The 71,360-nt window shown below is 42.2% G+C and overlaps 5 protein-coding genes across 8 annotated transcripts; 4 read left to right on the top strand and 1 right to left on the bottom strand.

The window, feature by feature from the left end:
* The first annotated feature begins 27,161 nt into the window (after positions 1 to 27,161).
* Positions 27,162 to 32,407, top strand: LOC144704253 (uncharacterized). Its single transcript, XM_078576604.1, has 5 exons — positions 27,162 to 27,328; positions 28,727 to 28,782; positions 29,726 to 29,852; positions 30,928 to 31,045; positions 32,110 to 32,407. The coding sequence occupies exons 2-5, from the start codon at positions 28,773 to 28,775 to the stop codon at positions 32,161 to 32,163; spliced, it is 309 nt and encodes a 102-aa protein (XP_078432730.1). The 5' UTR covers positions 27,162 to 27,328; positions 28,727 to 28,772; the 3' UTR covers positions 32,164 to 32,407.
* Positions 32,408 to 32,456: 49 nt separating this feature from the next.
* Positions 32,457 to 34,175, top strand: LOC144704252 (heat stress transcription factor A-5-like). 3 transcript variants are annotated; one of them, XM_078576603.1, is made up of 2 exons: positions 32,457 to 32,670; positions 33,292 to 34,175. In XM_078576603.1, the coding sequence occupies exons 1-2, from the start codon at positions 32,464 to 32,466 to the stop codon at positions 33,886 to 33,888; spliced, it is 804 nt and encodes a 267-aa protein (XP_078432729.1). In that variant the 5' UTR covers positions 32,457 to 32,463; the 3' UTR covers positions 33,889 to 34,175. The 3 variants fall into 3 exon arrangements, 2 of the variants coding, with proteins under 2 accessions (XP_078432729.1, XP_078432728.1); XM_078576602.1 differs by having other exon boundaries at positions 33,250 to 34,175; XR_013581777.1 differs by having other exon boundaries at positions 32,531 to 32,670; positions 32,966 to 33,344.
* Positions 34,176 to 34,336: 161 nt separating this feature from the next.
* On the bottom strand, positions 34,337 to 36,957 carry LOC144704249 (adenosylhomocysteinase). The gene is made up of 3 exons (XM_078576600.1): positions 36,151 to 36,957; positions 34,765 to 35,301; positions 34,337 to 34,669 (listed from the first exon to the last, which is right to left on the bottom strand). The coding sequence occupies exons 1-3, from the start codon at positions 36,859 to 36,861 to the stop codon at positions 34,460 to 34,462; spliced, it is 1,458 nt and encodes a 485-aa protein (XP_078432726.1). The 5' UTR covers positions 36,862 to 36,957; the 3' UTR covers positions 34,337 to 34,459.
* Positions 36,958 to 38,483: 1,526 nt separating this feature from the next.
* SHM4 (serine hydroxymethyltransferase 4) lies at positions 38,484 to 42,585 on the top strand. The gene is made up of 4 exons (XM_078576601.1): positions 38,484 to 39,238; positions 40,374 to 40,764; positions 41,717 to 41,818; positions 42,181 to 42,585. Exons 1-4 carry the CDS (start codon positions 38,561 to 38,563, stop codon positions 42,423 to 42,425), a joined length of 1,416 nt encoding a protein of 471 aa, XP_078432727.1. The 5' UTR covers positions 38,484 to 38,560; the 3' UTR covers positions 42,426 to 42,585.
* A 4,041-nt stretch (positions 42,586 to 46,626) lies between these two features.
* Positions 46,627 to 68,957, top strand: LOC144704081 (Oxidoreductase, zinc-binding dehydrogenase family protein). Of its 2 annotated transcripts, none has more exons than XM_078576319.1 (4): positions 46,627 to 46,786; positions 48,817 to 48,958; positions 66,985 to 67,076; positions 68,095 to 68,957. In XM_078576319.1, exons 1-4 carry the CDS (start codon positions 46,712 to 46,714, stop codon positions 68,821 to 68,823), a joined length of 1,038 nt encoding a protein of 345 aa, XP_078432445.1. In that variant the 5' UTR covers positions 46,627 to 46,711; the 3' UTR covers positions 68,824 to 68,957. The 2 variants fall into 2 exon arrangements, with proteins under 2 accessions (XP_078432445.1, XP_078432444.1); XM_078576318.1 differs by having other exon boundaries at positions 68,092 to 68,957.
* Positions 68,958 to 71,360: the final 2,403 nt, after the last annotated feature.

Raw genomic sequence — 71,360 nt, 5'->3', positions numbered from 1 at the left:
ATGACTCTATACAAAATACTATGCATGAAGATGAAGCTCAAATTTAAAAGTAATTTTCCCCAAGCCATTATATCTTTTATTTGAGAATTTTTAGACAAATTATAGAAATTATTATGTACATAATTGATTTTTAAGTCAGAAATAAATGCTTATTTGAAGTTTTATGGGCTTATGGAATCAGTGTATTATGTAATGGAATGGGCTTAGTGCTATCCCTTCTGAGCATTTTGCCTCAATCAACTCAATCCAAACTTGATTCTCCAACAAAATACCAAATAGAAGAGATATCTTAAAACTGAAAGCATATATAAAAGTGATTTCTTGATTCCATGGATGAGTATCTTCAAGCCACTCAAACGTTTGGAGTATTGACTTATCCACATGACTAATAACACCCTTAATTATTAGGCTATTATCACTAAATTATTCATATTAAAATAATTATATATGTGTGTTATTAACTCTAGAATGATTCAATAGGTTTTTAGATTTTTTTTATTTTTTGGATTTTTTTGGTGTTTATATGGAATTTTCCAACATTGTATTGTTCATGAATATAAGTATCTAGGTGGGAATATTTTATGGTATCCTCAAATTAAAATCATCAAGATATTATATTTCCAAGGTGGATTATATTTTATATTTCCCTGAATTTAATTTTATTTTATACAAATTAACTAGTCATTTCTGGTCATATTTTTTTGATATACCATGTGTCATCATTTGATTTGATCAAATGGACACCAATCATCACTTTCTGTAATGATTAGTGCACCTAATCATTGTGACAACATGTCAGTATGACATCACAAATAGTGATGTCATAATGGCAAATTATTATATCTAACGATCTCATTTTTAATTCAGCACGGTGACATAGACTAATATGAAAAAGATGAAATTAAAATGCAACAAATGCAATCTTGGAGAACGAAAATAAAAGCCACATGGTGTTGATTAAATCGATATATATTCTTTACATGAGTCTTGAAAAAACAAAAATTAAGGCACTGATAGGAACCTTGATCCAGGCTCGTATCGAAGGGACGGTAGAGGGCGAGGTAGGGTAGAAGTTCCTGGGGTAGAGAGGAGAACGGGAATGGTCTGGGGAATGCCGAGCTGAGGGGATAGGGATCGGCCATGGACGAGCCGCCTGAAGATGCGGTGAAGTGGAAATGATCACGAGGACGGGATCGTATAGGGAGACGGAGCATGGATGTAAGAAGAGACGAGAGGGAAGAGAGGACCAATATTCACTTAAGCCAATAACATTCTGTCTGCCCTCCTCCAAGGAGGGTTGTGCTATTTAAAGGGAACATTAGGGGAAAGGAAACAAAGCGAATGACAATAATGCCCTTCACACAGTCAGGGGATCTTACCAGGCACTTATATGTGGCATACATATGTAACATTGTGATTAAAAGAACAAAAGTACTGACGTGATGACATGTGATATACGACAATATCAGACATGCAGGTTTATTTAATTTATTGACTTATTATTTCTAGGGAAGGTGGGAACTAAAGACCCACTGGTCTGGAGAAAATAATAAAAGTTGAGCCACTTATTATGGAGAGTCTTTGAAAAAATTAAGGACTTGAAACATTAGTCATCACATGGCGATGATGGCAAGGACATAATAATACTTTAATGAAATCAATGGGTATGATTTATCAAACTTCAAGGCTTGATATTTTAAAATCCATAGTGGATTGAGCTGAAGTTTTGAGGGAAACTTCATTTTTCTTCCCTCTTTTGATACATGCCATGCGGTTTATAAATTGAGGTACCAATCACTGAAAAAACCATGTTTTAAATTGCTTCCTACATTGGTAGGTTCATTGAAAGAGAGTGAGTTTAGGGATCCGTCAAGTGTTCATCTTAGTGTCATGGAGGATAGAAAAGGGGCAACAGATAAGTGATGGAGCTTACTTACAGCCCAAATGGTTCTGGCAGAACGTAAGGACCTAGAGTAAGTCTGCTCGCCTTACATTATTCCATGTTCTTAATCGTTAATAGATTAAATCCATCTCATTAGATCTTATCAATTTCAACATATCTTACATCTTTGTTATCAGTCTTTATTCATCATGTTCATATCCTACTTGCATAAACACTTATACCTCATACGGCAATCTTTCAATCCACCCCCATATCTCATCATTATCACTTTGTCATGTGTCTCTCTCCATCTCATTATTTCTCTCATCTCACAATTTCTTATCTGTTATTTTTTACATTAATCATTGTTATCCTTTTAAATATTAACTACCACCTTATCACCTCACTAATTCCTTTGTCTCAGTACCTTGTAATCTATACAAATCTCATCTTATTGCTTGAATCATCATTTAAATCGTATTAAATTCCTAATAGACATTCCATGTGGAGACGATCCTTACTCATAAGTTGCAAATTTTATTTCAGCAAGAGAATATAATTTCCTTGCCATTCAATCTTATCTGAAGCAACATTTGAGAAAAGCAAGAGAAAAGGGGGAAAGACTCTCAAGAATGACTCGCATGGGTATCAAAAAATGGGTTACCTTCTCTATTTATACCTGATGGAAACGTATGTGGCCAATTTCACATTCCATATCTCATTCAATATTTATTGATATAAAAATATTCATAAAATGCTCATGTGATATTTTTGGGTTCAAGGGCATGATCAAGTCAAAATTGTGATGATTCACCGAGCAAAAATCATATAAAAAAACATAATGGATCTTCAAAACAATGATCAAATCACGTGCATTGATCAGATCCACAATTTCTTAGTTCCTCAATTGAGACGTGTTGAGTTGCTCCTGTGTCCAACCTCTGGAGTTTTAGGGCTTTCCTCCACTATACTTAACGATATTTTTTCATAAAAAATTCTAATTTACCAAAATACTATTTGCATGTGACCCTCTATGCACATTAATCTAGTTAATAATTCTAGTGGCCATATAAAATGTATTGATAATATAAATTGATTATATATATCAACATATATATTTATTAACCAATTTAACGCAATCAATAGGTCGAGTTTCCGTGCTGTAGGTGCCAAGATACTCCTTATGTTCTAGAAGATACAAAACAGTAGAATGATTCTCTCATGGAACCTTTTTGTCATCAGTTACCATGTACACATAGTCCCCCATCCAATTGATGCTCCTAATACAACTTAGGGTATGATTCATTGTCAAACCCTAATAGGTCATATTGGTTAGTATTGATGCTTTGGGGGATCATTCGAGAAATCTTCTCTCATATTCTATTGTCTTAGCCAAGGACTTCATTGCATCATCTTCCTTTAGATATCTACTCTTATAACAAGGGAAGATGAACCCATCCAGACCTATCAGTTATCATTGTGAACTTCTTGGTGTACTTGAGCTAAGATGGTATAGAACTCTATGAATAAGAATTGTGCATGAATTTATTCATGTGAATTCTTAAATGGTCATGGTTGTCTACGCAATCCTTTTACCAAAGGCATCGAAAAGACTTTCTGGATGGAAGGGTAGTATTTTGAGTATGGCCCATAAGTTTCTAACCATGAGATTCACAAGTAGTCCTAGATCAGATGCAACAACAAAGTTCACAAAGGTTATTATGTAGTAAAGATGGATCAGCTGCCGCCAACATTCTGGCCGTGTGGTGTTGTCTTTACGACTCCATGTTGATGTCATTGGGTTGTGGCTACCATTGTTGACAACTATTAGGACACAAATAAGGGGCCACACATGGAAATTTGGTGTTCAATAGAATGCCCTCCATATTTTTGTGCAATTCGTGGGTTACGACAACCCATTCAACAAAATGCTTGAAAAAGTATCATAATTTCTTATCATCCTTACTCCTTATTTTTCCTCATTTGAAGCTTGCTACATTAAAGAACAAGAGCACAATTAGATTGAAGGTGCTTGACCTCAAAATCATCAAATATTGCAACCCGAAATTAATGATAAAAATATACTATATGATGACATGCATAAAAATTACATCTTGTATGCACCAAATAAGGTGGTTTACTAGGTACTCAGATGAAATATGCATGGATTCAAGATTCTGTCTTATGTAAATCTTATATTTAAGATTTTATCTTAACTTTCCCTTTTTCAAGGGCCTATACAATTCCAAAATTGGTTTTTTTTTATGGAATGGATTTAAGATTCTATCACTTCTTGCCAACTCTTAGAGTTAAAAACCCAAACACAACCTATTTAGTTCAAAGGATCACCATCCTTAAGGTTTAATGACACAATGTTACTTCAATCAATGTGACGAATATATGTATTAGGTTTTCTAGTTATTCTACCATTCATATGAACTTATTTAATGTTTTGAAACAACAACAGTCTGAATTCTAACCTAATGAGGTTGTGTTGATATCCTGATCTGGAATTTCTTCCAAGAACACTTTGGTCCTTCTATATTATTGGAGAAGATACTTTCCTTCTAATTATATAAGATGTTTGGTAAGAAGCACATCTTAATCATTATGATATTAATTTTTTATCACAATTTCTCTTTGAATATATTCTGAAATTGAACTTCCCAGTCCTAGAACAGCTTATCTAAGTCATACCTTTTTGCATGAATTGACAGTCATTGATGATACACAACATTGATAGGTTAATATGATGATATTTATATATTTATTCCCATTAAATTTGGTAGACATGCATGTTATCAAGCCTAAAATTATCAAATCTATTTTTATGTTGGTATTTTAAATTTTGTGAAAATTTTAGTATTTTTTGGGATTTTATGACAACCAGTTCTGATATAAAATAACTTTTACCATATTATTTTTCATGATTTTTTGTCATTATATTCATGAAGATATACTTTTTCTATGTTCATATATACATATATTCTAGGTTATATTTAATTTTATATGAATTTACAGGCATTTTTGGGTTTTTATTGCGCCATATGTTGCCATTCGATTCATTGAATGGTGACAAATCAATGATTATGGTTAATGATTGACGACCGCCAATCATTGAACCTCATTAATGATTGACATCAACCAATCATTAACTGTAAACTATTATGGGATCACGATTCCATATCTCGTTCGATGGCTGGCAAGTCAATCACACATTCCATATCTCGTTTGATGCTCATTGCTAGAACATATTCATTATAGTGCATGTGATACTTATAATGAAGTCCATGAATAATTGATCAGACTTATAATGAAGTCCATGAATAATTGATGAGATATTGATACAGAGATCACTATTCTTGAAGCATATGTTATAAATATTCCCATTCGAATGATATCAAAATATCCGAGTATAATAGTACTATCTAGCCTCACTCATTTGACGAGTATGGCCAATCTTATAGCCATTGGTGTGGAGACACGAAGGATAGCTAGAGGGTACTCTTTAGTGGAAAGCGTTCACTGAATTGATCCGTAAAAATTATCATATGGTATTATACTAAACTGCCAATCAAGTCGATTCACGTTGCAAATGTGTAAGTAGCCCACAGACTTGAGACACCAAAGACGTATTGTGGATGGATAACTGTATTTTTTGACTATGACATATGAGTCTCTAATCATGGGATTCTAAATAGTCTCAGTTAAGGTGCTTCAAGCTGTTCATAAAGGTGATTGAGTAGTCCAGATGGGATTGTCCACCTCTGTATAAGTGGAGACAGCTCAAGGAAGATGATATGAAGTACTAGACCAAAGTAGTGAAATATCAAAGAAGAGATCTCTAGTGATTTCCAAATACAACAATACTAACTCACATGACTGATTAGGGTTTGACAGTTGATCATACCTAAGCCATCCAAGGAGCGTCAAGTAGATAAGGGACTATACATACACGCTAACCGATGATGATCATATTCCATAAGTGAGTTGATATACACTCCTTTGTATCTTCTAGAGCACAAGGTGTAGCTTAGCACCTCGCGGTTGGAGACTTAACTTATCGATCGGGTTAAGTAAATCTAACATTAATTAATCTATATGATGATATAGTTAATTAATTGGAAGGCCAGTAAAGGTTATTGGGCTTATAGAATCACTAACTAAACTGATACATGGGCCTAGATTGTCACATGCCAAGGTTACTTTCGATGTTAGAAGATAGAATTAAAATTTGGGGGTTTTATGAAAAAACCCACTTAATATAAATAGGGGAAGGCCCAAAATAAAATTCACGTAGGCCACAAGGGCCTTCCCCTTCTTCTCCCTTCTCACACCCCATTGTACTCCCGATGCAATTTGAATGGCATAATGACGATGACGGAGGGTGAACACATCTTGTCAAGGCAAAGGAGGAGATTAGACATATCATGGATCTTGTGGATACATATAGAGGCTGCACACTTGGGCAGCTCAACTCGTTTCATTTGAGGATCTAAGAAATCACAGATGCGATCTATACATAAGTGATTCATTTCAATATTTTGTTGATGTCATTACGATTCTGCTAAAGTCTTTAGTTGCGAATCATTTCAAGTTCATCTTTTTTTAAAATCAATGAGGAGGAATTGTACAAGTTTTGGGCTTATTATCTGATGGTCCATAACTCCAATTGAGCTAAAATTTTGAGGGTAGCCTCGTATTTATGTTTTATATCCATCCATGTGGTTGGATATATAATTTTAGCCCATATCTTTATGCTAAATATCATTAAGCTTACTTCCTGCTAGAGAGGCAGATTGAAAGAAAGTGAACTTTTAAAGGTCCATTGATTTTTTAAAAAAAAAATTTTGGCAAAAAACACTGTGCCCATTATGTACAATCCTATGATCGTGCCCATAGACTGATCCAATTGTGCCCTGGTCGCCACCCAAGGAGGTTTTATATATTAGATGTAGTGTTTATCAGTGTTTATAGGCATGAGGCGAGCGTAAATGCCCCAATTACACACATAGTGCAGTAAAAGAAAAAAATACATGGGTGATACCTAGGAAGCGCCCATTGCCGACGTCGTGGTGGAACCTTGCAGTGTTGGTGGTGCATGGAGTGTGTGCAGTCCTCCTGCCGTCATCAGGTGTCAGCGTTGAGGTGCATGGCAGGTACATCAATCAAGGGAGAGGGCGAGTGCTCTGCCGCTAGTGCCCCATGCAATACGCCACTCGTGGGATCCATCCTTTGATAGGGTGCAATGTGTACGAAGAGCCGACAATCTAAGGCGCTCAACGCGGTGGCATCCACAAGCTACCCACAGAAGTTCCTGCCAAGTGATGTATAGAGAGGAAGGGGCTCGAGTGCATACTAATGGGGGACCATCCAACTTCTAAGACCCGATCGCACCAGTTCGTCGAGTGGGGGCTCGTGTGCGAGAGCCAGCCTTCAGAGTACCCAGTCTTGTCAATGGGCTAAGGTTTGACATTATCTTTCCTTATATTTTTCTTGTTTAGTAGGCCTTGCTTGTTGGATGCATATGCTTATTTTTTGTTTGTTCGCACGTGTTTGGCCTGTTGTACGGACCCAAACATTTGTGTGTGTGTGCATCCATGTGTGGGCATGTAAGTGGGTCTCTCTCTCCTATTAGAGGCCCCTAGGACACTTTAACTGGGCTTTCTCCCCTTGATGGTCGCATGTGCCTCTTGATGGTCGCATGTGCCGTCTGTGACTGCCAAATCTCTCCTACGCCGCCCAAGCCTCTTGGCGGATGCCCGATATCTCTCGTGACTGCCCACGCCTCCTGGCGACCGCCTGATCTCTCCTGCGGTCACCCGCACCTCCCAGCGGTCGCCTGCGTTGTCCACACCCACATGCGCCGTCTGTGGCAGCCTGCATCGTCCGCAACTGCCCACGTCTCCTGACGCTGCCTGCGCCTCCCTGTAGCCGCCCTCGCTATCGTATAGTAGCCCCATCCCTGCCATTGTCAGGCCACTACGCCTTGCCGCTGCCGAGCCGCTGCACCCTACCACTGTTGCACCGCTACGCCTTGTCGATGTCGCGCCACTGCACCCTGCCGTTGTCGCGTTACGTTGCAGCTTCTCGTACCCTGGCCTTGCTGCCGTCGGTGCCATGCCCAGCCGTTGATGTGCCTCTGTGCCCTAAAACCTCTGTGTCGTAGTACCCTACTGTCACCTAGTCGTTGCCCCTTACTTCCTCCATGTCACCGCACCACCACACTCTTTGACCTCCACACCGTCGCGCCCTCTTGTCATGCCCTGCCGCCCACCACCCGCTGTCATGACCTGCCGCTACGCTTGCCGCCACGCCGTTCGTTGCTCCTATCGCAGCGCCCACTACCAATCTTGCCACAACGCCCATCGTTGCACCTGCCACCGCAATATCCGTCGCTGAGTCTCGTCGTCGCACCCTTCGCTGCTTCAGCCTTAGTGCCTGCCACCGTGCCCTACTGCCATGCCCACCCCACATCCTTGTGTGACATCATCACCATTATCGTGCTCATCGACACCACCACCACATGCATCGTCGTTGTTGCCATGCTTGTTGTCGTTGCTCGTCATCGTTCACTGCCATCTTAGGTTAGTCCCCCCGTTGTCGCTCATCATCACCCGGCCGCTCGCCAAGTCACCCACCGGCCCCGTTATCACTGGTATAGAGGTCACGCAGACCATAATGAATCGGGTATGCCTACACTTCTTCCCTTTTACACGTTCACTTATTTCTTTCAGTACCTCCCAAGCGTGTCTCCACTGCCAGGATTAGGCCAGTAATAGATAGGATCCACGTTCCGAGGATTAGGATTTCAATCGGTACGTCCTTGGTTGGGACCGTCAAGGGCGTGCGAACTAGCGCTAATAGCAGAACTCGCACCATTGGCCTTCAACTTGATGTGCGGATCATCGGGCCCCTAGTGGCATTCTCAGGTCTTACTTATAATGACTTAGTGTTCGTTGGTGTTTGTCATCGTCTGGTGACTTACTTCTCATCGATTTTATTGTCCAATTATCAGTTGCATTAATCCCGCATTATTCATCACCGCCATACAAAATGATATTCCCACCCTCCTTGTGATCTAACACGAGTCCTTTGATCCCGGCGTCTATCCTGTTACATCACATACCGCATGGTCGGCAAGGGCATCCGTTGTTTGGTTGCCCTCGCGCAGTTGGTGATGGATGCTAGTCAAGCGGGGGTGACATCACATGATGTCCTGCCAGACGCTTTGTACACGGCACTAGGAGCATGAGCCTAGCGGAGCATGTTGACTAAAACCTGTGAGTGTGATTCTACGACAATATTGTGGAGGTCTCTCTCCTTGCAAAGGAGCAAGCCATCACGTATCGCCATAGTCTAGACTGTTGTGTTAGTTTGAATTCCGTAAAAAGATGAGAAAGCAAAAAGAATATTCCTTGTGTGATCTCGGAGAATACCGCCCCCTCCGACTAGACCCGTTTCCATTGATAATCTCAAATTTTGGGGTTTTAATTCGTCGTTGGTAATTGAGGTTATTCAATAAAAATATATTTAACCTTACTTATTTAATAATATTTAGTTAGTGATGAGTACAAATCCTCTCCACATTGAACGATGATTTAGGATTTAATTTTCTCACTATAGTGATTATCGGTACTAGAAGAGATAAATACGAGAATAGAATACGCAAGATAGTGATATCAAGGAAACATAAGTAGAATTATGTGAAGTGTTACGAAAAGGGGTTGATGGGTATGATAAGGTAGAGGGTGTGACAGATATGATAGTGATCACATGCGTGAACATTATGATGGCAAAGATAGAAACGAGATAATGTGGACGTAAGTAAGTAAAATGATAAATGAGAAGAAAATGATCGCCCGAGGCCTCATCCAACCATATTTTACGAAAAGGGGTTGCCCGATCCTTTCACATTCTCTACTCGCAGATGATGCCATCCTTTTCCTCAGTAGATCTAAAAAATCCATTAAGCAACTTATGAGTGTACTCATTGCGTACGAGCGAGCTTCTGTTCAGCTCGTCAATGCCTCAAAAACTAGTTTATGGTTGGTCCATCCAACACTATAAAGTTCTCTCAGATTATCCAACACTATACACAATACTCACGAGGATCCCTTCCTTTCGACTATCTTAGATGCCCCATCTGTCGCGGCCAAATGCAAGATCATTATTTCGATGCCTTGTTGGCCAAGAATAGAAAGAAACTAGACGAATGGAAACTTCGTTTCCTCTCTCCTGGTGGACACATCCAACTTATTCAATATGTCCTCATGAGCATCCCACTGCATATTCTAGCGGTCCGTTGATTATCGCTCACGGTCCTTCGCTCATAGAGCGACAATGCGCGTGTTTCCTATGGCCGGGTCACCTTGAGGGAGAGAGTAGGCACCACTAGGTTTCTTGGAAGAAAGTTTGTCAGCCTATGGACGAGGGGGTCTAGGGATCACACGCCCTTAGAACGTCCAAGACATGCTTTATAAGAAGCTCGTGTGGCTTATCTAGGCCAAGTATGGCGAGTGGGCTCGTAAAGAGTCGGATATACGGGGCCACAAAAGGTGGCAGACTTAGCAAAGACATTGGCTAGTGATATCCAATATCACACGTTGGCATATTGGACAATGAACGATTAGTGTGTGGCCATGCCCACTCCATACCACATAGACTACGGTTGACTCTGGCACAGCTGCTCATGGGAAACACGTGCCACTTATGGGAACATCATGGCCTCCCACTCGGCACGCTACCACATGCTCTAAACACTCCTATAGGGACCTCTAGCGATCGCCCCATTTGGACCTTAACACTCAACTAGTCCTTCTCCTGTCAGTCCTCTTAGGACCATTTTCGCAACAAATCCCCTACACAGACCTAGGGTCGCTGCATCTGGCATCCAGTGATTTTCACTCATGTGTCCTTCCTTTGGAGACTCATGCATCGTGGCCTCTTGATTGATGATCGAGTGACCCATATCGGGCATTCACTCAGCTCGCCTTGCCATTGCTGCCCCACTTCTTCCTAAGTTAAAACTATAGAACACCTTTTCTTACACAGTGAGTTTGCTTTAGACTATTGGCACCAATTTACACATCATTGGCGCCCACTACTCAGACGAGTCTATGGCGATACATGATGGCTTACTCCTCTACAAGAGGTGAAACCTTCACAATATCATCATAGAATCATACTCACAGGTGTTAGTCGATATGCTTCGTGCAAGTATATGCTCCTAGTGGCGCATGTAAAGCGTGTAACAAAACATTATGTGGTGTCACCCTGCTTGACTAGTATCGACCACCAATTCCACGAGGGCAACTAGATAGCGGATGTCATTGCCAACCATGCGGTATACACTTGAGCCCCTTCCTCTCTTTACCTCTATTTGCAGGACCTTCCTCAGGAAACTCGGGGATGTCACCGCGTAGAGAGCCTCAGCCTGCGGCTCTACGTACGCGTCGCTCCTTGCCGAAGGATGGCCCGCAGGACTGGCATATTGCATGGAGCACTAAAGGTGGAAGCACTCGCCCTCTTGCCTGATTGTTTTACCCACCATGCACCTGCACGCTGACACTTGATGAAGGCGGAAGAGCTCTGCACACTCCATGCACTACCACTATGGCCAGAGTCCAGCACGCTGTGGGCACGAGCAAACTTCTCTTGGCCCTTCCAAGGTATCACTCATATATTTTTTTCTTTTACTGCACCCCGGGCGTGGGCGAGCAGGGTCTGTGTGTAAGTGGGACATTTACGCTCACTCCACACCTATAAACGCTGATGAACAATCCACTTAATAAATAAAAACCCCCTAGGCGACGTCTAGGGCACGGCTCAATCGGTATGCGGGAACAACCTTGGGTTTGGCCATATCCGACACCGTGTTTTTTGCCAATAAAAAAAGAGAGAAGACAATGATAAACTCTAATTAAGCTTACTACGATGTCGGGAAAAGAAACAACGTAAGGACAAGATGCTTACCTTAGATCCTTACGTTCCGCAAGGATCACGGATGCTTCTCCCCCTCTTCTCCAATGCTTCTCCCCACACACCCAAGACACCAAGAACATACTTGATGGATCTCAAAACTCACTATCTTTCAATCAGCCTAGAGTGTGTGTCATCGCTGAGAATTCCTCTTTTCTGTTTTCGTTAAACCATCACATCGGTAGAGTGTGTGTCACATCATGTTCCGTGCTCGCACTTTTCGGAGGCACCATGTGTACCTGTAGGGGGGGAAAATGACAAAAGAGAATCCTAGTATATTTATGTTATTTAAATGGTTTTACTTACTCATTCTCGCCATTGACATGGCGGCGTGTCGGCATGCGCCGTGTCATTTTTTTTTCTTTTTAATCCACTCAGTGACAGACACGCGTGGGCCACATGTACACGTGGTGCCGTGTCATGCGGCCACATCGCCCACTACGATTTCAAAGAAAAAGAAGAAAGAAGGAAAAAGTTAGATTTTGTCATTTTTTGCCTCGGCCCACGCGCGCATTTATTGCATAAAAAGGTCTCCTTCATTTTGATTGGTCCATGTCGCCCATGCGTCAGAGAAATCCGAAAATTAATGTTCATAAATGCAATCATGTCTTTGAGATTCGCGAAGCCATGGTTGTTGTGCTAAATGATTTGATGTTGCGAATCATCACTGATTGCTATGATCCGTTGTTGTTCGACGAATCGGACGGCGACACGTGGCAGCTTGCAATAAACTAAATGCTAAAAATCTTCTAAAAATAATTCTAAATAAAATAAAAGCCCATAAAATATAAATAAATATATATATTTCGACTTAGAAAAATCATCTTTCCAAATTTAATTTTGAAAAATTCCACAAAATCATATTCTGTCTCAAAAAATATTTTATTTTAGAATCTATTATCATAAAATCCCCAAAAATACATAAAAGTACAGAAAATTCAAAACATCATTCTAATATTAGATTTTATCATATTAAGCTTGGTAACATGCAAATATAAGTAATTTAATGGAAATAAACATGTAAATATGATCAGATTAAGGTAATAAAAATGCATCTTATCATCCATCAAGAGTGTTCTTGGTGTCTTGAGGGCTTGGGGAAGATCAATTGAGAAGTGGAGAGGCTTATCTGTATCAGGAAAATGCCTTGATCTTGATGGAACATAGGGATCTTAGGTTATTCTGTGGCCTTACATTGGTTCCTCTACTTCACATCCCTTTAGTTATATCTACATCCTTATTTACGCCATCTCCTTCTTATGTCCATCTTCCATCATCTCACCCAACCACAACCATCTCCAATCTTGATCTCGACCTAGTCACATATGTATCATATAAAAACTCTAAATCATCTATTCCATCATCATCTTCTCCATCCCACAACTATTTTTCCATGCTTCCATCACATCCATTAGTTTGATCATCATCATTTGTTCTTCTAATGTTCTATTTCACCATCATCAATCCACATCCACTTGCATCCATTCACCCATTTCAACAGATCATATTCTTATGCATCATTTACATTCATCATCACTTCACATCTTCATCTCACTCTCTATCTTCCAATTGACCAATCCACGTCCTCTTACCTATTCCTCATATTATCCTTATCAAATGATTATTATCAATCCCTCACTACCTCGTATTCATCAGATCAGAATCTTGTATTTTACATGTATCTCCTTTGATCACTCTTGAATCATCATTTAAAGAATATATAAACACTAATATATGTTTCATGTGTAGACTACCTTGCTCATTACTAACTACTCAAATTAGTCTATGAGTAAAGGTTTATAAATTTTATTGATTAAGCTCAAATCTAACAACAACAAAATGTTACCCTAATTTTGATTTTATCAGTCCCAGGCCTTTTGGTGATCAAGATGGGATCGTTTGCCCTATGTATTAGAGAATAAAACTCAAGGAAGATGATACGATTAAATCCTTAGCAAAGATAAGGGAATATCATAGAAGAGTTCTCTAATGATTTCTGAATACATTAGTACTAACTTGGATGACCGATTTGCTGTTACGATGTAAACATAACATGTGAGTTAACGAGCGGGAGGAGAGCAATAGCTACAAAGCCTAAGACACCAGTTTACAAGTGGCACAATGCGTGATGGAGCAAAGTAACAAAGTGAAAGAATGTTACAAAGTCAAAGGCACGACTTCAGGAGTGATGAAACGTTATCTGAAATACAAACAAAGTCAAAGAAATAATTAATGATTTATAAGAAGTGTAGAAGTAAAGATAATTAATATAATAACTTAAGGTTCAACATCATCATCACACCAGTCGACCATACCATAAGTTATCCTTGGAGCATTACGCAGATACGGGACTTTAGATACATGGTAATTGATGACCATAAGGTTGCATAAGAGGGTCATTACACTCTTTTGTATATTCTAGTGCACGAGGTGTATCTTGGCACCTGGTGGGCTGGAATATCAACCTATTGATTTGGTCCAATAGATTCACAATTAACAATATAAATGGTGTTATTTTTGGGCCACTAGAGTTATAAACAAGACTGATACATGGGCCTAGAGGGTCACATGCAAATACTCTTTTGGACATTGGAAGATATACTTAAAGTTTAGGCCAGTTGAATGCTTTTTTAGGTAAATATATTCCAATGTTCCATATTATGAAAGATTGGGTACTTTACCCTTAAACTTTAAGTATATCTTCCAATGCTATTTTGGGGAATAAGTTGATCAAACATTCGATCGATCACATCGAATCCTTGATCCCAACACTTTAGTTCTCTCTCTCTCTCTCTCTCTCTCTCTCTCTCTCTCTCTCTCTCTCTCTCTCTCTCTCTCTCTCTCTCTCTCTCTCTCTCTCTCTCTCTCTCTCTCTCTCTCTCTCTCTCTCTCTCTCTCGTGCTCTCTTCATTCTCTCCCCCTTTTTGTCTCACACTTTCATTCTATCTCTCCCCCTCTGGATATCTCTGTTCCACATTCTCTATCTTTTTTCCTTTTGTGTGCTCCCTCTCTCTTTCTCTAGTTGACTCTCTCTCTCATTTCATTTATTATAATTTTTTATTTTTTATTGTGTATTAATTCAAATAATTTGATCCTATCTGATCTGAACTAGGCTATTTGAATCAAATTGATTTGGGTTATTTTTTCTGAAGATTGTGCTGGATTGTTTTATATGATCCAATACAATGGGTTAGATTGAGTCAAAATTACTTTTCTGGCCCAAATGATCAAGGTTCAGATTCAATCGATCAAAGTTTTTATTTGATCAAAAAGTCAAAAGATCAAGATCAAACCCCCATTCCCACCTTTAAGGCTGCAATAAGAAACTACTACATGGTTTGGCCCTTTAAGGTTGTGAGATGATGTTCACGCCTAGCTTGCGCCTAGGTTCAACGATGGACATATACTTGGTCTCAAGCAATAATGTTAAGGTGTTCATTAATAAAAGCTTGAGACATCCAAGATCAACAAAAACCTCCAAAAGGAACTATGGAGATATCGTTTTCATCAATGGTGATGCTAGACACATTGACTAGTGTGCACACATAAGATATGACCTCATTCTAGTACTTCAGCTTAATGGAGATCACTGAGTGCACCAATGGAGATGGCCTGGTAGCAAGTAAGGGTTGATGCATGCTCATGTTTTTTATAGCACAAAAATTCTAGAAGGATATGTAATGTCTCGTCGTGATGACACCCGTAACTGAAAAAAGGGTTGAATATCTGATCCTCTACTTGACATCATCCAGACATCTCATTGTGGATTTGTGTTGAGCACCTGGTGTGAATACTTTTGAAATGATTCATGATGAGCACCCACTCACACAGTTTCCAACACTAATCTATGTAATGTAGATCAACCCCAAAACTGTAATTTTGTAATCTAAAGTCGATGCATATTGAGGGTAAGTAACACTCACTTAATGTTGAAAAAACTTTCTAGTATAATCTGATAAATATTAATGGTTGTCAATAAAAATAATACTTCTATATCATACTTAATTTAATTGAAATAAAAATTTAGTCATCACCATTCTCATGTGATATTTATATTGAAGTCCTTGAATCCATGCAATGACTTAGAGAATAGTGATGAGATCATAACACGATGATCATTAATCTCTAAATATGCATGGTAGCATATTCAAAGGATGCTAGAGACAGAAATCAAACTATCTTGAAAGAATGACACCAAATAGCCTAACTTATATGAAAAGCATGGGTGATCTTTTGGCCAATACTATAAAGACAATAAAGGAAGGCATTGGGTACTTGATGAAGGCAAATTTTTGTTTTTTTTGTAATTTTAATTTGCCTAAATCAAATAAATTTTTTAAAAGATAGAAACTCACTTAGATGTAAAGTTAGAGCAAGGTCATCTCCATAGGGACTGACCTTTAGATGTGAATTTAATAACTGAGTTATCGTGAAGAAGAGGTAATAATAGGAATAAAGATAGTGAAATGTAAAGAATATTAGGTAAATATAAGTAGACTAGGAAGTGAAGAGACATTTATTGACCTTGGTTTTTCCAATTTTTGAATATTTTACTTTTTCAATTCTCGGCAGCATTTATTACAAAAAAATGAGTCCTTTTTTTATTGGTCCACAATGCCCTGCACCAGAAAAAAGGTAAGAAAAATGATTCTTTAATCTTAAATGGCATTATGGCATTGTTAACCGCAATGCCATAAAAGCTTAGTTAAATGATCGGCTGATGCCAATCATCGACTGAGCTTAATGATTGGCTATAACCAATCATTATATTTAATCCTAATTCGTCGCCATTTGACAAATCAAACGGCAACACATGGCGTCGTGAAATAAAGGACTTAAAATATATTCAAAATTTCCTATTTAACAGAATAAAGGCCAAAAAATACAATATATATATTTTGATTTAGAAAATTCATATCCTTATGAATTTAATGTCAAAAAATTTCAGAAAAAAAAAATTCTGACTCAAAAAATTATATTCTTTTAGAATTTGTTGTCAGAAATTTTTTTAAAAAATACATAAAAATGCAAAATTTCCATAATTTCATTCTAAACATGAATTTAATCATTTTAAGCTTGATAACATGCATATGTAGTTGAATTAATGAAAATAAACATGTAATTATGGTTAGATTAAGGTACTAAAAATGCATGTTATCTGGTATCAGCACCAACCCTGATAACTTATTAGGGTTTGACTATTGATTATAGGCTAATTCATCTAAGGAGTGCCAAGTTGATGAGGGACTGTACGTACATATTAATTGATGACATAAAGTTTCCACGAGGGAGCCAACATAGTCCTTTGTATCTTTTAGAGCAGAAGGTGTAGCTTAGCTCCCCAAAGGATAGAAAATCAACTATCGATTGAGTTAAACCAATCTTTCTTTAGTTTATTTAAATGATCATACATATAATTAATTTTTAAGGCCAATAAAAGATATTGGGCCATTAGATCTGTTACATTGACTGATACATGGGCCTAGAGGGTCGCATATAAATGATCTTTTAGATGACTGAATTTATACATTAAGCTTATATGTTTTAATGAAAAAAACCAATTTAGTATTACATAGGGGAAGGCCCCGAAAGGAATTATCCTAAGCTAGAAATTTTTAGGTGCCTCACCCTTATTCTCCATTCTTTCCTTAGCTCCTTGATGTAATATAACATAACGGTGTCGTCGAATTGGCTTACCTCACATAAAATCGACGAATATAATGCCGTAAATAATTGATGTAATATTTAAAAAAATGAATAGTTCGATGGACAAGGGGGTGACACGAGAAGCCTAGGGTCGGGGCAGGCAAATTTATCAGACTATATCCGATAAATTAGTTCGAACACCGACGAAGATGGGGAGGCAGTCACTGCCCGTAAGTGATCCAACCTTCGTTGATGACGAATATAGTCTGATACCAAGAAAAAAATTATTCATCTCAAAGATTGATGGTGGCTAATCCTCTAAAATAACTCTCTGGCAAGGCGATGAGATGCGGCACTGGAAAAGATAATTCACGCTATAAAAGAAAGGGGAGAAAGAGTGATCGTTGAGGTCGTTGTCACTGAAGAAACCTTGCAACTGAACAACATAATGATCCAATACCCAGAATCCCATGACAAAGGAGAATGATCGTCGGAGTCCTATGAACACCGCAGCGGCAGATAATCAATCTCCGAGGGTCGTTCAGCAGAAAAAATAATAATAAACGCGTCTCTGAAAATGAAAACAGTGGAGCAAGGACGGTTGAGAAATCACACTACTCCTCCAAGCCCAAATCCAGAGTCCCATGGATCCACGACGGAGTTGACTCATCGAGGATTCAAGACAAGAGTGCGGAAGGGAACGTGACCAGAGACCTTCACTCAAAGCCCTGAGACTGATTTTTCTACGACGATTGCTTTACCGTGGTATGCCAGCGAAAGCAAATTCTCTGTCCCCATCTTCCACAATCCGATGATGAGGGGAATAACTTCAGTACAGGGGCTGAAGAGTTCAGTCAACGTTCTCGGTGATGCAATTCCTTCCCATCGAGAACGAAGATCATCGGTCGCAGGCCTTTGTGGGACCCACCCAAGAGAAGAGGGAAAAGGAAAAAAAACACAACTGGAATTTCCAAATGTCAATTCTGTCTTCTCCATTAAGGCATACCCCCCTTTATATAGGTGGATGCCTTAATGGGTCATTAGGGGAAAGGTCCAAGTGAGAGACCTTCCCCTAATGGGCCACTTTAAAACAATTACATCAGAAATAAACAAGGCCTAAACAGGTGGGCCCTTTAAAAGTCCTTGCACATAAAGAAATGTGTGAAATAAGCATCGATCGTCAAGCCGTGTACTTGAAGGTGGGGTTCTTCGCGTTAGCTCAGGCGTCACGTCATGGTTGATGGTGGGCTTGAATAGGAGCTTCTTGATGGTCCTCCATCACTCCTCACTACTCCCAATGTGATCAGGATGGTGCCGCGATGCCAGTAGAATTATACGAGGCTCGTCAAGATGGAGGAGGATATTTGATGTGTTAAGGATTGTATGTATTATTTCTAGAGGCTGCACGCATGAACAAAATATTTTCGATCGAGGAACTGAGAAATCATGGATCCAATCCATGCAATGGTGATTTGATCATCATTTTTTATGTACCCTAATGATTCTATTCACAGTCTTCCACCATGGATTTTTCAAATTTCATCTCAATCAAGACCCTGAATCCCAACATCTCTTCTGATCTGATTGTTCACATTTTTATTTCATCTTCCGATTGATTAAATAAAGATTCAATTACTGAGAATGATACTAAATACGATATACTATTAGATAAATTCACAAATTTTTTAAAGATAGTTTAATGCAAATTCTCAAAAATGATAGTTTTTCAGCTCAAGAATATTTTACTATGTACCTTTGTTTTATCTTTGATTTCTACACGCTAAAATCTCCTAAAATCTCACGATTATCTTGGATTTAAAATAGAGTATAGTCTCAATGTATCATTCTCTAATTATATTTGAATAATTCAGACTATATATAATATGATACAAATGGGTGCTGAACTTGTTATTCTAGTAGTTAAAATGAGTCTGATTAATGATTGAAATGAAGAGATAGAGAGAAAAAATGATTGAAATGAAGAGATAGAGAGAGAAAATGAAGAGAGGGTGTAGAAGAAGTTTGAGATGGAATTTGAAGGTACAAATGAAGAAGATTTTTTATTAAATTTTGAGGGAATGAATTGGGGATATGGATGAAGATCTAGAGAGAGAATGAAATTATTCTAGAGAGGAAGTTGGGAAAATGAGTGTTTAGAGTGAGAAAATGATGGATTTTAAGGGTAAATGTATGAATGATGATATGAAAATGGGAATCTAGATTCCTAAAACCTCAATGAAATTCTGGTGAGCCCTCAATGCTTCTTCTCATGTCTGGATCCTTATATTTTGCCAGGATGAGGCATTTTTCAATGCAAACAAGAGACGATATTTAATAAAAACTTCAACAAACTTAAATTAAGCAGGTTGAACAACCTGCATTCTGAAATATGCCTTGTCCTGCTGGCCAGCGACTTGCTAGAGCATGTCTATAATGAGGGGAACTGAGGGAGAAAATAGTATTTATAGATTGAAAGTATTTATAAAATACCCCTTTGGGTATTTTATATTTTCTTTTCTTTCATTTTTACCTCTTTTTCTCCATGGGTTGAGAGTTTCCCCTTGTAATCTGCAACTTCTTTCTTTGAATGCTTTTAGAAGCCCAATGTCCAGGTCAGGTAGTTGCCCATCTTCCTTTGATTTCTCATTTGAAGACCCAAAACACCATTTTGCTCCTTTCAAGCCCCCTTTGAGAATCATTAAACTCTAAAAAATTCTCCAATTCTTGAAGAATCGTATCTTCTCATTCCTGTGAATTTTTGTATGTGAAACTATAGAGTATTCATCATTACTAAAACTTTTGACTTCAGAGAAGTCAAGGAGTGTAGTCAAAAATAACAATAATATACAAAAATTAGAATTTACAGCTTATGCATAAATATTTAGTTAATTGAAATGATAACATGATAAATTCTGGATTAATAACACCATAATCATTTAAAATGTATCTAAATATCCATGCATTCATCATTTTATCACCTACCCCAGCCTCCTTCAAACCCCCAAGCATTCACAAGAAACTTCCACAGCCCAAGTAAAGGCTGCTCAACAATCTTGCCCAAGCGTTGTGGCTAACGCATGTTCAATCCAAGCATTGTTCTTAGCTGAAGATTTTACCATGCGACACTCAGAGATATGTGATATCACTTAGTATATTCAAGGCTCGCATGTTCAAGGTATTGATAAAACATAATACTAATAGCTTAATATGATGATATTTACAACTTTAGTCGCATTAAATTGGTTATATATATATATATATGTGTGTGTGTGTGTCATCAATCCTAAAATGATTAAATCCATTATTAGAATGATGTTTTGAATTTTGTGGATTTAAAAGTATTTTTAGGGATATAAGAAATAAAATAATTTTTTGACTCTTAATATGATTTTTCCTAAATTTTTTGACTTTATATTCGTAAAGATATATATATTTTACGTCAAAGTACATGTTTATTTATATTTTTTTGGTTTATATTTAATTTTATATGAATTTTATTTGAATTTTTGAAATATTTTTGGGCCTTTATTTCTGCCATGCCACGTGTTGCCGTATGGTTCATCGAGAAACCAGCAGTTACTGTTAATGGTTAGCGTCAACCAATTATTAAATCTAAACTGTTATGTCATCATGATTAGCGATGCCATAATGAAATTTATTGCTAACATAATCTCTTCCTTATTTTTAATCGCAGGGGTGACATTGTCCAATAAAACAAATTAGCAAATTTTTGCAATAAATGCTATGTGAAGATCGAGGCTTGAAAACCTAAAATAATATATTTTGTCCCTTTGACTAGTCCAACATTGTGGCACGACTAACTTGGTGTGAGACATGTGGCACCATGTGTATACGTGGTGCGCACATGTCTCATCCTCATTAACCATTAAAGAGGTGCGCACACGTGGTGCCACGTCACACTTCCTCTTCTTATTTAAAAATTGTAAATATAAAAAAGTATGCCATTAAAATTTAGATTTTTGTCTTTTTCAGCATGCGACACATGGCACAACAAGATCTGTTGATTGCAAACAATGAGGATGAAGCTGCGGCAATGATCACATTAATTGCCTCAATGAGACAAAACCCTCACAAGATGACACGATGGCTCTGATGAGAACGAGAAGAGAGAAATATTTGGATTAAATCAAGGGCTAGGAATAATCCAATTTCCAGGATTGATATCTAATGATCAAGAACTCCCATTGAGACTAAATTTTAAGGGTAGATTTGTCTTTATATACTATATCCATCCATGTGGTTGCATATATAAATTGAGCTCCTCATCTTTGTAAAAAACATCTTTAAGCTCACTTCCTCCTAATGAGGCAGAATGAATGAAAGTAAAGTTTTTAAGGTCCATCAAGAGTGTTTTTTGGTGTCTTAAGTACTTGGAGAGGATCGACAAAGAAGTGGGAAGGCTGATATAAATCAGGAAGGGACCTTGATCCTAGAGGAATATAGGGATCTAAGATCAGTCTTTTGCCTTACATTGGTCATTCTTCAACACATTCATTTGGGTAGATCATCCGTTATCATTATCCATCATCATCTATCATCCATCCCTATCTATCATCATCTACCATCCACCTCATGTGTCACCTACATTGTCATGATCCCCTAACGTGTCTCCCTCTCCTTTTGTCTAAGAAAAATTATACCACTATCTTTCCCCATTTCTGATGCAAGACAGCTCACAAATGTGGCCTGGAGAGAGAGAGAGAGAGAGGTTTAAAAGGGAGAGAAAGAGAGGGAGAGTCAGAGGGAGAGAAGTAGCGCAAATGTGAGAGGAAGAAAGAAGGTGTTAATGAGAGAGGGAGAAATAATGGGAAAGAGAGAGAGAGATCCGGTTATAACGAGCATGGATGTGGGAGAACGGAGAAAATAGTGAAAATAGAATGAGGATAAAACAGAGGAGAGAGCGTGAATGATAGAGCTGTCAATGAGAGAAGTATTAGGCGACAGAAGTAGATGGAGCAAGAGGCAAAGAGAGAGAGAGGGTCCGCGATAAAGAGAGAACGTCAGAGAGGGATCAAGACAGAGAGAGAGAGGGATCTGAAGAGAACTAGAAAGAGAGCTGATTGAGAGAAATAACTGGAGAGAGAGAGATACGATTAAGAGAGAGGGTCAGATAGAGAGAAAGAATGATGGAGAGAGGGAAAGAAAGCGGGACAGAGAAAGAAGAGGAAATCCAAGAGAGAGTACGATTGAGAGAGGAGTAGCACGGGCGAGAGGGAGGGGAAAGCGTTACTGAAAAAGAGATAGAGAGAAACAGAAATAAGGCGAGGGAGAACGCAGCAGAAATAGAGAGATACAGGGAGAGTGAGCACAATAGAGAGAGATAGACGATTTACTAAGAGAGAGAAAGCACGAGAGAACAGCAATAGAAAAGAGGGAGAACGCCAAACAGAGTGTGATGGAGAGAGGGGTAGTACGAGAGAAAGAGAGAGAGAGAGAGAGAGAGAGCGATTTGAAATAAAGAACGTGAAACAGAGATGATTGAGAGAGAAGGGGAAGAGAGAGGGTGAATGAGAGGGAGACGATTGAGAGAGATAACGGGTAAAGAGAGATCGATTGAGAAATAATTAAAAGGAGAGACGATTGAAAGAGAGAACGGGAAAAGAGAGGGTGAATGAGGGGGAGATTTAGAAAGAGAGATGATTGAGACAGAAAATGAGGAAAGAGAGAGCGATTGAGAAAGAACTAGAAAGAGAGACAATTTTGAGGGAGACGGGAAATAAGAGGTGAATGAGAGGAACATCTAGAAAGAGAGACAATTGAGACAGATAACGGGGAAAGAGAGAGGGATTGAGAAAGAACTAGAAAGAGAGAAGATTTTGAGAGAGACGGGAAATAAGAGGGTGAAAGAGAGGAAGATCTAGAAAGAGAGATGATTGAGAGAGATAACGGGGAAAGAGAGAGCGATTGAGAAAGAGAACGGTCCGTTGAAAGAGAAAGAATGCTGGAGACAGCAACAGGAGGGCCTCCCCTTAGTGGCGGCGGCGGCAGCAACTTCTGGGCAGCGGCGGCTGAGGAAAAACCGATGGGCAAAATCTTCTCGAAGGAAATCTTTCTTCAAATCAAATTCACCGTCGAAAACAATGAAAGTTTTGGGATCTTATAGATCCATAGAGTGGAAGAAAGTGGGAAGCATGGGGGGAAGAGGGTGGCAACAGTTGCTAATCCAACGGCCACAAACATGGGGTCATTTGTCATGCAATCTCCACCAATTTCACTCATCACTCAACTCATAATTCCATTACCTTCGACACCATGTCCCATACCATCATCTTTATCTTGTTTTGCCTATATTTTATTAAACCCTAAATCAGATACTCCTTATTATTAGTTCTCATTTCGTCTTCTCGTCACTTTTTCACGTCTTCCTTCACCGTACTCTCTATTTTTCACTCGCTTTGATCACAACCCATCACTCGTGCATTTCTCATCTCATTCTTCTTAAATATGAGTCCATCCCAATCTTTGATCAGTACCTTCATCCTACTGCTACTCTTACGCATATGTATCCCTTCTCGTCATCTCAAATTGACCCTATAGAGAGAATTATTCCGTAAAGATTGTGTAACGAATATGAATGGTTGGTTTAGGAGGTTGAAAATATGCTTGGGGAATCGATCTCTTGTAACATAAATTGTCTCATCATTCAATTTTCTTATTCATATTCATAGTTTGTTATTAATCTAAAAAATGAACAAAAGTCAAGCCTGTTGGGTTCTAGAGGCCTAGATCTGGATGAACAAATCAAAACAATGCGCAGCAGAAGACTTTTGTGAATCGAACGACATCGATCAAAAACATTAAACGAAGTACTTTTGCACGAATCTCATTCGTGATTTCTTCGATACCGGAGCGAGGCGAGTCGAGCTGCTCAAGTGTGCAGCCTCGAGACATATCCACGCGGTCCTCGGCAGGTCGGATCTCCTCCTCCTTGTTGACGAGCCCCGTTCTTTCTCCGTCGGCGTCGTTACGTCGTCCCGATCACATCAGGGATGGAGAGGGGGTGTGGGAAGAGTAGAGAAGAAGGGGAAAGGCCCCTCAACAATTATGGCTTGGGTGAATTTTGTTCAGGGCCTTCCCCTATTTATACTAAGTGGGTACTTTTCATAAAAACCCCCGAAACTTAAGTATATCTTCCGACGTCCAAAAGACCATTTGCGTGTGACCCTCTAGGGCCATGTATTAGTCTAATTAATGACTCCAACGGCCCAATAACCTTTATGGGCCTTCCAAATTAATTAACTATATCATCATATAGATTAATTAACATCGAATCAATTTAACCCAATCGATAGGTCGAGACTCCGACACGTGGGGTGCCAAGCTACACCTCGTGTCCTAGAAGATACAAAGGAGTGTATATTGACTCACTCATGGAACTCGTTCATCATCAGTTACCATGTATGTATAATCCCTCATCCACTTGATGCTCCTTGGACAACTTAGAGTATGGTCAACTGTCAAACCCTAATGGGTCATCCGAGTTAGTAATGATGCATTCGGAAATCATCGAAGAGCTCTTCTTTGATATTTTGCTGCCTTGGCCGAGGAATTCATTGCATCATCTTCCTTGAGCCTCTTATACCGAGGGTGGACGATCCCATCTTGATCACTCAATCCTCATCGTAAACTTCTTGATGTACCCGAACTAAGACCGTTTAGAATCCCATGATTAGAGACTTGTTGGCCATAGCCAAAGTACAACCATCCGTCCACAAGACGTCTTTGGTGTCTCAAGTCTAAGGACCACTTACACAACCGTGACGTGAATCAACCTGATTGACAGTTCGGTATAATACCATTCAGGGATTTGTACGGATCAATTCAGTGACCTCTTTCCACTAAAGAGCACCCACTATCTATCCTTAGTGTCACCACACTAATGGCTACGGGACCGGCCATACTCATCATATGAGTGAGGCTAGATAGTGCCATTCTATCCGGATACTTCGATATCCTTCTCGCGTATCCTTTGAATAGGAATGTTTAGAACACATGCTTAAAGACTAGTGATTTCCGTATTACGATCTCATCATAATTCACTAAGTCCGATCATGTATTCATGGACTTCATTATATGCATCACACGTGCACTATAATATGTTCTATTAATGAACATGGAACGAGATGTGGAATGTGTGATTAGCTTGCCGGCCACATATATTTCCATCAAACCACTATAGGTGAACTACTTAACAGGCTCAAAAGTAGTGAGGGAACCTTGAGAAGAAACACCAAGTCCTTTATGTTTTTAAGATCAACGAGAAGATGAATGGCAATTTAAAAAGAAAAACATTAATTTTTAAAGGGAATTCAAATAGGTGTGAAAAATTATGCTGAAGCAATCAATTTATTTTGAAAATAAAATTATCAAAATTTTAATTTATATTTTAATTACCTTGAGAAGAAACAGATGTTGTTCAAAATTATCAAAAAATACCCAAGTCTCTTTGAAGCATTTTAATTAATATTGACATTTTAAAATAAATTCAAAGTAATGATACTACATAAATAGGAAATCTAAAAGTCTTTAAGATAATAAATTCAACAGTTTAAAAAACAATACATACAATTCGTTCAGGTGGTTTTGAATGGTGCATTATTCAGATTTCCCCCCCAGAAATTTGTCCCTTGGGAAAAATTTCTGGGCCAAACTGCACGACATTGCCTACCAAAGTATGATATTGTAATGGTTGGGGCTCAAAAAAAGGTGGGTTTGCTTTCTCCCTTCTGCCCGCGTTGACCTGAGGATTCTTATGCATATTTAACTGATAAAGAATATCACTCACCTGGAATCTGGACAACTTTAGCCTCACTCACTTTTCACCTCCCCCACCCAGAGGACAAACCACATATGCTAAACAGACGGAGGAAAATTGTAAACCTAGAGTAAATCACAGGCACTGCCATCCATTGAGATGGCGGGACTGCAGGCAAGTAACCAAGGCTAGGGATGGGAAGTTCGCTGTTCGGCGTTAAACGAACACTGTTCGTTGACAAACAAACAGGGGAATTATCGTCTCCGCGTTCATGTTTGGTTCGTTTGTGTTCGTTCGCGAACGAACACAAATGAGCACAAACAAGATGTAATTTTGGAAAAAATATTTTATGGAAAAAATGGAAATAACTAGGGGGAGAAGGGAGCTGATGGGAGAGGGAGAAGGGACAGTAGGGGGACTGGCGGGAGAGGGAGAAAGGGAGAAGGGAGAGGAAAGAGGGGGGAACAACGGAGGGGGAGAAGGGAGATGACGGGAGAGAGAGAAGAAGAAACCAGAGAGGGAGATTGCCCGAGAGGGAGACCGCCAAAGAGGGAGACCAAGGTGGGAACTGGGGGGAATGGGGTGGAAGACCAAGGACGTGCCTTGGGAAGGTAACATGTTCGCGAACAGCTCGACTATTCGCAAACCGTTCGTGAACATGTTTGTGTCCGATTTGGACTGTTAGTGTTCGTGTTCGTTCGTTCGCATGTTCGCGAACGAACTAAACATTTTTTCCCATCCCTAACCAAGGCTTTGAAACTGTTTGCTGTAGTAATTTAGGGTGGATGACGGATGACGAAAAAGGACAGACGGATGACGGATGCTGCCCTGAAAACAAATACTGCTTTGAAATGGACAAGACTGGTGACACGCTGGATCTGCTCTCTCTCTCTCTCTCTCTCTCTCTCTCTCTCTCTCTCTCTCTCTCTCTCTATCCCTACCCCATGGTCCATGGAGGAGCAAGAACGCAGCAAACCCTAGAGGATAGCCGGGGCCCCGCGGCGACAGCTTCGTATTCCCGTTCCAACGCTTGTCTAACGCAGGTTTTGATTTGGATTGTATTAGAATGTTCATTCCAGTTAATTTGATCTTTGGCGCTGTTTCTGCCTCAATTCTCCGTCTGAATCTGCTCTGTTGGGTATATGCTGTCGATAATTTTGAGGCTCGGGATTTCGGATTTCGTGATTTTTCGAATTTCGCCGCCGCTTGATGTCTGAGGAGCTGGGAATTAAGGATCAAATGGCTTGGTTTTTGTGCTTTTTTTGGTCCCGTTTGACTGAAATCTGCTATTTTTCCGCAACTTTCATGCATTTGCAAAGGATTTATCTCTCATTTCATGCTCAAATGAAAAAATAATGCAAACGTGTAATGCATGAGATCGTTTCTTTGCCGTCAGCGGTGTGATACGCTAAACATGAATGACCTTCCCTCTGTTCAAGACGATCATTGATTTCAACACCCTAATCTGATACATCATTTTCTGCCGCGTTTTCCCTGTCCGAAGATTTCCCCTGTTCATTGAGGGTTCTTCCCCAACTTAGTATTGTATCAGAAGTTTACTAGTTCCTCAACTTTGTGGTGTACTCTAGACTCAATCCTTGACTACTCTTTGCTTCTAGATATCCTTCAAAGTTTGGAAAGTCATATGAAATCTTGCATTTATCAGAGTTTTACTAATCCTCAACCTACAATTTTATAAGATCTCCACCGTTACCAACCCCTGAAATTAATCCAGCAGACTGATTATCATTTCGGGGTCTGAATTTGGTGACATTTCCGTGACATTAATTCCTTTTGTGCATCTGTGTTTTTCGCTTGGATTAATCGAGAATTCACATGTGAAGCGTTTCATTAATGCTTTTTCGTAACAAGCAATATATCAATCTTTCAGAAAGATGGGTAAAACCGTCATTCCCTGCTGTATTAGGTTGTTCTGTGTATGATTGAATGAAGTAAAATCTGAGCTGTTCCAGTCTATTTTTTCACCTTTCCTAGCTCATTTTGAATATATTTTTCATTTCTAGTTCTATCTCAATTTACAATCCTAAACAAGCCTACCTCAGCTCTCCAGTTCCTGATTCTATATTTTCTCCTTTTTCGAGTTAATTCTCGTGTCTGATATAGTCAGGTCCTAAGACTTCCCCTTTTGTATCCAATGGGGGGTTCAATCACATCAATTATAAAATAGTTATTGGATAAGCCTAAAATTTCAAGAATCTTGCATTTAACATCTTTATCTTAAACTTTTTCTCCTTATCTGAACACTGCCCTGAGAACTTTGACTTGAGATACCCAAAATGAAGTTGCCTTCTGTCAACTTTGAAAAAATCTCTCCGAAGAAATCCTCTTCTGAGGAGAAGTTATTATTTTTTTTCCTCCCCCAACTGACATTTTAATTTCCTTGTTAATCTCATGTCCCCATTTATCCATGGATAATGCAGTGTAACTGAGCAAGGACGTGGTTGACTTGAAATATCATCCTGATCCATGTCCCGGGGTTCTCTCTCTCTCTCTCTCTCTCTCTCTCTCTCTCTCTCTCTCTCTCTCTCTCTCTCTCTCTCTCTCTCTCTCTCTCTCTCTCTCTCTCTCTCTCTCTCTCTCCCTTCCCCTAACCCTTTTTCTCTGTCTATCTTCTTTCTCTATCAGGTCACCCATTTTCTCCTTCTCCCTCTATCACCCTCCCTTTTTCTCTGTATCCTCATTCTCTCTCTATCCGTCTTTCTCTGTGTTTCTTCTTCTTTCTCACTCATTTCTCCCGCTTTCTCCTTCTCCATCTATCACCTCCCATTTTCTCTCTGTATCCTCATTCTCTTTCTCTATCCGTCTTTCTCTGTGTATCTTCTTCTATCTCACTCATTTCTCCCGCTTTCTCCTTCTCCATCTATCACCCTCTTTTATTCTCTGTATCCTCATTCTATTTCTCTATCCCTCTTTCTCTGTGAATCTTCTTTCTCTATCATTTCCCCCGCTTTCTCCTTCTCCCTCCGTCACCCTCTTTTTTTCTCTGTATCCTCATTCTATTTCTCCATCCCTCTTTCTCTGTGAATCTTCTTTCTCTATCATTTCTCCCGCTTGCTCCTTCTCTCTATCTCCCCCCCTTTTTTCTCTCTCTATCGTCATTCGCTTTCTCTATCTCTTACTCTCTCTCTCTCTTCTCTTCTCTCCCTCATTCTCTCTCTCTCTCTATCGCCTTCTTCCCACTCTCTTCGTCTCTCTCTCATTTTTAAAAAAAAAATCTCTTCGTCTCTCTCTCTCTCCTTGTCTCTTACTCTCTTCCGTATTCTTCATCGCTTATCTCTAAATTCTGCATCTTTATCTTATCCCTCATCTCTCTATCTTGTTCTCTGTTCACCCTCATTTCTTATTTTATTTTCTCATCCACTTTAACTTTCGGAAGGAATTAATCATTAGATTTTGGGCGTTTGATCTTCTTCTATCAGTGAACGGAACTCATGAGATCGATGAGCGATCACGGGGTAAATACATCCCCATAAAAGATGAGGACTTTCGCCTTGCCATGTTTGATAAGCCCCTCCCTTGCTTTGGCTGCGGTATTGGATGGTTCTCGTAAGCACATGTCTCTCTTCCTCTCTCTCTCTCTATATATATATCTTTATTTCTCTCTCTTTCTCTGTCTTCTTTATCGCTCTGTTTTACCTTTTCTCTCTCTCTCTCTTCATCGCTCTATCTATTTCTCTTTCTTATTCTCTCTCTTTCTTTCCAACTCTCTTAGTCTCATATCGCTCTATCAATCTCTCTTTCTTATTCTCTTTCTTACCCTATCTTACTCTCTTCATCGCTCTATCTATCTCTCTTTCTGTCCTCATCGCTCTGTCTATCTCTCTTTCTTACCCTATCTTACTCTCTTCATCGCTCTATCTATCTCTCTTTCTGTCCTCATCGCTCTGTCTATCTCTCTTTCTTACCCTATCTTACTCTCTTCATCGCTCTATCTATCTCTCTTTCTGACCTCATCTCTCTGTCTATCTCTCTTTCTTACCCTATGTTACTCTCTTCATCGCTCTGTTTATCTCTCTTTCTTACCCTATCTTACTCTCTTCATCGCTCTATCTATCTCTCGTTCTTACCCTATCTTACTCTCTTCATCGCTCTATCTATCTCTTGTTCTTACCCTATCTTACTCTCTTCATCGCTCTATCTCTCGTTGCTACCCTATCTTACTCTCCGTCGCTCTATCTATCTCTCTTTCTTACTCTATCTTACTCTTCATCGCTCTATCTATCTCTCTTTCTTATTCTCTCACTCTCTTCATACCTGTATCTATCTCTCCTTCTTACTCGCTCTTACTCTCACCCTTTCTCTCCTATTCTTTCATTGCTCTATCCATCTCTCTTTCTTACTCTCTCTCACTCTCTTCATTGCTCAATCTATCCATCTCTCTCACCCTCTCTCTTCGCCGCTCTATCTATCTATCTTTCTTACTCACTGTTGCTCTCTTCATTGCTCAATCTATCCATCTCTCTCACCTTCTTCATCGCTCTATCCATCTTTCTTACTCTCTTCATCGCTCTCCTTTTCTCTCTTTCTCACTCTCTTCATTGCGCTGTACCTCCATTTTTCTCTCTCTATGTGCACATTTGTTAATCTTTATAACCAGATAAAGGGGTGTCATTCTGCACAGTTTCCTGTTGGGATTTGCCATACCTTTGATGTGGTACTACGCGACCATCCTCTACTTTGCCAATTACTACCAGCGGGACCCCAGGGAAAGAACTGGTCTTGCAGCATCAGCAATCGCTGTTAGTCTCTCTCTCTCTCTCTCCCCCTTATTCTCTCTCTGTTTGTCTCTCTGTTTTTGCTCTCTCCCTTCTCTCTCTATATATCTCGCTCCCTTTTTTCTCTCTCATTCTCTGTCTATAGTTCTCTCCCTCATTCTCATTTTTTTTCTCTCTCCCTCTATATCTTTCTCCCTCATACCACTCTCTTCATATCTCTTTCTTCTTTCCTCTCTCTCTGGTCCTCTGTCTTTTCTTCTTGTCTCTCACTCTCCCTCTCTCTCTCTCTATCTCCCTCCTATCACTCTCTTCATATCTCTTTCTTCTTTTCTCTCTCTGCTCCTATTTGTCTTTTTCTTCTTGTCTCTCACTCTCACTCTCTCTCTCTATCACCCTCCTACCACTCTCTTCCTATCTCTCTATCACCCTCCTACCACTCTCTTCCTATCTCTCTCCCTCTATCTCTTTCTTCCTCATTCCTCTCCATTCAGATCTCTTTCTTCTTTTCTCTCTCTGGTCCTATCTATCTCTTTCTTCCTCATTCCTCTCCATTCCGATCTCTTTCTTCTTTTCTCTTTCTGGTGCTATCTATCTTTTTCTTTTTTTCTCTCTCTGGTCATATGTTTCTTTTTCTTATTGTCTCTCACTCTATCTCCTCCTACCTCTCTCCCTCCATCTCTATCCCCTCATACCTCTCTCCTCCTATCTCTTTATTCTCTCTCTTCCTCTGTCTTTTCTTATTGTCGCCCCCTCTATATCTGTCTCCCTTAAACCTAGACATGGTAGTTCTGTTCTGTTCGTCTGAAACAAACTTCGCACAAAATTAGACTAAAATTCGCACAAAATGAACAAAAGAACAGAACACGGGTCTGTTCGATGTTCTGTTCGAATTCGTTTTTGTTCTGTTCAGGAAACCATGTCTACTTAAACCTCTCTTTCTTCGTTTCTCTCTCTATCTCTCTCTCCCATCTTTTTCTTCTCTCTCTCTCTCACTGTCTTCCTACATCTCTCTTCTCTCTCTCATGTCACGTTTCTCTCTCTATGAGTTCCCCACTGATGGTTTCTCTTGATGGATCGTGCATTTACAGGCTCTGATCTTCTCCATCTCCCTGGCGATCACCCTGGCCGTCGTCTTCCTCTAGAGAGAAGCCGCCGATCGCCGTCCATCGGAGATTCGACGGCCGAGATGGCGAGCGTACAGTTTCCCGTGCCCGCCTCTTTGTAAATCCGCGTTTGACCAATCGCGTCACTCCTGGTCGTTGGATCTCAGATCCACGGTAGAGGGCTATTAACGCGGGTCTTAACCATGGTTAGCGAACCGGGGTTAAGGAAAGTCGGATTTTCTGTTATCGGCCAAGCCTAGTATAAATACGTGATTGGAAGGTCTCCTCTGCTTCTTCTTCTTCTTCTTCTACTACTTGTTCTTCGGTGGAGCGACGGCGATGGAGGGAGGAGGAGGGGGGCCGGCGCCGTTCTTGCAGAAGACTTACGACATGATCGAGGACGAATCGACGGACGAGATCGTCTCGTGGAGCGACGGCGGCGACAGCTTCGTCGTCTGGAATTCTCCCGAGTTCGCTAGAGTGCTTCTCCCCACCTATTTCAAGCACAACAACTTCTCCAGCTTCATCCGCCAGCTCAACACCTACGTACGCCTCGGATCCTCCTTTTCTCCTCTGTTTTTCATCGCGTTTTCATCTTTTCTGTCCGCATTGGGAGTTTGATCTTTCGATCGTGATTCGGATGGCCGGATTTGAGTGTGGATTTGAATTTTCGGGATTACGTCGCCGGAAGGAAAGTCTCTCATCGATTCCTCCGCCGTCCGTTCACCTTGATTCAGACCTACTGAATTTGAAGTTTGAATTTGAACTTCCGCGTCTCCCGCAATCTATTCATCTTCACTCGGACAACCAAATTCGATTGCGAATTCATTCAATCATGCAGGACGACTGAATTCAAGCGACACAAAGTCTCTTCTCGATTCCTCCGCTATCTCTTCATCTTGATTCAGACCTACTGAATTTGATCGAATTCGAATTGATCTTCGGAACTTCGCCTGCGATTCCTCTTCCGGATCGGGAGTCTGACCTATTCCGCATCTCCGCGATTTCATCAAATCGCGTAGGACGACTGAATTCGCGTGCGAGTTTTGAATTTCGCCTCGCTGAACCGGGATTTCGAGTTTGAAAATCTTGAATCACGGCGCTTTCCTGGCGATTCCTAGCCAGAACGGCAGAACAGAACACGAGTTTTTGAATGCGACGGAACAGGGATTCAGGAAGATCGACCCGGAGAGGTGGGAGTTCGCGAACGAGGATTTCGTGCGGGGCAAGAAACACCTGCTGAAGAACATCCACCGGCGGAAGCCCGTCTTCAGCCACAGCCAGCCGCCGGGGGGGGGGCCGGACCCGGACCGAGCCGCCCTAGAGGACGAGACGGACCGCCTGGCTCGGGAGAAGACCAGCCTGGAAGCGACCCTGGCGCGCGGCAAGGACCAGCACTCTCGGGCCAAATTCCAAGTCGACGACCTCGACCTGCGCCTGCACGACATGGAGCGGCGGCAGCGCCGCCTCCTCTCCTTCGTGTCCTCCGCCGTGCACAACCCTGCCTTCCTCGAGCACCTCCTCCGCCTCTCCGATTCCCCCAAGCGCCGCCGCCTCCCCTCCCCCGACCCCCCCGTCTCCTGCCTCCTCAACCTCTCCCTCGCCTCCTCCTCCGCCCCCCCAGCGGGCCCCACCAAAGCCAACGACAAGTTCTGGGAGCAGTTCCTCACCGAGCGCCCCGGCGCCGACGACCAACCCCAACTCGAAGAAGCAGAAGAAAGCCGATCCCATCGCCTCTCCCTCTCTGTAAGTCTCCACAATTGATTGATGATAGTGCAGGGACGCGGACGGGACGATTTTTTCGTCCCGGCCCGTCCAACGGTTTGGCAGAAAGTGGGGACGAACCTTCGTCCAGGGGACCACCGAATGGGACGAAAAAACCGTCCGTCCGGAGGTCGCGGACGATGGACGGAGAACCGCCGGATTCACATCCGACGGTTGAGATGTAGCCACGTGGCCTCGCTATGACGACTTGCATCAAAGTCCCTGTATTTCTTCGCACGTGCACACTGACGTCGCTCAGAGATAATTGTACTTATGTCCCTTCGTAATTTCTCTCTCTCCTTCGTATTTCCGTAAAAAACTTGGACCAATTTCCTCCCCGGACGGGACTAAAATTCGTCTTGGGAGGACTGGACGGGACGGTTTTCAAACCGTCGGACGAAAAATGCGTCTCGTCCGAACGTCCATCGTCCACGTCCGGGACGATCCATTCAACCCCAAAAAAACTTGATTCATTCACGTCGTTTATTCAACCCCAAAAAAAAAAAGAAAGCTCGAGCCTACACGATAATGGTTCGTGAAAGAAAAAAAGAGAGACGGAATTGAACTTGACTTAGTAGCGGTAGTGAGCCGGCTTGTAGGGACCGTCGACCGGGACGCTGATGTAGTCGGCTTGGGAGGGGGTCAGCTTGGTCAGCCTCGCGCCAAGCTTGTCCAAGTGCAGCGCCGCCACCTTCTCGTCAAGCTGCTTCGGCAGCACGTACACCTTCTTCTCGTACTTGCCGCTCGCCCTCTCCTTCCACAGCTCCAGCTGCGCGATCACCTGCTCAATGCCCGGTTCGCGTTAGTAGCGCCCTTGCTATCAGCTATAGCTTTCAGCACAGTTGGCCCGAGGTGGACCGGACTGGAGTTCCATACCTGGTTGGTGAAGGAGCAGGACATGACGAAGCTGGGGTGGCCGGTGGCGCAGCCCAGGTTCATGAGGCGGCCCTCGGCGAGGATGATCACGCCGCGGCCGGTGTCGGGGAAGACCCAGCGGTCGGTCTGTGGCTTGATGGTGACGCGCTTGACGCCGGGGAAGGTCTCCAGGCCGAGCATGTCGATCTCGTTGTCGAAGTGGCCGATGTTGCAGACGATGGCGTTGTTCTTCATCTTGCGCATGTCGTCGACCATGATGATGTCCTTGTTGCCGGTGGTGGTGACGAAGATGTCGGCCTCGCCGACGACGTCGTCAAGGGTCTGGACTGGGATGCCCTCCATGAGCGCCTGCAGGGCACAGATGGGGTCGATCTCGGTGATGATGACGCGACAGCCGGCCTGCTTCAGCGCCGCCGCGCAGCCCTTCCCGACGTCGCCGTACCCGCACACCACTCCCACCTTCCCCGCGATCATCACGTCCGTCGCCCGCATCAGCCCGTCTGGCAGCGAGTGCCGGCAGCCGTACAGGTTGTCGAACTGCCCACCCCCAAATTCATTCCACATACGCATCACTTGCAAGTAAATGTATGTGTAAATGTATTCTTATGTCATCTATTTGATGAACACATAAGCATCATTTAAATGTATGTGCGGCTTCAATAGAGGCTTATTGCGTATCTATCACATGGATGAATAGAGGCTTTTTATGAATGTCAAACTGTATGTATTCATGGTTGTCTAATTGTATGTATTCCGAACAAAACATGAGATGACGATGGCATGGAGGATGTTTGATTGAAGTGTTGGGACTGGAAAAAATGGCCGAATTCAAAGAAGAACTTATTGCGTCGGCCGAACGTGGCTTTTAAAAGCGGAGTCAGTATTCCATAAAAATGTATAAACATATAAAGAAGAACGAAGATCGCTAGGATGATGTTCGATCGAGTTTAACGGACAACAGAAAAAACAGGAGGGAGAAGATTCAACGAGGAATCAGTAATCAGTATAGCTTATGAACATGTAGAGAAGAACGAGGATCGCTAGGATGATGTTTGATCGAGTCAAAACGGAAAAAAGAAAAACAATAGGGAGAATATTTAAGCGAGATCCGTAGCCACCAGATTGGATCTAGATCAGGGGGAAGCTCTCAACGAGTTTTGAGCGGGCAGTGCAGAAGAGAGGAACAAAAAACAGCATGAGATACTCGTAGAAACCAAATCTTGGAGATATTAGTCTACATCTACATATCCCTGACAACTAATTTAACTTAGGGAATTGTGGCCAGATCTACGAGAAAATATTAGATCTGAAGCCAGATCTAGACGACGAGATGTACTTGATGATCGACTCTTAAAAACAAGGAAATCAAGCGACAGAACACGATACCTTGCTCTTGGTGACGGCATCATTGACATTGATGGCGGGGAACAGGAGCGTGCCGCTGGCCTGCATCTGGTAAAGCCTCTTAACACCGGTGGTGGTCTCCTCCGACACACCGACGAGGCGCTCCTTCATCTTGCGGTACCGGCGGGGATCCGTCTTGAGCCCGTCCCTGATCAAACCGAGCACGATCTGGAACTCGGTGTTGTCCGTAGAGTTCGGATCCGGCAACGCCCCCGTCTTCTCGAACTCCTCCTCCGCCTTAACGCCCTCATGGATGAGCAGAGTGGCGTCGCCGCCGTCGTCCACGATGAGATCCGGCCCGCCGCCTTCGCCCCAGTCCAAGGCCCGCTCCGTGCACCACCAGTACTCCTGAAGAGTCTCCCCCTTCCAGGCGAACACGGCAGCGCTATCGCGAGCGATGGCGGCCGCGGCGTGATCCTGAGTGGAGAAGATGTTGCAGGAGCACCAGCGGACCTCGGCGCCGAGAGCGGTGAGCGTCTCGATCAGGACCGCGGTCTGGATCGTCATGTGGAGAGATCCGGTGATGCGAGCGCCTTTGAGAGGTTGCGCGGGGCCGAACTCGACGCGAGACGCCATTAATCCTGGCATCTCGACCTCGGCGAGCTCGATCTCGAGCCGGCCGAAGTCCGCCTGCGACATATCCTTCACCTTGTACTCCCTCCCCGACGAGGTCTTCTCCACCGACAACGCCATTGCCGCAGATCTCAGAACCCTAGCCTCGCTCTGCGCTCTTCTTCTCTCTTTGCCTTGGTACTGCGATCTCGGCCGACGGTGGGAGAAGATTAGAGACGAGGAGGGGTATTTATAGGGTCGGATTCGGGAACGGACGGCGGAGATCTACCGATCTCCACGACAGCTCTGGGGGTATAACCGTCTTTTTCTGTAGGGTGACCGTTGGGGCGGTGAGTTTAAGCGCTGATCGTGCGGGTGGTTAGAAGAACCTGCACGTGTTAGATTCAAATCTTCGCATTCGCGGAAGCGCCGGTGAAATTTATCTTAGGTCCCTGCCGCCAGGGCTATATCTTTTTAGACTCCTGCGAAAATTGAAATATAGCTGGCGGGATTTTCTACGGTCGTACTCGGTTACCCAGGTACCACCTAATTTTTTTTCCCTTGATAAATAATTAAAAAATGGAATTTAAACACAAATATGGGAGAATAAAAGATGTTAGCATGTCGTCATGGTGTGGTCGAGGTGAGGTGTAATGACACGTGGCAGGCGCCTGGAAATCCACGTCACCCGCCAGCCTTAGGTGGGGTTTGGTGAGTCAGCGGTAAGTGTCAACAGTCACCAAAAGACAGTCAGGGAGACCCACCAACCAGATCGGATCTCATCACCCTGTGGGGCCCAATTTTTTAATTTTAGGTTGTAAAATACAAAAAATGAATGAAATACAGCTTGCTAAATTTATTATTGAAACAAATAAAACTCGAGAGGCACTTTAGGAAGTAATACTTGCCCTCCGAGATCCGTCTCGACTATCCGATATAGGACGCTCCGATAACAGATTTCCGAGAAAACCTAGATGTGTTTGGATGGATGACGATATCAGATATCAGGATGGATCTCGCTACAGTAGCAGTATTGGATATGGGCACGGATATCGCCAGCCTATGAATGACGGATATCATGATCATTGGGAGACACGTAAATGTGCCCAGTATTGTCATTTAGGTTTAGGAAAAAAACTTGTACACAGTGACATTTATCTTTTAGTTTGTGCATGCTAAACATGTTTGGAGGGAGAAACAAACATATTTGGCGTATATATTTGACCCAAAGATTCTCTCTCTCTCTCTCTCTCTCTCTCTCTCTCTCTCTCTCTCTCTCTCTCTCTCTCTCTCTCTCTCTCTCTCTCTGTTTTCTATAAAGTTGAATGGTACATTACAAAGATATTTCTATAAAGTTGAATGATCTGTTCGAATTTGAGATTGTTCTGTTCGGAAAACCGTGCAGAACGAAAAATTATCACAAATTCGCACAAAAGTAACTGAACAACCGTATCTAAAACTTTAGAACAAGATTCCATTACTGTTTTTGAAGGGGGACATTTTGGTATAAAACACAAGAAATTAAGCTAACGAGCAAACGAAGCCCACAAGGGAATAAAATATAAAAATAAGTAAGGCATCCAGTGGGCGCGTGCGCTCCCTCTCCGCACGTGACTTGCGGGTCAACACGTGACGCCCTCGTGGCGGGCTCTCAACCACCCAATTAATTAGAGAGAGGGGCATTTCCGTCAATCCACAATCCACCACCCACCGTTACCAAACCTCCTCCCTATAAATAGGGCACCTCGTTCACCGTCAGTGTCGGCACCGCCATTTTTGTCCATCTCCTTCCACAGTTTTCCTCGCCGGGGCTCCGCCACAGCTCCGCCGTAGCTCCGCCATGGATTCCGTCGCCGCCTGGGGAAACACGCCGCTGAGCACCGTCGATGAGGAGATCTTCGATCTGATCGAGAAGGAGAAGAGGCGGCAATGCCGGGGAATCGAGCTGATCGCGTCGGAGAATTTCACTTCCTTCGCTGTAATCGAAGCCCTAGGCACCGCCCTCACGAACAAGTACTCCGAGGGGATGCCTGGCAACCGCTACTACGGCGGCAACGAGTACATCGACCAGATCGAAGAGCTCTGCCGCGAGCGCGCTCTCAAGGCGTTCCACGTTGACCCCGCGGCCTGGGGAGTCAACGTCCAGCCCTACTCCGGTAGCCCCGCCAATTTCGCCGCCTACACGGCTCTCCTTTCGCCTCACGATCGCATCATGGGGCTTGATCTTCCCTCCGGCGGCCATTTGACTCACGGTTATTACACGTCCGGCGGGAAGAAGATCTCGGCCACCTCGATCTACTTCGAGAGTTTGCCCTACAAGGTGAATCCTGAGACGGGTTACATCGATTATGATAAGCTCGAGGAGAAGGCTCTCGATTTCCGCCCCAAGATGATCATCTGCGGAGGCAGTGCTTACCCCAGGGATTGGGACTATGCGCGTTTTAGAGCGATTGCCGACAAGTGCGGTGCCCTGCTCTTATGTGATATGGCCCACATCAGCGGTCTTGTGGCTGCTCAGGTGAGATCCACTTCTTTTTTTACCCAGTTTTTACGCGAATTTTTTTTTTACCTGTTTTACTTTTTGATTCAAACGTTTCGACAAATTGCAAAGAATATATGACATTTTATTGATTCATGTCTTGTTTCTTGATTTTAGTGCGAATTGTGTGGTAGTTAAACGAGGATCTTTTTTTTACCACGTATATAATATTTGATGTGATTCGATTCGTTGTATTTCCGCATACCCCTGCGAAATGGACCCACATCTCAATTTCAGATCTGGGTCTGTATTTTATTAGGGATTACGAAAGGGCATATTTTTCTCATGAATTTGAATTCTATTTTCTCTCAATCTAAGACCTGGGCCAGATTCTTGTGTTGGGAATTTTCAAAGGCCGCATTTTTTTTCACGATTTTGACATCAGTTCTCTCTCAATCGGGGATCTCGTCTGATTCTCGTTTCAGGGATTTCGAAAGGCCCCTATGTCTCACAATATTTTGCCTTCATGTCTTCTAAATCTTAGATCTACTCCTGATTCTTGTATTATGTTTAACGAAAGGGATCTATTTTTTCACGATTTATGGTTTGTCGTCTGATAATTGGATGTTGAATCGTTCAATAACCTCATTTACCTTCATCTGTTGGAATGGACTTGATCCTCTTCAGATTCGCCCTTCATCGTCACTACCTCTTCATTTTCCCTGTGACTCAAATAATCTTGGTTATTCTAGCACATTCTTCTCCGCTTTATATTTCTCATTTATAACTTGTAAGTATGCTTCAAAAAAATGAAGAGCTGAAGCGGATAACTTCAAAAAATATTCCTCCATAAAAATAACGATTCAGTACTTTATTTACGTTGGATGTTTATTTATATTTTTACGTTGACCTGAAATGACCTCTCGCATCAAGCGAAACATATGACTTTGGTCCCACCATAATTCTTCTTTAATTTTTTCTTTCAAAAAAAAAAATTTCTTCTTTAATTTTATTTCTCACTCAAGACATCTCAGCATCAGTAATCTGTAGAACTTTTGGGTAGTTAAACTTTAAAATTTTTCGGGGGGGATATTGGAAGATAAAACCTACCAATAAAGTTGTTGAAGAGAAGTTGTGCCTTGCTATCAGCTATAACTTTTACCACTCTCTTCAGGAAGCTGCAAACCCATTTGAATACTGTGATGTCGTGACAACGACGACGCACAAGAGCTTGAGGGGGCCAAGATCTGGCATGATCTTCTACAGGAAGGGGCCGAAGCCGCCGAAGAAGGGACAGCCCGAGGGCGCAGTCTATGACTACGAGGACAGAATTAACTTTGCAGTGTTTCCCTCTCTGCAAGGGGGACCCCACAACAACACCATTGCAGCGCTTGCTGTGGCTCTGAAACAGGCGGCAACGCCAGCTTTCAAGGCCTATGCTAAGCAGGTGAAGGCCAACGCCGTGGCCATCGGCACCTACCTCATGGGGAAGGGGTACAAGCTTGTTACTGGTGGGACTGAGAACCATCTCGTCCTCTGGGACCTCAGGCCTCTTGGCTTGACAGGTATCATCCCATCTCTCTCTACCATCCATCCATCTAACAATTCCAATTCTCACCTATTTCTCTGTTCATCAGCCCCGACTATCATCTCCCTCTCTCTTTCTCTCATTATATATCTCCATCCATCCATTTAACAATTCCAGTTCTCACCTCTTTCTATGTTCATCGGCACCAACTATCATCTCCCTCTCTCTTTCTCTCATTATATATCTCCATCCATCCGTTTAACAATTCCAATTCTCACCTCTTTCTATGTTCATCGGCACCAACTATCATCTCCCTCTCTCTTTCTCTCATTATATATCTCCATCCCAACTCACACCCTCTATCTCTTCTATCCAACCATTCCAACCCTTATCTCTCTTGCTACCAACCATCCCTAGTCTCTATTTCTCTCTCTATCCATCTACTCTTTTGTCCCAACCCTCACCTCTCTCTCTTTCTATCCATCAATCCCTACTTTCATCCTTCTCTAAGCATCCATTCATCCCAAGTCTTACCTCTCTGTCTACCCATCTAACCATCTTAAGTCTCACCTCTTAGTCTATCCATTCATCCCAGATCTCACCTATTTGTCTACACATCCATCCATCCGTTCTTTGTACTCAACTCTCATATCTCGCTTCCCATCCATCCTTGCCTCTATTTGTCCCTTCTTTAATTTATGGCTATCCATTCATTCTTTTTATCTCTCTCTCTCTCTTTATCCATAAGTTTAAACTCCCAGCTCTCTCTTTCAGTCCCTCCATCAGTCCATCTCTCTCTCTCTCTCTCTCTCTCTCTCTCTCTCTCTCTCTCTCTCTCTCTCTCTCTCTCTCTCTCTCTCTCTCTCTCTCTCTCTCTCTCTCTCTCTCTCTCTCTCTCTCTTTGTATGATTGGAATTGCTGCTTTGTACCCTTCCATCTCTCTTGCATGACCATGACGTGAATCTCCTTGTTTATCTCTCTCTTTCTAGGGAACAAGGTGGAGAAGGTTTGCGATCTCTGCAACATCACGCTGAACAAGAATGCCGTCTTCGGAGACAGCAGCGCTCTGGCCCCCGGCGGCATTAGAGTTGGTGAGCCCTCCCTCTGCCTTCCACCTATCTATCATCCAACTGTCACCATCATCATCATCATCTCTATCATCAATGTTGTCGTCGACACTCACGACATTGAGGGGCCACCCTGAATGGTTGACGTCAATGCTGTTGTCGACATCACCAACCATCCAAATAGTCAGAAGCAGATGTCAGACTTCTTGTTGGTGACGATGACGGGCACTCTGGGATGGCTGACGTCAATATTGACGTTGATGCCCGTTTATGTTGACGACAGCATTGATTAAATATCAATGTTGGCATAGTTGTCAGGACCCTACGTTTACCGAGGAAACCCTAAACCGTAAACCCTAAACCCTGATGGTTTTTGGTGGATGCAGGGGCGCCTGCGATGACATCAAGGGGGCTACTGGAGAAGGACTTTGAGCAGATTGGAGAGTTCCTTCACCAAGCCATCAACATCACCCTGAACATCCAGAAGGAGCATGGCAAGCTCCTCAAGGACTTCAACAAGGGCCTCGCCGACAACAAGGAAATCGAAGCCCTCAAGGCCGCTGTCAACAAGTTCGCCGCCTCCTACGACATGCCCGGCTTCCTCATGTCTGACATGAAGTACAAGGACTAGATCACTTGGCCCTTTCCTACTACCATCCCCCTCTCTCTTTACCCATCTTTCCTTGTCTCTCTCTCTGTACCTCTCTCACTATCCATCCATCTCTCTTTCTAGGTCTATGCATTATTCATCCGTTGGATTTTGTGAGATTAATTTGAGTGGCGTTTCTTTATGTAGGGTTATCAGATTCAATCTGATCAATCCACTCTTAATTGAATGTTGGGTGATCAAGATGGGCAATCAAATTGGGCTTTCCGGGCCATTTAAGAAAAACTTTCTAATCGTTCATATTAAATGGGCACTTTACATGGCGTCAGTCATCTTTTTTAGCAAAGACCTAAATCTTACCTAACATTGGGTCTACACTCCGGTCTCGGGTCCTCATCAAGTCAGGTCAACAGTCAATGTCAAAGTAAAAAAGTTAAATTTACAACTAACATTGAAGAAAACTGTTGACGATAATGAGAAAAATTTACAGAAAAAGGGAACAAAATGAAGAATAATCAATGGAAGATCATGACACTCGTTCACGGCATGCCAATCGTGTTATTCGCAGCAAACAGATTTTCATTGGGATCTAGTGAAAGGATCCATGCATGCTTAAAGACAAAACAATTACGTTGTCTATTGCATCATCTTTTTGGATGCAAAGACAAAACAGTATTCCTGTCTTTGTACATCTCTGAATTGATGAATGTCGTTTTTAGGGGTAAGAGACTTTAAATTTGGAATTTACTTGGGCTCATGCTCGTAATACTTCCTTGGGTCCCTCTGCTTCTTCTTCATCTCTCTTTGTGCTCTGTCTCCCCAAAGAGTGATTGGAAAGGGAAGAATATCATTGTGAAGTGATGTCTGGGCTTGTCGAGAATAAGACAATGATATTGAATATGGTGAGGACTATATAGATATGTGTTGAGGCCAAATACTTAAGTACCCTGTGATGACTCATTTGAGAAACCAAAAGGATAGCATATTTAATTGTGCACAAAGTGATTTCAACAATCAACTGTTTTATATTTATGCTTTAAAACTTTGCTAATATTTCATTTTATTTCCTTTGCTCCAGGAATAATGTCTGGAACGTCAATGAAGATTATGAGGCACAAAAATAACTGCATCCTAAGAATTGAGTTTAAGTTTCCAGTTGAAGAGTTGAGCTCAAACTACCTCAAGCTCTTGGCCTAGTCCCTTCAGATACTGATATACTCAATCCTCTAATGTATATTCTCTGTCCATAGAGTTATTTTGAGATGGATGATAGAAGAAAAATTTCTTTCCAAAGGGTGTCAAGTGCATTTGCATTTGTCACAAGGCTATCCGCTACTCCTGAAGAAGATGCACAAACCAATAGACAAAATTGACAATCTAGGATTCATCTCAGAAAGCATTATATGCACAATGTCCCATACTTTCCTTTCTGAATCAAACATAGTAGATATAGGACGTACTTAGTTAAGGAAACATGATATCTAAGAACCAGGTGATGAAAAGATATTCCTCAAATATCCATTTTAAATAATAATAATGTGATGAAGCATGTGAATCATCAGTCAAGTTATAGAGTTGTCCTCAGAGCCAAAAAATATGTTATGGGCTCCTTTGTCCACCAGTACAGATTATGATCTGTGAAGAGATTTCACAGTGAAATTTGGGTTAGATGTGAGCACTGCCTATTCCCAGGGTGGATGGTTCTCAATATCAGATCAAGATCACCACCACTCAAGTGCCCCTTCTTTGGCCGTGAATTAATAGACACCTTTATCACAAGTTAAGTCATCTAAATTCTTCTAGATCATGAATATGTCATGATTATACTTTCAGTGTGGAAAATGAAAAATCACACCTGATCATGATAGCTAGTGGACGACAGGCGCAATAATTATATAGTGGGGGTATCAATTTTTGGGTGTCAATTTTCCACTTGACGAACCTGAGGTTGACACTGACCTAGATGGACTCATCACCACACCAAGTTATTGATCAAGGAAGAGTAATCCTGGATGCTGACCATAATCTCCAGCTTCGTCCCATTAGGAATCTGGCTCTGATACCATGATAAGTTCTTATTTTACGAAAGCGCAGGAAGATGGGTACATGAATAGCTCAAAAAGTTTAGCTCTTTCCTTACTACAATGATGACACATATAAGGTTTGCACGAACATTTAGCCCATGACGCAGACAATAATGATAGTAAGACCACCTTAACCCATATCAGATGAAAAGGTCCATCATGTCCTCAAACTGTGTGTATCATGTGATAGTCATGAGTAAACTAAGTTTCATAATACAGCTTAAAAGAAAATGAGAAAGGTTTTGAATAAAAATGCATTAATTCCCAAAAAGCACTAGAAACGACCAACTCCTATTCTTCATGAGATACTTCAGGAAGCCTGATCCTTATTTTTATTTTCTTCCTCATCTTGTTCAGTAAGAAGTATTGGCAAGTAGACCAAATGATCTGGGCTGATCACTCATCCATGATCTGATCATTCCACAGTTGGCTTTCTCTTGATCGGTTCGGACACCATAAATGCCAAACCCATCTATGATGAAGTTCCTACCAATATATCACTTGATGTGTGTCTTTATATCTCTCACTAACCATCCACCTCTCTCTCCAGGTCTCTTAGCTTTTTAGAGATCAATTGGACCAGTGCTTACTCATGGTGGAGTTTCAACAAGTTTCCTGGTGTATCTCTCTCACTATCCATCCATCCATCTCTCTCTCTCTCTACATCTCTGTTCTCTTGATCTGTTGTATTTTCTGAGACCACTTTGACTATTGCTAATTGATGAAGGAGATTCTACCAACGTATCCTTATTTCTCTCTCCTCGGTAGAAGACAACTCAGATGAAATGTGCCACGTAGGAAATCCCACGTCGTCTTTTGACCAATTGTAACTCAAAATGGATAAACATTATAAACAAATATATTTACATCTTGCTATATTAACTAGGGAACGACAGCTGCCATCCGTCACATCACACGTCACGGTGACGGCAATGTGACAGATGACGTGACGGAGATGAACTTAGGGGCCCACGACGGTGACGTGACAGTGATGGGGGGCCTCGGACAGGTGACATGACAGTGATGGGGCGCCTCGGACAGGTGACGTGACAGGACAACCATCATGGATGACGGCCGTGACAGTTTTTTTGAACCATCATGGATGGCCAAAAAATCTTAAAGATCGTTATATTTAAAACTTTACCAAGTAAACTTTACCAAGTAACGTAGTTAACTAGATTTCTCGGCCTTTTGCAGAAAAGTCCCTGCATTAATTTGTGCACGCAAAAGGACACCGCCCAAAAATAATTGGAGATATGCCCCTCTGATTCTCTCTCTTATATCTCCTCTGATTCTCTCTCTTCCATATTTCCCTAAGAAAAACCGTAGAAAATTCTACTCCATGCTTTTCTCGTCAAATGTAACGGTGACGCCGTCCGTTGACGGGGTTGTGACGGGATGCGGCAGGGAGGGATGCGTGATTATAGATCAGGGACACGGACGGGACGGTTTTTGTCCCGTGGGACGAAAAAATTGTCCGGGGAAAAGGCCAAATTTTGGGACGAAAATTCATCCTGTGACCACCGGACGGGACGGTTTTTGTCCTGTGGAACGAAAGAATTGTCCGTCCGGAAGTCTCCAGACAATGGACATACGAATCTGGACGGAAAACTGCCGGATTCACAGCCGACGGTTGAGATGTTGCCACGTGGCCTTGCTAGTACAATTTATAATATATTATGACCTATTATAATATATTAAGAATATAAAATGTGTTTTTTTGTCCCGGGACGAATTTCGAGACGAAAATTTGTTCCGAGATGAATGGACGGGACGAAAAATTGTCCCGAGATTATTGGACGGGACGGATTTTTTGTCGATAGATGAAAAACTGTCCCGTCCTTCGTCCCTGAGCTTATGTCGGACATAAGACGGGACGAATTTAGTCCCGTCCCGTCCTTCGACCACCTCCGAGACGATCCGGATCTATACAGCGTGACATGAACATGAAACGTACGGGGTCGTCATCCGTCCCGGCACGTCCGGACGTCATGTCCCGGACATGCCGTTCCCTAATATTCACAAGGAAAACTAAAATATCAGGCCCAATAAGGTTCGGGGGTACGTGTTCTTCTCTGAAATAAGCACGTGTCACCGCTCTAGCGAAACAGCGAGGAGTTGACGAAATCTTCCCCGCTATGACTTGGGGAAGACGTCGTCTCTTCCGATCACTCTCGTTGATCTGTAGCGGCTTCGGAGAAGCCTTGATTTCTGCGCTCTTCTGCCATGGCTGCTCAAGGAGGGAAGCTTATGCGTGCTGTCCAATACGAGTCCTACGGCGGAGGCGCCGCCGGCCTCAAGGTGAGCTCTCGATCGTCTCTTTTTTTGATGTTGTTTTTCTGGAACTGAGATTCGTTAGAGTAATCGTACATGTAATTTGAGCGGGAGCTGAGATTTTGCATGGAATCAGGGTCCGTTTCCGCTTTGCAATTCTCCTTCAATTTTTTTTCGAATTTTTTGAAATTAAGGATTTTCGGCTTTCTTTCGTAGCTTGCTTACCTCCGCTCTCTGTATTCTGTTGCACGTTTGTTCAGAGGAAATATGATTTTTTACAAAGTAACTTGAAACGAGCGAAATCCCAACGCGTGGAAAAGAGTAAACGAAGGATGAATTCTACTTTAAGTTTGCGCTTAAAGATCATGAGCGATCGCGGGTGGTCGGCTTGGATTGCATTACCAAAGGTTAATAGATAGGGTTGAGTCTGAGAGTCTGGATGTTTTGTTATGATCCCCATGGAGATCCAATTTAAATCAAGAAAAAGTAGGAGAAGAAGATGATGAGAAGTAGAATGGCCTAGGCCTCAGGAATTTCCGAATCTGGAGTTCTTGTCATCACCAAAACCGGAGACAGCTTCTCGTGTCTTGAAAAACTTGAATCATTCTTCATCAAAAGTCTTTGCGTGGCTTTACCAGGGGGAAATTTATAACCCTAAGAAAATTCAAGAATCAGTTATTCTTCCTGCCTCCGGGCTTATTCGCTGACTAAGCCTGGTTGATCGAATCCTCGTTGAATTAGTACTCTTAAGGATGCTTTTCCCATTGTCGACAGCTTGTTCTCAAGCTGTTCTAGAGGATACCCTGGATCCATTATTGGACCAGGCAGGACCCTTAGTTGGGTTGATGGTAGCTATGAAAACGAAGGCGGTGATGGCTGCAGTGTAGTATGGCAAAGGTGGAAGGCTGGGTGGATGGACTAGGACCTGGCTATGGTAGCAGCGGTAGCGCACTGGCGGCAGTGGTGGAGGAAGAGGGCTGAGAATTGGCTGTTGACAGAGTGACCATTGGGGGGGGGGGAGGCTGATTGCAATTGGATCTGTGTGCCTGATTTGAACAGCGCAAGATGCAGCGTATATGGCGGATGTAGCAGCATTTGAGAAAATTTCAGTGGCATTGTTTCTTGGTGGGAACTGCTGATGCAGCAGAAGCAGCCATCTTATTTTCCTCGTTGATATGTTGAGATAAAGTATCAACATGTAAGATGAGGCGATCATATATTTGCATAAATTCTAACAACCATCCCTCTGCATTTTGCAATCTAAGTTTGATGTTTGCGCTTAAATCCAAATTAGTTTCCGCAAGTCACACTAACATTGGTTATGATACCATTGCTACGGTACCCATGGAGATCCAAAAAAAATCAAGAAAGGAAGTAGAAAATGGGAGGAAGGAAAAGAGAAAAAGAAGATGAGGAGTTGGAATTGACTAGGCCTCAAGAACTTCCAAATTGTGAGTTCTTGCTCTCACCACAGCTGGATGCAGCTAATCCTGATACTGCAAAACCTAATATGGTCCTACATCAAAAGTCCCTCTTATGGCTTTACAAAGTGTATTTATAACCCTAAGATTGTTCAAAAAACAGTTATTCTTCCTGCAAAAGGCTCAGTTGTTGACTGAGCCTGGTTGACCGGGCCTTCTGTGATTAATCCTGATGTGGACTGTAAAATATTTTATCTTGCTTTCTAGATTAACTCTCCTGAAAACTGATTCTCTTTACGATGTAAGAAATTATTTTCAATGTGACAGCTTAGTTGGAAAAGTTGAACTGATCATGGAGGTAGGAAGGAGCTCTCTATCATAAATATGGTTTAAATAAATTGTGAGAAAATAATTATTTCAATATCGAATCTATCTTGGGTTCTTTGAACTCGCTCAGTTCACTCTGGTTGAAATGGATTTGATTATTCCGAAAACATTTGATGATTTCACAATTTACTAACTTGGGGAGTTGAAAACATTTAATTTATTTCACAGATTAATTACTTTTAACTTTAGACCTATGTATTATCATGTATAATATATTTATAAACATTTAATTATTTCTTCCTACCATAGCATGTTGAAGTCCCAGTTCCTTCGCCAAAAAAAGGCGAGGTTCTGTTGAAATTGGAAGCTTCAAGCATAAACCCTGTTGACTGGAAGATTCAAATGGGTTATATACGTCCATTTCTTCCTCGGAAATTTCCATTTGTGCCAGGTATTCCTTAACTTCTTTTAGTTGAACCTGTCAACTCCATGAATTTAAAAATTCCATTTTGCGGTGTTATCATGTAACATATGTGCCTCGCGTGCTGTACATGAATTTGGGGAAAACTACCCATTGAAGGGCCTTTTATTACATACATATCATATTTACTCATTACAAATTACGGCTTTTCTTTGTTTTACTCGAATATCTTGTTGGCTCCCGCTCCTTGTTCTGTAAAGATATTGCAGTAAAGGGGTGACTCGGAGGTGAGAGTACATTTTTTCCCCCAAACTAAGTTTCCCAATGTTATGTCTGGAGTTCATTTCTCTAGTTGTTTCTTCTTTAGCCATGTGGTGATAATTAAGTCGAGTTACACAGATGTACATAGAAAAGAACAATAAAAAATATGATATATTAGATAGAAACGATCACACATGAGACTTATAGATAGAACAGAAAATGGATTGTTGGGCAATTGGTGATTCTAACTGTAGTTTTTGGAGAGAATAGCCCGTGAAACACTTGCAAAGTGATTCTGACAGTCAGTTGTTGGAGGGGATAGCAACAACGCAGAGCCAACGAATGATTCTGATGGTTGGTCGTCGAAGAGGAGAGCTGCAGTAGGGTGCTGATACGTTCCTTCTGAGGGGCCTATCGAGAAAGAGAGGGAAGGAGAGGGTCTCTGGTAGGATAGACAATGATGAGGGAAGTGGGGATGAGCAGGGATGGCAAAGTGGACATCGCCAAGAAGGACAAGGGCAAGAAGGTGGATGTCCCAATGGGGTCATCATTACCAAAAATGAGAGACTGACTTCTTACTCAGTGTCCTGGCCCCCCAAAAGGAGGGCTACATATTTAAGGGGGAAATGCAGGAACAAAAAGGCTGCTAGTGGGCTTACGATAGGATAGCGAGTGTAACAGGTGGCAGTTGGAGATTCTGACAGTCAGTTGTCTGAGAGGATAGCACTGCAGCATGGAGCTGATAGGTGATTCTGACAATGCCGTCAGAGCGGATAGCGGCAGCATGGGGCCAAGAGGTGATTCCAACAGTCAGTCATTGATCGGGATTGGTCAGATGCGCAGGGGATTGAGGTAGTTTCACAGAAAAGCAGTTGTGCAGGCAAGTGGTTCACGATTATTAGAGATTGGCGTGTTGACAATAATACTTCCCCAGACGGATAGCTCATATCCGTTGACAATAATACTTGACAGCTTCCCTATTTGAAATGCTGTGGTACCATGTCAAGTTAGGGCATTGAATGAGGATCTGAAGCTAACAAGAGATTTGAGTAATAAAAGTTATGCCGGACGTCGTCTGGTCGGGTATCGAGATGATGCTTGGATTCCTAGATGATGCCGGACGTCGGTGGGGATGTAGTCCAACGGATATTGAGACGATGCTGTGATACCAAAATGACGTCGGCGTTGTCAAGATGTCGTCTGACGGGTAATTCCGTAACGGGATAGGTAACTACATGAGTGCGATGTCCTAGGTGGAGTGTACGGTCCGACTCATAGGTGTTGAATATGTTGTTTGTCTTTTTCCTTATGTACCCCTGCTTTGCTCTCTCTCTCTATCTCTCTCTTCTACTCTCCATACATGTATTCCTGTTATGGAACCAAATGACCAAACGAGAATATTTTGAGTTTCTTCTGAACCTATCCTTTCTCTCTGGGTTACTTCATGGTATCAGAGCCATACTAGTCAAGCTTTCTGCGGGGATCACTTCCTTTGAACTCAGATCGCCGTCAAGCTTCCTTGCTCTGTCGCCAATTTTGTACCGGAGCCTTCCTTATCTTCCTTGCTCCAGTTTTTCCTTATCTTCCTTGCTCCGGAGCCTTCTTCAAGTTTTTCATCAAGCTTGGAATCCCGACCAGCTTTCCATCAAGCTTCTCGTCAAGCTTCTCTTCTCTGCCAGGTTTCCGTCAAGCTTCTCCGTCAAGCTTGGAATCTCACCTTCGGAGAGTTCGGGATTCGCCTTTGGACCGGACCAAGACCTCTCACGGGATTCGCCTTTGTCCGAGTCTCACGGGATTCACCTTCCGCGGGATTCGCCTTTGGAGGTGAGATCGCCTTTGGACTGCTGAATCGCCTTTGGAGGCCCAAACAGACTCCGACTTCTACTGGACTTTGAATCGCCTTTGGGAATCGACTTCTACTCGGTATCTCAGAATTGATTGGGAATCGATTGTCGAAGTCCAAGAATCGCCTTTGGCTTCCTTTGGGAGTCCAAGAATCTCAGGATCTCAGGATCACCTTTGGATCTCACGATCGCCTTTGGAGCGTCAAACTTTTGGGAGCTCTACTAGACTTCGCCGACTTTGACTTCGACTTGCCAAGTCTCTGTGACTTGTCAGCTCGACTATTTGGCACCGACCGTGGGGCTACTCTCTCAATAGTTTCACATCATCGACTGTTGCCACATTGATTTACCCAAATCGGAGTATCTCATCGGACTTCACTACTCTTGACATCACCTTAGGGCATCTTATGACTCAACTACTTCCGCTGCCACTTTGCCACTAGGGCTGCCTCCTCACTCATCTGAGTTGAACTCTTGGCATTATTCCCTGCCACGTATGCCGTCTGAATTCTGATTTACTGGGTTGAATCTTCTTGAATGGCGTCAATATGTTTAAATTACCTTGAAAGGGAAACTCATGAAGCACCTTGTGGAAGACCTGTCGTCTCCCACTGCGTCTCACTATGAGCACTGGTTCGATGTTGAGGGTGTAGTTCATAGGTGGTTGCTTGATAGTATCAGTCCAACCTATGCTGCTGAGTTCCTGTCCTTAAACTCCGCCAAGGAGATCTGGGACGCCATTCAAGAATCCCGAACTCTCTGGACCTATCATTTGGAGTTGTCGTCTCTTTGGGCTGAGTTGGACCACTACATGGCCCCCGACCCTCATTCGGTTGACCGTGGATATGTTCTACAACTTCGGGTGTTCAAATTTCTCATGTGACTGAATCCTGAATACGAGTCTTTGCGCGGGCAACTATTTCATCGGGAGAAGGTTCCTGGTGGAGGTTCAGATGGAGGAAACTCGCCTCGGCATCTTCCATTCCGAACCCGCCTCAGCGATGGCTGTTCAGCAGCTCGGGAGCTCTCGATATACATCTGTTCCGGCGGTGTCGCCGTATATGTCCTCTCCTAAGGTGTCGTCACCGAACATGAACTCCCCGGTCCAACAATCGGCGTCTACAGGCCATGGTGCTCCCGGTAATTCCTCTATTTTCTGCAACTATTGCAAGAAGTGAGGTCATACCAAGGAGACATGTTACAAGCTCCAACGGAATAATGCCCATCAACGCCACTTGGTAACTTATCTTCCTCACCCCTCGGGGCAGCTTATGACTCCTACGTCTATTCCTGAGATCCCTCAACCAACTGCTGAAGCCACATCTTCAAAGGTCGCCCAGTTTCGACATGATGAAATCGATCAACTTCGCCAGCTTCTTCAATCTAAATTAATGGACTCTACTTCCCTCATTCATCAAGGTACACCTTCTTCAAATGTACAGTGGATAGTTGATTCCGGTGCCACCGCCCATGTCTCCTTTCTCCCAGTGTTTCCTTACCTACACTCCTCTTCGTCCTCATCACATCAGTACTGCATCCGGTGCTCTCATTCTTGTGGCCGGTGTGGGGAGTGTTCAATTGTCATCAACTCTTACCCTTACCCATGTCCTTCATGCTCCTCGTCTTACCCTGAATCTCTTATCCCTTCATCACCTTGTCCGAGATCTTGGTCAAGCCGTCTCTTTTACTTCTAATTCTTGTTTCTATTGTGATAAGGTGTCGGGGCAGACGATTACACTTGCTGAGGGGCACGGTAGTCTCTACGTTCTCCAGCGTCCTCCACCCGCTTCCCCTTCGGTCCCTACCCTCGGCGTAGCTCTCTCCACCTCGGCGCTGGATCCTCTTTGGCTTCTTCACCATCACTTGGGCCATCCTTTTTCTACCCTGAAACTTATGTTTCCTCGTTTATTTCATGGACGTTCTGTGGACGGGTTTATTTGTGAACCATGTCGGTTAGCTAAACACACTCGCACCACATGTCCTTCCTCGGATCTGTCTTCACGTTCGACGTCTCCTTTCTCTCTCATTCACAGTGACCTATGGGGCCAGCTCCCGTTCCGAGTGTTTCGGGTGCTCGATATTTGGTGATTTTTGTAGATGATTTTACTCGCGTTACATGGGCATATCTTCTCAAACATAAATCCGACCTTTCTCAAACTATCATCTCTTTCCACGCCTTAATCCAAACTCAATTTGCTACCTCCTTCAAATGCTTACGCTCTGATAATTCCCGTGATTATGTTAATTTCACCCTCTCCAACTTCTTCACCTCTAATGGCATCGTCCATGAAACCTCCTGTCCATACACTCCTCAACAAAATGGTCTAGCGGAACGAAAGTTTTGACACATATTTGACACCACTCGTTCCCTTCTTCTTCACATGGACATGCCTACATTTTTCTAGGGCGAGGCTTCTCTCACTGCCGTCCATCTCATCAACCACCTTCCCTCTCGTGTCCTTTCCCATGTTTCCCCCATTGATGCCCTCCATCAAGCCTACCCCACAGTTTCCTTGAAAACTAACCTTCTTCCCCGCATTTTTGGGTGCACCTGCTACGTGCCTAACCGTCATCCTACTCGGGACAAGCTTGACGCTAAGGCGCTCAAATGTGTCTTTGTGGGTTACTCCTCTCATCAAAAGGGGTATAAGTGCTATCATCCTTCTACTAATCACTTCATTGTCAGCAAAGATGTCACCTTCAACGAATCCAATCCATTTTATGTTTCTGCTTCGTCCTCCCCTCCTTCCTCTTCTCCTTCCTGTGCTGACTCCCTGGATTTCCTTGTACCCCTTCCATCGCACTCCTTGTCTCCACTCCCTGGGCCATCTCCATCTTCTTCCTGTCCTTTGGTTCCTCCTCTAAATTTGATGGCACCACGTACCATCGCCGCCTGCGTCCCCTCTTTCCTGTCCTTGCCCTTATACCTCCGTCACCAACCACTCCTGATCAGATCCCTCCTCCCGCGGGTGATGATCTTCCTATTGCCCTCCGCAAAGCCCCTCGCCAATGCACCTCCACCCCTTTATACCCTTTGGCCAATTATCTTTCTTCCCCTCGCCTCTCTCCGTCCTACCGTGCTATTCTTACCCGTCTGGATTCCATCGCCATTCCGAAGAATGTGGCTGAAGCATTGGCCTCCTCCGACTGGCGACGCGCTATGGACGAGGAATTAGCTGCTTTTGATAAGAACCGGACGTGGGATCTGGTGTCTTTACCTTCTGGCAAACACCTCGTTGGATGTCGATGGGTCTACACTATCAAATATCAGTCCGATGGCACTCTTGAGAGGTACAAGGCACGCCTTGTGGCTAAGGGCTATACCCAACAATTCGGTGTTGATTATCTGGAGACATTTGCTCCCGTGTCAAGATGAACACGGTTCATCTTCTTCTTGCCCTTGCGGCTCATCACGATTGGCCTCTTCAGCAATTCGACGTCAAGAACGCCTTTCTTCATGGTGATCTCCATGAGGAAGTTTATATGGCCTTGCCTCCTGGCTATGTGGCTCCCCCTTCAGCACTTCCCTTGGTGTGCCGTCTCAATGGCTTGAAGCAATCTCCTCGGGCTTGGTTCGGTTGTTTTATGCACTCTATGACCTTATTTGGCTACTCTCAGTGCAATGGTGATCATACACTTTTCTACCGTCATTCCACATCCAGGGGAGTCACCATTCTTCATGTGTACGTGGATGACATTATTATTACAGGGAATGATTCCCTGTCCGCGGCTCAATTGGCGACTTATTTTTCTGGTGAGTTTGACATTAAACATCTTGGTGTACTCCGGTACTTTCTTGGCATTGAGATCGCCTACTCTTCGACTGGGATTTTCCTTTGACAACGGAAATATATAGTATTGATCTTCTACAAGAACTTCCCATCGAGGTGAACCATTGGCTCTCTTTGGGGGATCACGAGGAGGCGGTTGATCAAGGACAGTATCAACGCTTGGTCGGGAAGCTGCTCTATCTCACTCATACACGTCCTGACATTACTTATGCTGTTGGCGTCTTAAGTCAATTTATGCATTCTCCGAAGGCCTGTCATATGCATGCTGTCAACTGTGTACTTCGTTATCTCAAAGGTACCATTGGTCTCGGTCTTCAATTTAAGCGTAAAGGTGGTCTATACTGATGGGGATTATGCTGGCTCTCATGTTGACCGCCGCTCCACCACGGGCTACTGCACCTTCCTTGGGGGGAATATTATCACATGGCGGAGCAAGAAACAACCTGTTGTCTCTCGCTCTAGTGCTGAAGCCGAGTTTCGTGCCCTGGCACAAGGCATCTGCGAGGCATTATGGATCACCAATCTCCTCACAGAGTTGAAGTTGTCGTGTGATCAATTTACTCAACTGTTTTGTGATAACAAGTCGGCTATCAACATCGCCCATGATCCGGTACAACATGGTCATATTAAACATGTCGAAGTGGATCGTCACTTCATCAAAGAGAAGCTTGAGTTCGGAAAATTTTGCATATCATATGTTCCCTCCGCCCAGCAGAAAGCTGATATCTTTACCAAAGGCCTGTCTGCTCTGCATTTCCAAGAATTGTGCAGCAAACTGGGAATGGATGATATCCACTCACCAGTTTGAGGGGGACTGTGATATGATACCGGGCCGCTGTTATGCTAAACGGCAGCCCGGTATGGAATCCAAGCCCTTCTATCGGCCCAGTTAGGCCCAAACCAATGGGCGTCCTCCCTGTATGTATATATACATACGGAAAAGAAAGAAGAAGAAGGAAGAAACGTTCCCCGTTTCTTGTTCTAACCCTAGTTTGGGCCTAACTGTTGTTCTAACCCTACCTCCTCTTGTTCCCCGTTTCTGCACATCTTTCCCAGGCGTCGCAATTCTATCCCGTGGAATCCAAGCTGTTGCTCCAAGGGGAGTGATTGACCACGTCGGAGTTGCGAGCTCTTATCTCTCTCTCGTCCCCCCTTTCAATCCTATTGTATCGAACAATTCTTGGAGACAGTTACATTTTTCAAGAAGTGTCAAGAAACGTTCAAGATCAATCTTTCATTTCGTTAAATTGCATAGATACGTTCAAGAACACATCAGACTGTTGAATATGTTGTTTGTCTTTTTCCTTATGTACCCCTACTTTTCTCTCTCTCTTTCTCTCTCTTCTACTCTCCATATATGTACTCCTGTTATGGAACCAAATGACCAAACGAGAATATTTTGAGTTTCTTCTCAACCCATCCTTTTTCTCTGGGTTTCTTCAATAGGAATTCGCGACTCCAGGGCGGGCGACCAATGACGGTGACAGTGACCTTCTGACCCTTGTTGGAGCGACGACGGGGTCGAATGGAATATTCTGTTAATGCTCACACGTAACGAACGGGCTCAACTTGTACTTAGGAAATCACTCGACTCGTAGTTTTCTCGTTAAATTCTCTCACCTGGACTAGCCCGAGCGTGGTGGAGTGCAGACAAAAATATACTGTAGAAAGTAATGTAACTGACGAGCAAGGGATGGCGTACCTCGTCAGTGGCGTTGCTCGTCGTCGGGGTCTTCGCTGGTGCCAGTGCCAGTGCAGGCTGATGCAGTGAGAGACGTGCTGTGGACAGATACGGCTGGGCTTGACTGGCGGCAGTGACGCGGCGCAGGAGTATATTGACGGATGTCGTAGGCGAGGAGGGAGAGAAGTATGACGTCGCGATGGCTCAAACGTACGGTTAAGCTTGGCGGTGACGACCCCTTTCTGGAGGACCAGTGCGAGCCGGGACGACCACTGTTACAAGCGATGACGGACGACACGATGTCGGGCGTGAATCCGGGCAACGGTCAATGGGAGACAGTCTGCTGCAGCGTGGCTTGGCGTTAGCACGCAATGGAGCAATTGGACAACACTGGCGTTCAGTGCTGTGTTAGGTAACTGAGGGCGTTCCTCCGAAGATCAGGAAGGCAGTGTGGCGTCCAACAGTGAACCCGCTGGTGGGTCAGACGCTGGGGCAGACGACATATTCAGACAATGCCGCTAAGGCCAGGCAACTATGCGGCAGCCAATTGAGAGCAGTTTCCGTCTGGCTGGCGTCTGGGCCGACACAGTCATCAGCAAACACGCAACGACCGCAGTGTGGTTGATCTGAGATTGGGCGTTGATACCCAAAGAAGATTCACGTGAACGTGGGTCGGTCAGTGATATGCACATGCGAGGCAGTTTTCTCTCTACGCAGTGCATACAGGTTGTGGAGTGGCCCGCGGCTTCACCGAGTAACGGCTTGTGGCGGCGCAGTGGGGTTGGCACGCCGAAGGACCACCCCCCCTGCGCAAATGACGCTGATGCGACGATTCCCGGCCGTGCGTTGACGTTGTGGCGTCGAGATCCAATGGTGTGGCATATCGGCTGCAGCACGACGTGTCACACTTGGGCGCACCAACTTGCGTGGGGCACAGTTGCATTGATCGTCGCGGCTTCGGATGCGTCGAATGCGGTTTAGCCACACATGCTGTGAACTCGCGAGCTATCGGTCGTGTTCTGAGGGTGGCGGCTATATCGGTGGACCAGGTCTAGCACCAAGGCCGATAGCGGGACGATCGCAGGGTGCATGAATCCTGGGACGTCCTTGAACGGATTGCGTGAGTCCATTGATCGCGTCGCCAATGTGGTCGACAAGGATGTTGTCCGGGAGACACATCGAACATGTGCGCGCGGTGGCCGATGGAGGCGAAGTTTGATGGAGCAGACGTCTTGTTGATGAGGGCGGCGACCCAGGAACACTGTCTCTTCTGTGCTCTTCCTTCTCCCTCTATTCGTCTCCTCTCTAGCCTCTCTTCCCTCTCCTCTTCCTCCTTGTTCTTCTTGGCCCGATATAACTGCTAAAACAAAGAATTCCAGATCTGAGGTTAACTGGTGCTCATCATGGCCTTTTAAAGGGCAATGGTGGGCACTTACAAGAGGATCCATTAGCCCCTTAAGAAGGGTCCAACAAGGACCCGCCTTAGATAGACGGCGATGACGAAAATGAAAACGACAAAGTGATGACAAAGACAAAACAAAAAAGATGATGATGAAGATGAAACGACGACGGCTAAACAAAATCGAAACGTGAGACAGATAATGACGTGCTTTTCACCCGAGGTATTTGAACCTGGATGCCTTCGCTTGCGCCTAGGCGTGCCGGTCAGGCGAGACATGAGCTGGTAGGGGTGGACGGTGACGATGCTGATGGCTTTGAAGACGTGGCGGCGATCTCGGGCGGGCGCTCTCCATCAAAAAGGAAGTATCATAATTTATTTTGAGTAAATAGGTTGCGCATGTATATTAGGCCATCTAACGGCTTATTTACATGACATAATCTATATAAGTGGACTCAGTATATGCAGCTGATATCTAAGCTGCGGTGCCATGTCTATCATTTGCCTGATCCTCCACCGTCAGAATCAGATAAACATACCAGAAATGGTGTTGTGACAAAGAGGTTCTATTCACATGGTTGTTAAATTCTATATGGCCTTTGACACAGTCAAAGATGTCTGGGATGCTGGTCAGAAATTTCACTTAGAGTGTAAAGATGAATCTCACACTTCTGATCTCGTTGACAGATCTATGCGACTTATACAGGAGTGCTGTACCACATTAGCATTTGAAAATTAGCATCAGGTGTCATGGAAAGAGATTAACTTACCCTTGAAAAATTCAGTGGATTTTGGTTTATTCTATATGATAGGGGTTGTCCCTATCTGAAGGGACTGTGATATGACCTTCCACAGACATACATACAGAGGAGGAAGTGGACAAAAGACACACTTGCAGATTTACACATGTGAGAAGAAGGATGATGAGGAGGATCCCAAATTCTATAGATAAGGGGAAGGCAACTCAAGAAAGGGATCATCTTGAAATTTGGTTTTTGAGGCAATACAGAGGAGCCATATGCTTGAACCCCTCGATTTATATGCAACGTCTTCAGATCATTAAGATTTGATCCCTATTCCGTTGAGTAATATGGAAATCATCTTGGGAGTCCAGTGGTCGAAATCACTGGATTGGTTCTACAGGAACTGTAAATTGTTAATTTAAAGTTTCTGTTGGCGCAAGCACATATGCTCACTTACAAAATCCTATATCTACTACCACAAGGCGTATCCCCAATTCAAGTGGCCCAGGCTTTGATCAACAGTAAGAGACAGTCCATGGAATTCCGTGCTGCTTGCAACCCAAATCTCCCAACGGTATCCCATCTTCCACTGAATTCTGTCTTTTCTTAATTCATATGTTTTATCCTACTGTTTTCCCACAGAATTACTGCCTACCGCGGAAAAAAAACATTGGATCATAGGATACATTTAATTCCCCACTCTAAAACCATCAACCTTAGATCCTGCCACTATTCCCATCTCCACAAAAAAACGAATTAGATTCCAAATTTATCCTTCATTCTTCTAGCCCATTTGCTAGCCCTTCACTGATGATAAAAAATAAGGATAGAGGATGGGAGATGTTTGTTGATTACAGAGCCCTCAACCAGATCACTATTCCCAACAGATACGCCTTCCTATTGTTGAAAAATTAGCAGAGGAATTGCATGGTTCCACAATATTCACTAAACTAGATCTTAAGTCTAAGGTATAATTGAATCAGAATGCATGAAGAGTACGCTCATAAAACATATTTCAAAACAAATGACCTTTTATGAGTTAACATAAATGCTATTGTGGTTAACCGATGACCCGACCACTTTTCAAGCACTGATGAACTCTTATCTTCAAAACTCACCTGCGGAAATGTCTCATAGTATTTTTTAATGATATCTTGATTTACAGCAAAAACTATGACCAGAATGAACAACACCAACATTCAGTTTTTCAAATATTACGGGCTCACCAGTTATGTATCGATGTTACCCAATGCAAGCTTGGTCAAGACAAAATTCATTTCTTGGCCATTGGATTTCAAATCAGGGGGTGGGCATGGATACTGAAAAAATTTGAAACTATTCTTCAGTGGCCTGCCCCTACGACAGTCAAGGAACTATGAGGATTTTTTGGGGTTGACAAATTACTACAGGAGGTTCATATCTCACTATGCTTCTAAGGCACAACATTTTCCTCAATTATTGAAAAAGAAAGCTTTTGACTGGAATTCTGAGTTAGCTCATGCGTTCATCAACTGAAAGAAAGCACTATCACTACACCAATATTGGGATTGCCGGACTTTTGATATATTGTTGATGTAGGCCTTCAACAATCATTGAAAAAAATTCCATAAAGGGTGTTCAAATCCAATGCCTATGATTGGAGAGACAGATGACCACAACAAACGATCAAGAAGTGGAGGGAGAGTAGAGAATAGGAAGAATGAAGAATAGTAGTCAGGGAACTTAGCCGCATCAGCCGTTTTCCCCTTTTTGGACGGAGGATCTTTTGCCCAACCTGGAGGTCTTGATTTTCCAAAAACCTAATTCCCTTTCTTGAGGGCACGGATTTATTTATATAGTTTCCCTTTTCCCGCCCAATCTCCCACTTCCTAGGAGTGAACGGGCAGCTGCCTTTCCTTTCTGGGATGTTTCTTTCAAGTCTTTCGGAGGTTCCTAATGCTTAACTTTAACCTTTGTAGTAGAAACCAATGAAGTGGAGCAGTCCTCACTCAAGAAAACCACCCTACTGCATATTTCAGCAAAGAATTATCAGCTCAAGCCCCATTAAAATCTGCTTATGAACGGAAATGATGGTATTAGTGCTTTTGGTACAAAGATGGTAGTATTACTTGTATTTCCAGAAGTTCCATCTTCTCAATAATCAATTCGGTTTAAACTTCTTGAATGATCAGAATGAGATTCCACGACAATACCAAGAGCGGATAGCTAAACTGCTTGGTTTTTACTTTGTATAAGGCAGGAAAGAACAACACAATGGCAGGTTTCCTATCCAGGTCAATGACTGAAGGCCTCATGGCTGTCTATATCTACTGTCTATTGACTCGACAAGGCTGTACTCATTGCAGAGATCCAGGCAGACTCCAGGTCATTGGAAATCAAAGAATCCTTAATTTCCACTGCTGCTACTCACATAAACTACTCACTCCACAACACTTTTTTTTATAAAAATTAACTTGTTTCACCAAAGTTGTCTTTACTTATCCTTGGCATCTTACAGGACTTTCAGGGTCCCAGTATTTATGGACGTGGCAGGTTCCTAAAAACTTACAGACGAATCACACAGTAGCTATATTGGGAAGGTAGGAAAACTCGGATCTAATCAAATGTTTCACAATGTCAAGTATGTCAGCAGAACAAGTTTTTGAATTTGAGCCCTGCAGGTCTGTTCCAACTTCTGCCCACTCCTACTCAAGTTTGGGAAGAAGTCTCTTTAGATTTTATCTAAGGATTACCATTGTCACATGGTTACAACTCAATCGTGGTTGTTGTAGACAGACTGTCCAAGCAAAGTTATTTCATTGCACGTCTATTCAGCTCAGTCTGATGCTGATCGTTTCATTAAGGAACTAACTAGATTTTGGATCAAGGCCATGTATTCCCCAGCATTTTTGGGCGGGAACTTTATAAACAACAAGAAGCAACATTGAAACTAGGGATTGAAAGTTTGTCGTTTGGCGCTGCACGAACGACGTTCTTGATTAATGTACAGTTGGAAATAGCTGTTCATTTGGGAAAAAAAACTGCTGTTTTCCACAAGTTGTTGGAAAACGTTCAAAAATTTTCAGAAGGGTCATAGAGTTTGTTATCGGCTCAATTTCACCTGCATATCCTGGTTCCATTCATCAGTGAAGCACTTTTTCCCCTTTTGCTCTTTAGGCTCCACATTTGTTCCTTGCATAAACTCAATTTATGCCTCATGACTTGATCACTTGACACACTACCTGCAGGAGGAGCTCATCCATCATGGCCATAGCCATCCATTGTGTTTCTGTACTGCATGTTGGAGATCCCTAGATCATCTGCCCTCCCCCCCCCCCCCCCATTTATCGTCTGCCATAATGTCCACCTAGGATTATCCTGTTCGTATTCATGTTTGTTCCTGAATGTTTGCACAGTCGTGAACAAACTCATTTATTTCCCCAATCCCTCATTGAAACTCATTTCATCGTACCATCTGGAGACAGATGGATTAACTGAAGTCATCAATGGAAGTCTGGAATGCGATCTGAGGTACTTTTCATCCGAATGTCCTAGATAATGGGCCAAATGGCTTCCATGTGCTGAGTATAGCGACAACACATCTGATAAGTCTCTACCAAGAATATATCAAACCAAGAAGAGGAGAATGGCAACTCCCCATCGCGATACACGTGCAGATTGATTCGGCACGTGTGGAGATTTGATTAAAAGGCGCGGGAAAAGTGCTGGGAGCGGGGAGACTATAAAAAGATAGGAAGAAGGAGCTGAGAGGAATCAAGAAGTTGTTATCAGAATTGCAAGTCATCAGGAGATACTCCTCGCTTACGTGTTGGTCGATCCGGACAACACAGCTTCCGATCCAGGGAGCCTTCTATCTCTCTTATTTTCATGTAAATCTCCGAACTCTCGACAACTGCTCTATTAAACGTGAAATCTGAGTGGTGAACGACGATTGGCACTTGATTGAATGAGAACTCTGGTTATCATTGATCGATCTGATATCAGTTCTTGTCAGTTCTATGCTCATATTCTATCTCTATGAATTACACCAGTCATAGATTCGACGGAACTCAACAGGATCTTAAGAATTTGGTATCAGAGCTTTTCGAGTCCTTGGATTTCATGGCGGATCTGGTTCATTCACACTGAAGAGAATTTTGGTATGCTTACATGGCTTGATCTTAAGAATCATTTTGAAGGAAGATATGCTCTAGCAGTTCATGTTCTACGTCAACAAGTATCTGAGATCAGACAAAAGAATTCAGTGGGAGAATACAGGACAGAATTTGAAGCCGTCATTTTTTCAATTGCCCCTAGTAGCTCCAGAAATCAAGGAAAGTGCTAATCTTAGAGGGTTATTACCAGAAATCAAAACGGAAGTACTCAGAGATAGACCTTATGGCTTACGAGAAATCATGGATTTGTCGTTGAAGGCAGAAGCTGATCTAGGCATTTTATGCAGAGCCTCGCAGTCGAAAACACCTTACGCAGAATTATCACAAGACACCCAGTCCGGTCAAAGACCGGCAATGTCCTACTCCAATAAAGCTAATATGGTTTCTACAAATCAGCATAAGTAGACTCGTAACTATGTTCCACCCTATTCTAATTCTCAGAATAATTCCAGGAATAGTGAATATGAACGATCTGGGGGCAAAATAAATTTGAGAATCACCGATTCAGAATACCAGCAAAGAAAAGACAAGGGACTCTGTTATTACTGCAACGATAAGTTTACTCCAGGCCACCGTTGCAAGAAGAATCTAAATTTGATTTTGATCAGAGAAGGAGATGAATCGCCTGAGTATTGTGATCCAGTAGAAGAAGAGGACTTAATGCAAACTGACGATGAACCAATCACCAAGGAGCATTGTTCTTGGCAAGAGTCAACTTGAGACAAGCCCAAAGACAGGCAGCTACTGGGGCAATAAAAATGTGGGGTTCTATCAAGGGAGCTAATGTGGTAGTTCTGATCGATGGTGGCTCTACCCACAATTTCATAAACCCTGCTATTTTGAACACATTGGAGATTCCTCTATTAGATGGGCCCCAATTTGATGTGATGTTGGGGGATGGTTATTTGAGATCTTCACAAGGAATATGCCTTCACTTGCATCTTTATTTACAAGGAATGGACATTATTCAGGATTTCTTCCCATTGTCCCTGGGAAGGTTTGATGTGTTATTAGGAGTTAAGTGGCTCAAAACTCTGGATTGGTTTTATTCGAATTACAACCTATTAACTCTCAAGGTCCTATGGAATAATGGATGTATACTCTTCAATCAGACCCAGAATGTAGGCCATATGGTGACACAGCTAATTTACACCCTCAAGATATTCTCAGGAGCAAGAGGCAATTCAGAAGGCTTTTTGAATTATGTGATCCGAAGCAAGCTATGGTACTCAATCGACAACTCTCTCTAGTCATTTGGAATTTATGACTCCTTATATCCTTCAGTATTTGAATCTAATATGACATAACCTCCGAAAAGAGAGTTGGATCATCGAATACATTTGATCCCTGGATCAAATCTTGTGAATGTAAGGCCATACAGATACTCATATCTACACAAAAATGAAATTGAAGTGCTGATTCAAGAAATGTTAAATGCCCAAATCATCAGACATTCAACTAGCCCGTTTTCAAGTCCTGCATTGTTGATTAAGAAAAAAGATGGAGGGTGGAGGATATGTATCGACTATCGTGCTCTAAACCGAATTAATATACCAAAACGGTTTCCCATCCCAATCGTAGAGGAATTACTGGAAGAGCTCCATGGGACTATGATTTTTACAAGGCTAGACTTAAAATCAGGTTACTACCAAATTAGAATGTTTGAGGATGATATTCCTAAGACAGCATTCGAGACCCATCAAGGTCATTATGAATTTTTGGCTTATCTACAGCTCCAGCTACCTTTCAGGGACTGATGAATTCCATATTCAAACCATATTTGAGGAAATTTGTGTTGGTGTTTTTTGATGATATACTTGTATACAGTATGTCAGTGCTTGATCATGAAACTCATCCAAAATTGGTGTTCGAACTGCTAGAAAAAAAATCCACTATGCGTGAATTCGAAAAAATGTGCATCCCACCAGGATAGAATTGAATTTCTGGGTCATTGGGTTACGGTTGAGGGGGTGTCCACCGATGCAGGAAAGATAGAAGCTATTCAAAAATTGCCTGTCCCTACCTATCTTAAACAGTTGCGTGGATTTTTGGGGTTGACCAATTATTACAGGAGGTTTGTGCGTCACTACTCCAACATAGCTCTTCCTTTAACAATACTACTAAAAAAGCATGCATTTCTGTGAACTTCTGAGTCAGATGCAGCCTTTTCAAAGTTAAAAGAAGCATTGACAACCACACCGATACTCAGTCTACCGGACTTATACCAAACCATTTACGGTGGAAACAGACACTTGGGGTTATGAATTAGGAGCTGTACTTATTCAAGAGCAACATCCGATAACATATTTCAGTAAAACTCTGTCAGCAAGAGCTCAGTCCAAGTCAACTTATGAAAGAGAATTAATAGCTTTAGTATGGGCGATCAACAAGTGGAAGCATTATCTGCTCTTTCGGAAGTTCTGTATATTGACAGATCAAGTATCTCTCAAATTCCTCAATGATCAACATGATGTGCCTCAACCTGATCACAAATGGGTATCAAAGCTTTTGGGGTATGAATTTGAAATTAAGTACAAAACAGGCAAGAGTAATGTGGTGGCCGATGCGTTATCAAGATCTATGGGAGAGATGTCGATAAATAGTATCTCAGTTACCCATTGGTTAGACAAGACTCGTTTAGAACAGGAGATTATTCAAGACACATTACTATCTGAGATTAAGAGCTCAGTACTAGCCAACAATGGAAAGTATAAACACTATTCCATCCATCAAAATCTTCTGTTTTATAAAACAAGACTGGTAATTCCAAGTAACTCACAGTTGGTTACTAAAGTGTTACAAGAATTACATGATGCCAAGGTGGGAGGCCATGGAGGTTTCTTAGAAACATACAAACGGGTTTCTCAGTAGTTTTTTCTTGCATGGTATGAAAAGTCAAATCAAGGCTTTTGTATCTTCTTGCCATATATGCCAAACTCACAAGTCTTCAACACTAAATCCAGCGGGCTTGCTGTCACCTCTGCCCATACCAGACAAAATATGGGAAGACATATCATTAGATTTTATTGAGGGACTACCAAATTCCCATGGATTCAACTCTATTCTAGTAATAGTAGACCGGTTGAGCAAATATCCCATTTTATTCCAGTCAAACATCCCTATTTGGCTTATGATATTGCTATGATATTCATCAAAGAAGTCGTCAACCTACATGGCATACCAAGATCTATAGTATCAGACAGGAGCAGTGTGTTCACTAGTGAGTTTTGGAAGGAATTACATAAGATTCAAGGGACTAAATTAAGACTCATCTCATCATATCATTGTGAAACCGATGGTCAGACCGAAGTAACAAATAGAAACCTTGAGTGTTATTTGAGATGTTTTTCATCAGAACAGCCCAAACAGTGGGCAAAATGGTTACAGTGGGCAGAGTACAGCTATAATACATCTATAATCAAGATGACACCATTCAACGTTGTTTATGGTCAAGATCCACTACCTTGTGTCCAAGCTGGGCATGGGGAATCTCCGTTCTCCAGCTTGCAGAGAGGCTTATCATGTAGTACACGTGCCACACACAGTGTTAGGGAAACTAGCCATTAGAAAGCCTTGTATCTATATGTAACATATTTACTCACTACAAATTATGGCTTTTCTTTTTTATTATTCCAATCGCTTGTTGGTTCCTGTTCCTTGTTCGGTGTTGCACTAGCAAAACCTTAACAAGTTCTGTATCTTATGTTTACGTTAGTGTATTCCTGATAGGTCCATTAGAAGACTCTCATAATGGTTGCAATGCAGAGGCCCAATCATATGAACTGTTTTATACGACACAAAGATAAATGGAATGACTCCTGAGTTATTCACATTACCGAATGAACGACCTTTTTATATTCCAATCGGAAGCTGGCACGCAGATATTTGAATTATAAAACCGCACCTTTGGATGTTGCCATACCATAACCATTAAAAATTTATCATTCATACATCTCAAATGTTTGTTAATGATTATATTAAGTCATCATTTTGATTAGAGAAATGGCCTTTACTCCCAAGCCCCCAAGAAGATTTGGCCTCTAGATTGCTGGTAGATTATCCATATTTAATGCTCTCTTTACTGTAATGCGTCAAAAAATTCATTTGAAGCTTGAAATTATTATTTTAAACGATTAGTTTTGTCCTGGGTCACTCACCTCCGGAGTTGCTGTCTGCCTTCTAGTTTCTGATGTGGCGGGCGAGGTTGTCGAAGTTGGCGCTGGTGTGACCTCTCTGAAGGCAGGTGAAAAAGTTGTCACAGTCCTTGGCATCCAGGTGAGCCATTTTCTCCAACTTCATTATTGTCCCTCATTGTGCTCAAAACTGACTTTTTTTTTGTCTCCAACTTCGTCATCCTCCTCTTATCATGTTGAAACTTTCAATAGTTTCATATATATATATATCGCCCAATTACTTATTCATCTTACATAATTAAACAGTTTCATTTTATCATGCTCCAATGTTCAATGTTTTCATGCATATCACCCAAAGAAATCTTTCACCTCTGTCAATTAACGAGTTTTCTTTTCTCCAATTCATCGTACTCTCCACACCATTCTCAAAATTTCAATATTATCACATATGTATCTTTATTGACCCAAATTTAAATACATGGTTATCTTAGATAATTAAAAAGTTTGTTTTGCTCTCTAACTTCATCATCCCCCCCTCATCATGCTCAAACATTCAATGTTTTTATGCGTAGTGCCCAACCACATCATTGATCTGACGTAATTAAAGAGTTTTCTTTTGTTTGCACTTATCCTCCTCTTGTCATCATGCTGAAAACTTCAATATTTTCAGCTATATATATATATAGATATTACCCAAGTACATATTTATCTTACATAATTACAGATTTTCTTTTGCTCTCCAACTTCATCATCTTCCCCTCATCATGCTCTAACTTTCAAGATTTTCATCTAATTCTTCCAAAGACATCATTTTTCTCACATAATTAAAGAGCTGATTCCGTCTCCCACTTCATCCTCTCTTCACGATGCGAACAATTTCAATATTTTCATCAATTATCTTACATTATTGGTTATTTTTCATCTCGAAATTCACCATCCTCCCCTCATCATGCGCAAACTCTATTCAATAATTGCATATATAACATGCAAATAAAAATTTATTCTCCCTAATTAAAGTGCTTTCTTTTATCTCTTTCTTCCGCATCTTCTCCTCATCATGCTCACAATTTCATTTATTACATAAATATATAATTAAAGAAATTTAATACACACCTATCTTACATAATTAAATAACATTGCTTGCTTATACTTTTCAGCAGTCGGGAGGCCTGGCTGAATATACGGTGGCTCCAACAAAGCTGGCAGCTAAATTACCGGCCGAAGTCTCTTGTGTTGAGGCAGCCGGCTTGCCCATAGCTGGGTTGACGGCACTCCAAACCCTCCAGTCTGCTGGCATCAAATTTGACGGCAGTGGCAAGCCAGCCAACATTCTTGTCACTGCTGCTTCCGGAGGCGTCGGTCTCTATGCAGTCCAACTAGCAAAACTAGGCAATTTCCATGTCACAGCCACTTGTGGTGCCAGGAATGTTGAACTGGTGAAGAGCCTTGGTGCAGACGAGGTGCTTGACTACAAGACCCCCGGTGGCGCCGCGTTGCAGAGCCCTTCTGGCAAGAAGTACGACGCCATCATCCACTGTGCCACTGGCATCCCCTGGTCAACGTTCGAGCCCAATCTCACGGAGACGGGAAAAGTCATTGACATCACCCCGAATGCCGCCACCATTCTCAGATCCGGCTTGAAGATGATCACCTTCTCAAAGAAGAAGTTGGTGCCCCTCTTCCTGTCTGCCAAGAAGGATGACCTGGAATTCCTGGTTGGGCTGTCCAAGGAGGGAAAGCTGAAGACTATCATTGACTCGCAGCACCCATTGAGCCAGGCCGAGGTGGCATGGGCCAAGAGCATGGAGGGTCACGCCACGGGTAAGATCATTGTTGAAAATCAATCTTGGGATGATCCAAGGCCACAGCTGACTGGTTTGCGCCTTTAAACCTGTAGACTTTCCTTGCTTATGTTTATGTTGATGATGTCTTGTTGGTGCTCTTATAATAATCTGGATAATTGTACAATTGATGGGCATGTAGACTGGTTTGGCTAGTAAAAAAAATTTGATCTCTTTCCAAAGAGGCTGAAAATTAGAAGTTTGATTTCAAGTTACTGAATCTCTTTCTTGGAATTATTACGTACATTACATTTATTTTAAGATAAATTGGTGCAGTAGATATCTGTAATCTAGGAGTAAATTAAGCAAATAATATTTTAAGTAAAAGATAAAAAGTGAACCTTTTGAATCAGTGAAGTCAGTTGATGTCACTCAATGAAGTAGGGTATACCTTGTCTTCTCACAATTACGTGACAGGGCTCTTGGACTCTTATGGAAGGTGGCTCTTTCTCGGAATTTGCATTCTCAATTTTGGCCCTAAATCATCCCTATTATCATGGAACTAATAATTTTAAAACATAAACCTGCTCCTAAGTGCCTCATCTTCAAGGCATAAAACATACAAGACTGTATTTCAGAAGGATGATATTTCAAATCACGAATCAAAAGAATTCTGTTCCAAGAAACATCTACCAAACACCGATTTTACACATCATACAAAACCAAAAGAGATGTATGAGACATGAAAATTATCAGAAGATAACAAGGAAGAAGACAATGAGCTGAGAAGAATGAATTAGAGGCAGATGCAAATGATCGTCTCAATTTATAGGAATGTAATTTAATTAAGTTATGTTCAAATCAATAACTCCATTGTTGCACATTGACTGTGGTGGATGGTACTAATAATGTGTTACGAACATAGTCCTTGAAGACCATGGCCATTGAGTCGATGGTCCATTAGATGGTCGGTGCTAGGACAGAAATCAGAACACATTGATTCCACTCCGTTCCCTCTTCTGGGCCCGTCCCTTGGTATTATCAGTACTCTGTACTATTGAGCAGCAAAGCTGACACTTGTTCATTTATTATGGCAGTACACCATCTCCTCTTTATTCATCCCTTTTCTACTATTCATAAGTGTCTGGACGCCAAAAAAGGGAAGGGAGTCGACTGAACATCACATCCATTAGCAAGAATATTGCCTTCATCTGATCCCCAATTCTTGTTCACCCATGATGGTCGTTTTCAACCTCCAACAATGTTTGTATCAGCGAGTTAGAATTTCTTGTTTTATATGCAGTTTGTAATTTTTTTAATATTTGGTGTTTTGTGAGACCCCAAATAGGGTTCCTAATTTGAGCTCACCTGCATACATGTACTCGAACATGCATTTACATAGCAAGCACATGACACGTGCATGCATGCACTCATGACACAATATCATTCGCTTGCGCATAGCGCACACAAGGGTGGGTGCTATTATTTTTAATAAATATAATATTAAAAAATAACTACTTTCTCATCACTTTTATTATATTTATTTATTTATATTATACATGAGGAAATCAGTTATTTTATCTAAAATATAGCATAGTGAAATGGGAGCCACAGTGAGCTGCTAAGTTTTGTTATTAATATACATCAAAATGAATGCTGCATTATGAAATCAAATTGCATTGTTATTTTAGTGTCGTTGTGAATCTAAATTTCCCAAATCAATATAATGTATAATTACATAAACTCACTCAAATATGTGTATAATAGGAGTGAGGTCATCTCCATATGGACTAACATTTAGAAGTGAATCTAATGATTTAGTTAGGATTAGGGACAATAAGATAATGAGATGAGTGATTAGAGGAATTGAGTATATAATGAGGAATTGATAATATAAGAGATGAGTAATAACTGTAAATAGAGAGAAAGGGTAGAAATAAATGATTATTTTTGGAAATATATGTGGTGGCAATGCCAATCATGCATTCTATATCTTGTTTGATGTTCATTATACTTCACCTGAGATGCTTATAATGAAGCCCATGAATACATGATCAGACTTACCAAATTATGATGAGATCACTGAGATCTCCGGTCTTTAAGCATATGTTCTATATATTTATATTCAAAGGATAATTGAGAAGGACATCAAAATATCCAGATCGAATTGCACTATCTAGCCCCACTCATAGGATGAGTATGGCCAATCTCGTAGCCATTAGTGTCGAGACACTAAGGATATATATTGGGTGTTCTTTAGCGGAAAGTGTTCACATAATTGATCCATAAAAATCCCTAAATGGCATTATACCGAGATGTCAATCAGGTTGATTCATGTCAATGTTGTGTAAGTAGTCCTTAGACATGAGATATCAAAGATATATCCTAGACTGAGAGTTGTACTTTGACTATGACCTATGAGTCTCTAATTATTAGATTCTAAACAATCTTAGTTTGGGGGCATCAAGAAGTTCACGGAGACGATTGAGTTAATTTGAGATCATCCACCTCCGACATAAGAGAAGACCACTCAAGGAAGATGATGTGATGAAGTACTTGGCCAAGATATTGAAGTATCGGAGAAGAGTTATCTGATAATTTTTGAATGCATTAGTACTATATTGGATGGCCGACTAGGGTTTGAT

The sequence above is a fragment of the Wolffia australiana genome, chromosome 6 (assembly GCF_029677425.1).
Source record: "Wolffia australiana isolate 7733 chromosome 6, ASM2967742v1".
NCBI classification, from domain to species: Eukaryota; Viridiplantae; Streptophyta; class Magnoliopsida; order Alismatales; family Araceae; genus Wolffia; species Wolffia australiana.
The sequence above is the reverse complement of the archived record's forward strand: the minus strand, read 5'-3'. Positions and strand labels throughout refer to the sequence as shown.

Excerpts from the sequence above, each read along its gene's own strand:
- LOC144704253 (XM_078576604.1), top strand. Across the intron at positions 29,853-30,927 it reads TGCGGTATTGGATGGTTCTC|TTTCCTGTTGGGATTTGCCA; the intron begins GTAAGCACATGT and ends CATTCTGCACAG. Across the intron at positions 31,046-32,109 it reads TTGCAGCATCAGCAATCGCT|GCTCTGATCTTCTCCATCTC; the intron begins GTTAGTCTCTCT and ends GTGCATTTACAG.
- LOC144704252 (XM_078576602.1), top strand. The coding sequence starts at position 32,464 with ATGGAGGGAGGAGGAGGGGGGCCGGCGCCGTTCTTGCAGAAGACTTAC. Across the intron at positions 32,671-33,249 it reads TCCGCCAGCTCAACACCTAC|AACGGCAGAACAGAACACGA; the intron begins GTACGCCTCGGA and ends ATTCCTAGCCAG.
- SHM4 (XM_078576601.1), top strand. The coding sequence starts at position 38,561 with ATGGATTCCGTCGCCGCCTGGGGAAACACGCCGCTGAGCACCGTCGAT. Across the intron at positions 40,765-41,716 it reads CAGGCCTCTTGGCTTGACAG|GGAACAAGGTGGAGAAGGTT; the intron begins GTATCATCCCAT and ends CTCTCTTTCTAG. Across the intron at positions 41,819-42,180 it reads CCCCGGCGGCATTAGAGTTG|GGGCGCCTGCGATGACATCA; the intron begins GTGAGCCCTCCC and ends TGGTGGATGCAG.
- LOC144704081 (XM_078576318.1), top strand. The coding sequence starts at position 46,712 with ATGGCTGCTCAAGGAGGGAAGCTTATGCGTGCTGTCCAATACGAGTCC. Across the intron at positions 46,787-48,816 it reads GAGGCGCCGCCGGCCTCAAG|CATGTTGAAGTCCCAGTTCC; the intron begins GTGAGCTCTCGA and ends TTCCTACCATAG. Across the intron at positions 48,959-66,984 it reads GAAATTTCCATTTGTGCCAG|TTTCTGATGTGGCGGGCGAG; the intron begins GTATTCCTTAAC and ends TCTGCCTTCTAG.
- LOC144704249 (XM_078576600.1), bottom strand. The coding sequence starts at position 36,861 with ATGGCGTTGTCGGTGGAGAAGACCTCGTCGGGGAGGGAGTACAAGGTG. Across the intron at positions 35,302-36,150 it reads ATGCCGTCACCAAGAGCAAG|TTCGACAACCTGTACGGCTG; the intron begins GTATCGTGTTCT and ends GGGGGTGGGCAG. Across the intron at positions 34,670-34,764 it reads CCTGCTCCTTCACCAACCAG|GTGATCGCGCAGCTGGAGCT; the intron begins GTATGGAACTCC and ends GGCATTGAGCAG.